Below are 72,089 nucleotides of genomic sequence, written 5' to 3' on the forward strand. Positions count from 1 at the left end.
CCCAGCTCTGAAGGTGGTGCAGAAGTAAAGGTGGCAATACTGCAATCCCCCTAAAATAACCTTGCAGCCCCCCTGCAACTCCCTTTTGGGTAAGGATCCCCAATTTGAGAAATGCTGGTCTCCCCCTTAAAATCTGTATATTATAGGATAAAAGCACACAAAAGATAAGATTTCATGAGGGGAGACCAGATTTCATGGTCCATGACACGTTTTTCATGGCCGTGAATTTGGTGGGCCCTAACCATGTTGTTAAGTACCTTGCTGATATGGAGCCAAACTCAGAAGTTGGCTCGAACCAGAACATGGTGTTCAAGTCCCTCCTCTAAATTTAGGGATGTTCAGATCTAGCTCTGAACCCATCTTTCTGAAGGGTCAGATTGCAAAACAAAATCCAAACAATCCCAGAGTTTATGGAAGTTCAAATTTGGACCTAAGTTTAGATTTCAATTTCATGACTGGGCCATAGGTCTCTAACAGATCCCAGCATCCCTGAACTTTGGGAAAGTCCAGAAACAAACTCCGTGAGCCAGGATCGTCTGTAGATAGAATCAATATTTCCAAACCCAAACATTTAAGTCACCCTCTCACCTCCCACCAAAAAGCCCTCCAAAACAAAACACGAGATTGGTTTCAAAATCACAAGATTTTTTTTAACAATAATTTATGGGGGTTCTCTTTATTTGACTTCTGGCTTTTCAGCACTCAAGTTGCATTTTCAGGCTTTACTCCACAGTCATGAAGGCTAGAAACATACTTTCTTTAGAGAAGAAGAGCAGCTGAGATTCTCACCTTATCACAGGCTTCCGGGAGCTGGGTCTTTAAGTAAAATGCCAAATATCCTGAGACTTGTGATGAAATAGTGAGAGTCAGCAACTCTGTAAGAGAGAACTCCAGTGTTTTGCATTCCATCAAAGACAAGTGTAAGATGTCTTGCTTTTGTGTTCATTACAGGAATGAAATAAAGAAAGTCACTTATGTTCTTAGAGCTGCCACCTCCAGCAGATAGCCCAGTGAAAGGAGACCTGCACCACAACTATGGAACTGTAGCTATTGGCATTTGACGTTTGAAAGGAGGCTGGTGTAAGCAAACAAAGAGCCTTGTGTTTGCCCCCTCTGTGCCTCCTCATCCCCTTCAGGCAGAAATTGTGTGATACACAGGGAATATTTTAGCCCAGGAAGGCAGCTGAAAAAACAGAAAGCTCACAACCACAGCATGGGCAATGTTTAAAAACACATTTTTCCAGTTACAGGGGTAGAGCAGAATGCATGTATTGATCAAGATTAACATAGAAAGCACTGGTTTATACCCAGTGGTAATGCACCAGGTTTATTTCCCAGCTGCTCACTTGTGCAGATCGCTCACTCCAAAAATGCCAGCAAAGGGGACAGTGTTGTGGTGAAGGTGCAGGACTTGGAGTCCAGAGTCCTGAGTTTTATGCCTGGTTGTGATGCTGACTTACTGTGACCTTGATTGAGCCATTGAACTTCTCTGTGCCTCAGGTTCTTCATCTGTAAATTGGGGTGATACCCTCCTTCAAGGGGATGGACCAGGCTTGGCTCTGTTCTCGCCTTTCCTACCTAGAACCGAGGGGCCATTGAAAACTATGGATTAGATTACCATTTATTGTTTATTGTTTCGAAGGAGTGAAACCAAACTCCCAATGTATTTCAGGGGGAACTGGGCAGTTAATGCCCTTAGGACCCTTTGCAAGTTCCAACTTTAATCATTTTCCAAAAGCCAATATGGTGTGTGCTGGGGATGGGCTTGAGACCACCAAATTCACTCCATTGTGGCCTGAGCCAGCTTGGAAGACTGAGTCCAAGTTTGCAAGGCTCAGGGGTGAGCACTCTGCACCATCTAGGTCACTACTTAACTTCCACTTTTGTCTAGTTTTATTTATGCCATTCATTTCCCCCATCCTCACCTCACTCTATATAAAACCAGCGTTGGCCCGTCTGATGTCTTCTTAGAGACTCTAACCCCCATTTAGTGAATCATGGAATAGCCATCTGCTGGGGCATCTAGTCCATCCCCTGCCCCAAAGCAGGATGAGTTTCATTATGCCCAAGTATCCCCAGTTGCAGAATATCTAATCTAGCCTTAAAAAGAACAGGAGTACTTGTGGCATCTTAGAGACTAACAAATTTATTAGCGCATAAGCTTTCGTGGGCTACAGCCCACTTCATCGGATGTATAGAATGGAACGTATAGTAAGAAGATATACATATACTGTGACAAAATTCCTCCTCTACCATAGGACCTTCCTCCTGGTGTCTAATAATGCTTGTACTCCTCAGTCCTCCAACAGTCCACATTCTCACTCTCAGCTCCTAGCACCTCTTGCTCCCAGCTCCTTACATGCGCACCACAAACTGAAGTGAGCTCCTTTTTAAACCCAGGTGCCCTGATTAGCCTGCCTTAATTGATTCTAACAGCTTCTTGATTGGCTGCAGGTATTCTAATCAGCCTGTCTGTCTTAATTGTCTCCAGAAGGTTCCTGATTGTTCTGGAACCTTCCCTGTTATCTTACCCAGGGGAAAGGGACCTACTTAACCTGGGGCTAATATATCTGCCTTCTATTACTCTCCTGTAGCCATCTGGCCCGACACTGTCACAATACATACAGAGAAGGTGGAAGTTGCCATACAAACTGTAAGAGGCTAATTAATTAAGATGAGCTATTATCAGCAGGAGAAAAAAACTTTTGTAGTGATAATCAAGATGGCCCATTTAGACAGTTGACAAGAAGGTGTGAGGATACTTAACTTTAGGGAAATAGATTCAATATGTGTAATGACCCAGCCACTCCCAGTCTCTATTCAAACCCAAGTTAATGGTATCTAGTTTGCATATTAATTCAAGCTCAGCAGTTTCTCATTGGAGTCTGTTTTTGAAGCTTTTCTGTTGCAACATTGCCACCGTTAAGTCTTTTACTGAGTGGCCAGAGATGTTGAAGTGTTCTCCTACAAGTTTTTGAATGTTATGATTCCTGATGTCAGATTTGTGACCATTTATTCTGTTGCGTAGAGACTGTTTGGTTTGGCCAATGTACGTGGCAAAGGGGCATTGCTGGCACAGGATGGCATATATCACATTGGTAGATGTGCAGGTGGACAAGCCCCTGATGGCGTGGCTAATGTGATTAGGTCCTATGATGGTGTCACTTGAATAAATATGTGGACAGAGCTGACATCGGGCTTTGTTGCAAGCATAGGTTCCTGGGTTAGTGTTTTTGTTGTGTGGTGTGTGATTGCTGGAGAGTTTTTGCTTCAGGTTGGGGGCTGTCTGTAAGCGAGGACTGGTCTCTGAGAGTGAGGGATCATTTTTCAGGATAGGTTGTAGATCTGATTGATTGATTGATGATGCGCTGGAGAGGTTTTAGTTGGGGGCTGAAGGTTACAGCTAGTGGCGTTCTGTTATTTTCTATGTTGGGCCTGTCCTGTAGTAGGTGACTTCTGGGTACTCTTCTGGCTCTGTCAATCTGTTTCTTCACTTCAGCAGGTGAGTATTGTAGTTTTAAGAATGCTTGATAGAGATCTTGTAGGTGTTTGTCTCTGTCAGAGGGATTGGAGCAAATGTGGTTGTATCTTAGAGCTTGGCTGTACACCATGGATCGTGTGGTGTGTCCTGGATGGAAGCTGGAGGCATGTAGGTAAGTATAGCAGTCAGTAGATTTCCGGTATAGGGTGGTGTTTTTGTGACCATCGCTTATTAGCACCTTAGTGTCCAGGAAATAGACTGCTTGAGTGGATTGGTCTAGGCTGAGGTTGATGGTGGGATGGAAATTGTTGAAATCATGGTGGAATTCCTCAAGGGCTTCTTTTCCATTGGTCCAGATGATGAAGATGTCATCAATATAGCGCAAGTAGAGTAGGGGCGTTAGGGGATGAGAACTAAGGAAGTGTTGTTCTAAGTCAGCCATAAAAATATTGGCATACTGTGGGGCCATGCGGGTACCCATAGCAGTGCTGCTGACTTGAAGGTATATATTGTCCCCAAATGTGAAATAGTTGTGGGTGAGGACAAAGTCACAAAGGTCAGTCACCAGGTTTGCCGTGACGTTATCAGGGATACTGTTCCTGACGGCTTGTAGTCCATCTTTGTGTGGAATGTTGGTGTAGAGGGCTTCTACATCCATAGTGGCTAGGATGGTGTTTTCTGGAAGATCACCGATGGATTGTAGTTTCCTCAGGAAGTCAGTGGTGTCTCGAAGATAGCTGGGAGTGCTGGGAGTGTAGGGTCTGAGGAGAGAGTCCACATAGCCAGACAATCCTGCTGTTAGGGTGCCAATGCCTGAGATGAAGGGGCGTCCAGGATTTCCAGGTTTATGGATCTTGGGTAGCAGATAGAATACCCCTGGTCGGGGTTGTAGGCATGTGTCTGCACAGATCTGTTCCTGTGCTTTTTCAGGGAGTTTCTTGAGCAGATGGTGTAGTTTCTTTTGGTAAAGAGAAAATGGCCTGTAGAATGTGGAGTTAGAGAGCTGCCTAGCAGCCTCTTGTTCATATTCCAACTTATTCATGATGACGACAGCACCTCCTTTGTCAGCCTTTTTGATTATCATGTCAGAGTTGTTCCTGAGGCTGTTGATGGCATTGTGTTCAGCACGGCTGAGGTTATGGGGCAAGTGATTCTATGTCCCCATGTTAAGTATCCTCACACCTTCTTGTCAACTGTCTAAATGGGCCATCTTGATTATCGCTAAAAAAGTTTTTTCTCTTGCTGATAATAGCTCATCTTAATTAATTAGCCTCTTACAGTTTGCATAGCAACTTCCACCTTCTCTGTATGTGTATATATATCTTCTTACTATATGTTTCATTCTATGCATTCAATGAAGTGAGCTGTAGCCCATAAAAGCTTACGCTCTAATAAATTCGTTAGTCTCTAAGGTGCCACAAGTCCTCCTGTTCTTTTTGCGGATACAGATTTACAAGGCTGCTACTCTGTAATCTAGCCTTGGAGATGATGATTTCCACATCCTCCTTTGGCTGCCTTATTCAATGGCCTAAATTGTTCCTCTGCAGATTTTCCTAACATTTACTGTAAAATGTCCCTGTTGTAGTTTAAGTCCTTCAAGAATATAAATCAAGGGAGATTTAGGGGAATCAGTAACAAAATATGGCAACATAAGAGAAACTGTCCATATATTTAAAGATCCACGTATCAGTCTTAGGCCATGTCTACACTTACAGGCTAACAGTAGCACAGGTGAACTGGAAGAGCTGCACCGCTGTAAGAGCACTCGTGGATCCCATTATGCCGACGGGAGAGAGCACTCCCATCAGCATCATAAAGCCAGCTCAGCAAGCGTTGGTAGCTCTGTCGGCGGGCAGGCGTCTCGCACCGACATAGTGCTGTACACATGAGCGCTTATGCTGGCAAAATTTATGTCACTGCAGGACGTGGGTTTTTCACACCCCGGAGCGACAAAAGGTTTGCTGACATAAGTGCTAGTGTAGACATGGCCTCAGTCTCAGGCGGGAGGGCATTAAGTATGAAAACTATGGCCTGCGGCCAATTTGCAAAGGAACTTAGTCACTGAATTGCCTCTTTAGACATCTTAGTTCAGCATTTAGGTGCCACTGGCATTCACAAAACCACCATGCAGCTGCTGATGAACCCTGAAGGGGCCTAAATCCCCGTAGGTGCCTACATTTCTGCTGAGGGCCATGCACCAAGCTGCCTAAGTCCTGATCCATCCCACAGCCACCACACTGCTCGGCACCTGAGCTCATGCCTAAACCCTGAAGGGATTTTCAAGCGAGGCATTCCCTTGTCTATCTCACCTGCAAGGTGTGATCCCGGACATATTCCCAGAGCATACCCTCCCCACCCGTATGGCACCACCCTAAGCACCAGAGGCCACCTCACGTTCTCTGGCCTAATGAATATTTAACACACACACACACACACACACACACACGCAAAATAGCCAGTCTCCTGGAGGTTCGGGCACTTCCTTGCAGTGTGGGAGATGTGGGTTCAAACCCCTGCTCCAAATCAGGCAGAACAGGGATTTGCGAACAGATCTCCTGCCTCCCCAGGGGGTATTCTAACCACTGGGTTCATGTTTGTAATGAGGAGGGGGGGTCTCTCTGTGGAGTTTTTGCAAGAAAGGACTGAGCTGGCTTAGGAGCCTAACTCCAAGAAGAGGATTCTGGTGGAGGTGGGCACTTTCTTTGGCCTGTCAGTCAGGGACCTGAGGGCTAGATCAATGTGATTTGGGTGCTTATGTAGCTTTGAGGATCTGGGCACTTGCTCCTTTCCTCTGCATTTCGCTCCTGGCTAGCTTAGGTAACTTACTGCTCAGCTTCTGGGAATCCCTTTCTTAGGAAAAGTGCCCAGGCTCCTAACTCGGGGATCTGAATACCAAGGGGCAGTAGGGTGCCTAGGAGTTAGACGTTGAAATGCTCTGTCCCCTTTGGGAATCTAGCCACTTTTTCTTAAGGAAGGGCAGTGGGCCAAGAGCCAGCAGTAAGCTATACGCCCTTGAGCAAGTCAAGCCAGCTCTTCTTTCCTGTCCCACCGTTGGCTGTCTTGTCCATTTAGCCTGCAAGCTCCTTGGGGCAGAGGCCGTCTCTCTCTCTCCCTGTGTTTGTACAGTACCTCGCACAAGCAGGCCCTGATTTTGATTGTGGCCTCTGGGCGTTGCCATAATTCAAATAAATAATATATAAGACACTGTAATCAACTCTGTCTCAACTTCCCAGAATCCAGGAAGGGACTTCAGCTTTTTTTCCATTAAGGAAAACAAGGATAAACAAAACAAGGAAGGAAATTAGTCAAATCGAAAGCCTAAGACTTCTCTTCTGAAGCATGAGAAATAATCGACCAATGTGGGTTTATTTTCCCTAATGCTCTTTAAGATGCAATTTAATTAGTAATTTATCTTGGACTATCTAGGTGCTGAGTAGTCTGGAGGTCTAGCACAGGTTTTATGAAGTAGTATAAAAATTGAGTAATTCCCATGGGTGGATTCACTGCTATGAAGAAGACCAGCAAAGGCCTTTGCATATAACTTTAAATCTCACTCAAGCCCTCAGAAGACAGTTCAAGTGATCAGTAGGTCTTGTTTTGTCCCTCTGTGCATGGGTCAATTTTTTCCAAAGTGGGTAAAAAGGACTCAGAGAGGCACAACTACAGGACTGAGGCCTAGGAAGGAGCATTGCTGGGAGTCTGTTCTAGGTGAATACAGCAATCCAGTTCAGGCTCTTTTCCAGGGAGTCACAGGCTTCCATTGAAGTTAGAGGGAGCTTTTCCACTGCTGATAACAGGAGCAGAGTGAGGCCCATATAAATTAGAAATGGAGAAGAACTTTTAGGTCATCTCAGTCCATCTCCACTGGGGGAGGCGATTCCTGTTTGTTCCTTACAATATATTTTCTAGTGCTAGTTTACATCTCATTTAAGAGATGGTGCTTCTGCCGTTTCTTTAGTGAGCCATGCTGCAGCCTAATAAATCTCACTGGGCCAAATTCTGCCAACTTTACTCATGTTGAGCAGCACCTGATTCCAGGACTAGTCCCGCTGACTTCAGTAGACTATTTGCAGTTGTAAAGCTGGTGGAATCTAGCCTCTGGGCGGCTATCTGCCACTGGCCCTCCACCAGTGTGATGCTAAGGGTGGATTATAGGTTGGATATTGAATTGGAAGAGGGAAGAACATGAAGAAGGAGACGCAAAATAAAAGAATATTAAACCAAACATCACTTGTTATTAAAACTCCTTTTATATTTTGGAAGGAAGCATGGTTTTGTGCTTAAGACATAGAAATGGAGCTTGAAAGCTCTGGGCTGGCTAAACCTCAGACTCCTTCTGTGACCCAGTACAAGTTACTTAGCCTCTCTATGCCTCAGTTTCCCATCTGCAAAATGGGGATGGTAATATTTGCTTTGTCCCACCCTGTGCCTGTTTAGATTGTAGGCTCTTTGGGGCAGGAAGTGTCTTTTACTATATGTATGTGCAGCAAAATGGGGTCTCAATCTCTTCCAGAGCCTATCGATGATAGTGAAATACAAATAAATAATAATAATTTAGCTTGTGGTTGTTTGCTAGAAAGAACAGAAAATGGGTGTCTGGGTACCTTATATCCATAGCACCTTGTATTTATTAGACATAAATTGGCACACAAGAATATGGTACAATGAGTTAGGTAGGGATATTTTTTTCTTAGCAACATAGATGTGCTCACATTTCTATAGACACTCCCACATACACACCAACACTCACACACATTCACCCACATCCTCATTCCCCTTCACAATTACATATACCCTATTCTCTTAATTAGGGTCACTTTTAATTAATATATATAGAGAGAGAACAGTTTGGGGGAGAAAAAAGAAAAGAAACCATACTTGAATTAGAGTATCAATAAAATAAAAAACTCTCAACCAGCTGCTTTGCTGGTTTTATTACCTGTTATTACTTATTAGAACTCCTGTTTATAAATAAATAGTACCAGTAAAATATTACATCTGAAGAACCCTGCAATAGAAGTTTTATTTATACACATTTTCTGCTTCCCCGCCATCCCACTGTTTGCTGCACTTTTAAAACGTTTTGTTCAGTGTCTCATTTAACATATGTGAAAGTGTTCTTTTTTCTTTTTTCTTTTCTTCCTTTAATAGAGGAAGAAAAATAAAGACTGAAAAGAAAGAGATGATTTTACACATTTACATTTTCACCATTCTTTAAGAATGCAGGCTTTCTAAATTTCTTTTGCTGTCTGCGACTCCTTGCTTGGCTCAAGGCCTTGTTTTCTTGTTGCTGTTAAGAGTTCTCCTGAAGACCAACCTGGTTTTCAAATTTTAAGGTATCCCAGGACATAGGGATTAAATAAGAGACAGTCAGTTGAAGAGGAGGAAAGAGAGATGTGAAAGGAAGAAGAAGGAGAGAAATACAGAGCCCAGCTTGGCAAGGAAATTATTTTACTAGACTGCTTCTTTTGGAGACAAATTTCAGGCATGTCGCATTTATATTGGAACATAGCACAATGCAGTGAGTAATTGCAATCATGAAACAACACATGGCAGAGGTAGATACCTATTTTTTCTGATTTGTGGGGGTGTCATTTGTTTTTGTTTAAAAAAAATAACACACACTGAAATCCACCCTTTTTAGGCCTCTTTAAAAAGGGGCAGTGTCTTTTTGAGATAATTGCAAGAATATATATATATATATTATTATTATTTATTATATAACAATGTCAACATCAAAAAAAAAAGTAACATCCTAGTTGTTTTCGTCCAAGCACTCTGATTGTGGTAAAGGCAGCAGGAGTTGTGTGTTCACTTGAAAACCAGAAGAACGGAAGGAATGAGGGCACAAGTTTTGTGCAGAAATAACACAAAAGTTGTGCGAGTGTGTCTGGGGAAGGGAATGGCGGGGGGGGAGTGTGCTGTTTTGTCGATTTTCTTTTGGAACAAAATAATAGAAAAAAGTCACAATGAATTACTATTTAATCTGTGGTTTCAAACAGCTGATCGGATCAGTGTCCATCTCTTGAGTGCTAACTGTGAACATTCAGTTAAAGGAGTCTTGCAAAATATTCTTGTTTGCTTGTTTGTTTTCAATTTTTCATGGCTAGATTTCTTGCATTTCCCTTATTGCCTTGTTAGCTGTTCTCACTCCACTCTGGCACCATGCCCACCCCATGAACAGAGTGGTACTGGTGAGGTGAAAGGGTTCTGGGCACCCCATGGGAATAAAGGAATTCTGCTGGCTGTATGCTGGGAGGAGACTGGATGCCCGTTTGAGGTCCACACTGCCGGATGATGGGCTGGTGAGAGACAGATGTTTGGTGCTGGAACATGCTGTGTGTGTCCCCTATTTGTGGTGATGTGTGATTGGCCACACCAGTGAGACGGGGCATAAGAGGACCAGAGGTGAAATGGGCAGAGAAATGCTGGTAGGGTAATCTGTCCATAGGCTGCATTGCAGTCACTGTGCAACTGCTGTAAGACGGCACGGTAGGCCACGTATTACAGCTAATGTCTTCCAGGCTGGGCACGGGGTCCGTGGTGGGAGCAGAGCTGGCATACATACAAGCTTGGCGCTGGGCAGATTCAGTCCTGTATGAGGTATTCAGTCCTTGCTGCTGGGAGTAACTGGACCTGTAGAAGGGATCCTCATCTGCCGGTGAGGTTTCCATGTAGGGTTTCTTGTACGGATGCTCAGTGGTGGAACATTCCTCATCTGCTGAGAAATAAAATGCTTAGTTATAAATAAGAACACATTGCCCTGTGTTGAGCCTCCCATCCTAGGATCTTGAAGTGTTTTGCAAGGATGGGTCAGTATCATCATTATCCCCATTTTTTCAGAGGAGAAACTGAGGCACAGCAAGGTGACTTGCCCACGGTTACACACAGCTGGGTCAAATTCTGCTCTCAAGATGCACAGCTGTAAAGCTGGAGCTATTCCATGGAGATGATCCAGATTTACATTGGTAAAACCAGGAATAGCATTTGGCCCCAGATCTCCAGACCTCCCAGATCCCTACTTTGTATTCTAGAAAGGAAAACAGACTACAAGATAACCAGAGAACAGCCAGGACAGAATTTAGCAACATGTAACAAAATTCTTTGCTATGTTAGGTTTTCCACATGAAGTGCTTACAGTTCACCTTAACCTTAGTCTCAGCGAAATCCTTTAGAAATGAGCATGGGAAATGGACAGTAGCAATTTAAAATTTTCATTGTTAGAGTTCGAGTTTATGTGTAGGTATGCGATGAGAGACAGTATGGTCCAGTGGATAATTTATTAGCCTAGGACTGGGAGACCTGGCTTGTATCACTTGGCTCTGCCCCTGATCCCTTGTGTGACCCTTGGTAAGTCATGAGACATCTGTGCCTCTGTTTCCCTTCCCACCTTTTCTCTGCCTTCTCTGTTTAGACTGCAAGCCCTTTGATCCAGAGACCTGCTCTTTTGCTATGTGTATATACAGTGCCTAGCACAATGGACTTCTGATCATAGCTGGAGCCTCTGGGTGCTATTGTAATCCAAATAATACATAATGATATACTTCAGCTATAAATATGGAGCTTACCATAAACCCACTCTGGATTATATTACTGTTGCCTGATCGGAAACATCCAATTTCAGGGCTTACACCCCTAAATCAAGTGTGACAAAAGCAAAAGCTGTCTTTGGTTTCTGCAGCATCAGTGGTTGAATTAATTGCAGCAAGAGGAATAAGAGAAACAGCTGAGATGCAAATCTCAGGAGGAATACTAAAGAAATAAATATGTATTAAGTCATAGATTGAAATCCTAGCTCCACTGAAACCAGTGGCAAAATTCCCATTGCTTTCTATCAGAGAGGATTTCACCCGTATTTTTAATACCAGATGGGACCACTGTGATGATGTAGACTGTGTTCTAGCATGACTACCTGCGTAATGCAGGTTATAGAACATCACTTAGTAATTGTTGCATCAAGCCCATAATGTCTGTGTGAGCTATAGTTGAGCTATAGCATCTCTTTGGGAAAGACATCCATTCTTGAATTCATAGAATCATAGAATATCAGGGTTGGAAGGGACCTCAGGAGGTCATCTAGTCCAACCCCCTGCTGAAAGCAGGACCAATCCCCGACTAAATCATCCCAGCCAGGGCTTTGTCACGCCTGACCTTAAAAACTTCTAAGGAAGAAGATTCCACCACCTCCCTAGGTAACGCATTCCAGTGTTTCGCCACCCTCCTAGTGAAAAAGTTTTTCCTCATATCCAACCTAACCCTCCCCCACTGCAACTGAGACCATTACTCCTTGTTCTGTCATCAGCTACCACTGAGAACAGTCTAGATCCATCCTCTTTGGAACCCCCTTTCAGGTAGTTGAAAGCAGCTATCAAATCCCCCCTCATTCTTCTCTTCTGCAGACTAAACAATCCAAGTTCCCTCAGCCTCTCCTCATAAATCAAATGTTCCAGTCCCCTAATCATTTTGTTTGAATTAAAGACTTCAAGTGATGGAGAACCCACCATGCTTTAAATAAAGTCTAGAAAATATCTAGAAAAGTGGACTTCTGAAGCTGAGTTTTCAGAGAAGGATGCAAACATGAGGGCTGGTCAAAAACTTTCCATCTAAATAGTTTATTAAAAACCCAGTTTTCTGTCAAAGGTTTGTTTGTGAAAAGTTTCTGGTTTTCACACACAAAAATTGAATTCTCATTGAAAAATGAAACACCTCAGAGTAGAAAAGTTTGCAGTTTTGGGCTCAAAATTGAAAAGATTCTACTTGGAATTGTCCCCACAGTGCCTCACAGGAGTTGTATTTTGTGTTCCTCAGGATCCTATTTTCTTCTATGGCCTGGGTTACACAGCAAGACTACGTTTCCCATGATATAGGGTGGCCAGAGACTCCCTTGATCCACTGCAGTGGCCCAGCAGGAAGGGGAGACCGTGGTGCATCATGGGAGTTGTAAGCTGGCCTGATATCCAATTCCATAAAGGAGAAATCAGGGCATGAGGCCTTCAAACTGCAACTCCCAGGAGGAACCACAGCAGCATTTTTTCAAATAAAAATGTTCAGTTTTTGGCCTAAATATTTGGGGGTTGGATTTTTTTTTTGCCAAAAAGTCAAAATTTTCATGGGGATGGGGGGAAGGGAAAGGGCAGAAATGGACATTATCAGACCAGTTGTAGTGAAGAGTGAACATTCAAAGATGCAAGTACCAACCAAAATATGTGTGCACACATATTACCTTCAAAATGTATGTGCAACTATCCTCTCTACAAGCGTGCGCGCTACTGCAAATACAAGTCTACACATAATGGGCCTGCAAAAATCCCTGTGCATCCTGGGTGCCTGCAAATCCTATCATTTTCATGTGCTGTCAGACTACATCTCCCATGATGCACCTTGGGGTCCCCTCTTGCTGGGCCACCGCAGTGCATCATGGGAGTCCCTGGCCATGCTGCATTGTGGCAGATGTTCTTTTGCTGCAGTTCCCAGCCCACAGAGAAAAATGGGGACATGTGGAAAACATGCAAATGTAGGATCTCATTGGTGCAACCACTGAAACACAGTTTTACAGGCCTGCCCATAGCTTACTGCTTTGAAAATTGGGGTGCTTAACTTTGCATACAATTGCCTGTATATCCAAATTCATATACTTGGGGCCAAATTCATTTCTGGAGGATTGCGATCCCATCTTACAACACTGAAATCCACATTTTAAGCAAACATCAGAAATCTGAATCTCTAGTTATAGATACATATCTAGATAGCTTACACTGACAATCAGTGGATAGTGTCAGGGAATCATGGACATGATAGCCCTAATTCAGCAAAGCAGATAAATTTAAGTCATTTTGAAGTCAATGAGATTTACGCACAAGCTTAAAACTAAGCACATGCTTTTGTGCTTTGCTGAATCTGGGCCTTTATCAGGAGGTGGCTTTAGAGTAACATCCTGTCTAACCCTCCTGAATATTTCAGAATTCCGGTCCCAAGAGCCGCTACTGAATAATAAGAACACTAGGGCTGAAAAATGTCTTGTAAAATGAAGCATTGTTCTGCTAACAAATTTTTCAGCATTAAACTGTAACACAGCCCCAGCCATGCTGTGCTGGCACTGGGAAACACCAGCCCTGGGTTTTACTGTTTATTTTCCTTTTAAAAAATAGTTGAACTTTGCGTTTTTTCATTGTACTAAGTATTTGCTTGAGTTACAACCCTAGGTTGTTGATTTTTCCATTTAGTCAGGACATTCTTCTCCCTGCCACAGCATAACCAGGCAAACCTCTCCAAGTTATAGACCTTTTCCAGATTTACTGTCAGGTGCAGAGAAAAAATAAACCTGACTTTCATTTTGTAAAAGCAGGACGGTATAGGTCAGATCCTCAGCTGATGTAAGCTGGCATAGTGCCTATGAATCCTCTGGAGCTACACTGCTTGACATCAGTTGAGGAACAGGCTCTCTACTTCCACACTTCAATTTCCCCCAAAGTATGATACCAGCCCCCCAAAAAGAATTCTATAGTTTATCGCAACTGCTCTCAGTCTGCCCTTTGGTCCATCTTCCCAACCCCTCCCATGCTCATCCTCTGAACAAGTTCTTCAGTAAGGAATAAAATGCCAGGTTCGTCTTGAAAATAGATGCCGTTGTGCAGTGCGGAAGCCAGTTCCTCAGCTGGTGTAAACTGGCAAAATTCCATGGGGCCAGATTCTCTGGTCTGCTCTGCTCCCTTTCCAGTCTTCCCAGAGCTCTCCAGCTGGGAGTATACCTGGCATGGAGTCCTGAGCAGGCACAGAGCTGACAGATCAGATTCCTGTGCCTCCCTCCCTACAGCTGGCAAATGGATCCTACGAAGCCATTGCTATCTAACGCAGTTTAGAGCAACCCCAAGACAGCTCTAAACTGTTTGGGGGCCAGGACACAGAATCCAAAGGCCATAATCCTTATCCAGACAGCTCCCCCACTCCCCAGCCTAAAGTGAACATAGCAGATAATCTTGACCATATCTTCAGTGGAAGTGGGCCGAAATACAGCAACTGAGGAACTGGTCTTGTGTGATTTTTCCTTGATGTTAATAACCTGATAGCTTTCTAATGTATTCATTCTTGCAGGGCCCAGTCCTGCAAGGTGACAAGCACCCTGACCTCTGGCTACCATCAATGGGAACTGAGGGTGCTAATCATCTCACAAGATCAGTCTATTACGATAGGCAAACCTCAAAGGACTAAAGGTTCTGCTGAGTGTGGAGAAGCAGCCAAAGTTTGGGCAAAGCTTCTCCAAAGTATATCCAAGCAAAACGGAGACTGCTAAATTAGCTGGAAACTTCGTGAGAACTGGCTTCCTCGCAAGGAATTTGGTGCTCTTTTTATTGAAAGGACTTGAGCATAATTGGACCCAAGATTTTCATATTTACGACTTCCAGCTGGGTCGTAAATACCACAAGAAGAGTTTTTTAAATGGAATTTGCACATTTCTACCACTGGTCCCATCCAGAATCAGGTACAAAAATGTAAACTATATGAGTGGTTTTGTATCTTGTGGGTCAAATCCTCAGGGTTCCTACTTTCAAGTCATTGAGGATCCGGTCCACTAAACTCAAGGCAACAAAGAATTGGGCCCTGTTTTTGTTTTTAGAAAAAGTTTGTCCACATTCATCAGGCTCAAAAAAAAAAATGCAGGTAGGCTCAATTTGAGTTTATGCTGAAGGCTTGAATGCTTTTTGTTATTCTACCCAATCTAGTTTACGCTCCCTGGATTTAAATAACAAGCCAAAATTCTAAGGCCGACGAGAAGTAGCAAAGAAAAAAATTCCTGTGAGGAAAAGGGAAGGACCATTTTAAAAATGGCCTAAGCAAGGGTGAGTGATGCCTGTATCCTGGGGAATGGGTCCAAAGAAAGGACTCACAAATGGACTTAGAGCCAATTTCTCCGCTCCTGTAAATCCGCGTCGCTCCACTGGTCCAACAATTTCAAGATCTCCAATGCTTCTGTTAAACTTAAAATAGATTCCGAGGAGAGATGGCTGCAGTTTGTATGGAGACTTTGAAGGAGAGAGCCCAAAGCTGGAGCATCCCAGGGTTGTAAAAGATTGTAAACTATGAAACACAAGGGTGACTCTGGCCTTGCAACTTTACTGCCAGGTGGGTTTTGGGTGAACAACCTCTTTTTTTAACTTAACTAGCTTTGGACCATAGGGTTCAATATCCTATGGAGACAGACAAATTCGCAGGGTCAGTTCGAAGCCCCTATTTGCTACAAGGGCAGGGAGTATGCATTTGGTGCCTTTGGTGTTAATAGGATAACCTTAAGTAACCCCTTAAACTGAAAAAACAGCCACTGAATTGGGCCTCCTAAAACTCACAGAAGCTGGCATGGGGTATGGCAAAAAAAAAATAAAATAAGGCCTTAAAGGATTTAAGGATTTAAACTTGTGCGGATTCTATTGAAAAACAGGACTGTAGCTAATTTGTCCAGCATGCAGAGAGGACAACAATCCTGCTGCTTCCCAGAGTGAAGGAAGAAAGAGGTAGGATGAATAAGAACGGTGTGACAGTGCAATTCTGAATCGACAGAGGCATGTGCCCTAATGGTGCCTTTTACGAGAAAAAATGGGGATTTCCATATCTGTGAAGACCTCATGAGGCTTGGTGAAGCAGTAAGGAGAGAAAGTCATATTCTTTCCACCATGGATGGCATCATCTCCAACTTCGTGGGTGCAACAATTTGGAGCTAAAAGTAGCGAACCTGTCATCTAAAAACCATTCTCTTTCTGAACTACTTTAAACAGACTCTGTGTGGATAAAGCACAGGAATGCGCTGATGTAACTAAACTCTGTTGATCTCATCTCTAGTGCTGCCATTTTATGAGCATTTCAAGTCTACGGCAGTTTCAGAAGACACAAACAACAAAGGTCTCAGTTACACCAAGATGACTGGAAGCCTGTAGCATATTATTCCAGATGACTTTCAGATGCTGAGATCAAGTATGCCCAACTAGAGAGATTGTTTGTTGAGTGTATGTACACGCAAAGAGGGCCACAAGATATTTGCAGGGTCTTATCTATATGAAACTTATAACAGGCTGCAAGCCACTCATGCTATTAAAAACAGTAAAAACTTAGTCATACCTCCTAAGATGGTACCTACATTTTTTAAGATTTAGGTTTATTCGGAATACTGCCCCAACAAAGCCCCTTGTTGTGGCTGGCACCATATTTAAGAGTGCCATGGATCACTCAGGTTTTCCAGAGGTTTGGTATGATATAGAAGCTCATGTAGGTGCCCTTTTGAACGGTCTGTCAGGCTCACCACTGAAATTTAGAACTACTAGCACTGATAAACAACTATAAAATGTATCCAATTTTATATGGATGACCAGTCAGACCAGTTACTTGGCAGGGCATCCTCACCCAGCATGTGACTCCTATGGAATAAGATGAGAACTCGTCAAAGCTGATGGTCTGATTATCTATGGCACATGTACTCTAGTCCTTCAGTCTTTGCAGGATGTTGTATTAGAAAGGGTACCTAAGGGACTTCACAAAATGCTAGGAGATGGTCCAAATGCTGGTGTAGAGGCCCTGAGTAGGGCAGGTGCTTAACAACAAGGTAGAATCCTGGGGTAACCAGAAAAACACAAGTGAAAGAACCCCTTGTACCTACACCATTATCCAGAAGGGCTTGGAAAAAAATAGCACCTGACCTATGTGACAAAAAGGCACCTACATGCCTGGGAACCACTGGTTATTTTTCTACGTTTGTAGAAATTCTATTTCTGAATAGACGCACAAGTTAATGGGCCATAGAAATATTAAAAGGCATTTTTTTCTCATTTTGGCATTCTGAAAGAATTTGTCTCAATGGGACCCAGCTCTGAAGTCTAAGCTTTTGGGATAAAATATGTCTTCCTAGTACTTCCAGCGCTCATCACCCACGAGAGGAAGGACTCTGAGGTCTCTGAGGAGCATAGATTGTTAAGAGAATTCTGCAGCAATAGGATCCCACATTAGCCCAGCTGTTCATCTACAGGGGAACCCTCATATCAGTCACCAGGGTAAGTCCATCTTTGCTCAACAGATAAGAACAATGCTATTAACCACAGAGGCAAATCTTTGTCCTAGCAAGTGGTTGAGAGGCCAGGAGGTGTCAGATGCCTCAGGATTTCTTCTTTAGCCGTTGGCATACAGACCAAAACTTACTCAAGCGTAAATCAAGAAACCCAGTCCTGATATAAATGGATAAGGAAAAAAACTGGACATGACTAGCTGTTGCAGTTACACCCTGACAGTCTTCATGGTAGAGGCTGATCAAAGTGTTTAGCACAGAAACATACAGGCAGCAGCTTAAGAACAGAAGAATGTCCCTACTGGGTCAGACCAAGGGTCCATCTAGCCAGTATCCTGTCTTCTGACAGTGGCCAGTCAACTAGTTCTGAACCCAGCTGGATTGCCCTGTGATCCCAGTAACCTTAGTACCCACTGCACAGCCTTGCTGAAAGGTGATATTTCTATTGAGACTAGCTAGCGTACAGGAGTTAACGCCTCTGCACATTTGATGATCCAGGTAAATCAGTTGAAGAAAACCCTCCTCAAGACCAGAAGCTGAGCAGAGCTGGGTTAATAATGAATCTGCGGAGTTTATATTTTTGTAAAGTATTAAAGCTCATTAAAAGTTATTTATAAAGAAGATTAAGTGAGTGGGGAGGGGAAGATGTGAAGTGATGTGCACTGTATTCTTAAAACTGTAGCAGGAAGCCAGGTAGGAGTTGGATCCAGGAAAGTACAGTGAAGTGAAGAGAGAGAACATGTTAGGGGGATACTGTTTTCCTTATTCTAATAAAGTGCCTTGTTTCAGTGTTAGAAGAAAGTGGCCCGTGACAAATGCAGCCTGAGATTCAGGTGAAAGCTTGGGTCAGGTTCTGATTTATCCCAACTGGCTTGCTCATCCTTCGTTACTTTTCTTTTTAATTAATCTCACTTTGCAAAGAGCCACTTGGCAGCTATGTTCGCTCTCTCTGTTTCCCATTAACTTCTTGTTTCTTTTCTTTAAGCCCTGGTGGCTGTTTTCGATTTATTAGATGCATGGGGTGGGGGGGAGCACAGAAAGGAAGGCAGAGATTCAGGCTCCTGAGAGGTACAGTTCTGGGCTTACGGAAGAAGCCGGTGGTATCTGACAGGACACTGCCACTCTTTGATTAAAGCATTTGGCGGCTTTCATAAAAGGCCCTTAACTGCTTGTGCCACTCAAGCCATTGGAGAGATAGCGAGGAGACAGCAGCGGCCCAGACAAGGGCTCCCTTTGCCAGTCCCCTGCACTTTCACAGGGCCATGCCTGCCGAAAGGGGTTGGTGAACTTATTCCTGAGGAGATATCTTCTCTTCTGTGACAATAAGAGGAAGTGAGATAATTGGGGGATTGAGGGAAACCACCCATGGAGCCACCACTTAGCGGGAATCCCAAACCTGGAAGGAAACCTCTGTTGATTCCTTATCACTTTACAATGTGGAGGCTGATGATGAATTGCTTTGTGTGGCCGGGACACACAGCAGTCAAAGCTCGCCATGAGTGTTTGTTGTTGTTCAGGCTTTCTTGTTTTAAAAACAGAGCGCGGGGGAAGAGGGTCTGGCAAAGGTTAAGCTAGTTGTGCAATGGAGCGGAGCTCAGATGCGCCGGAGGCAGGGCTCGAACTCCGGGCGGGAAAGGGTGGCAGCTTTCTCACCACTAAGTGAGCTGAAGGGGCAACGTCTGGCTATGAAGGGAGATGGTCTCCCGGACAGGGTGCTGACTCATGATCTAGGAGTCTTGGCTTCTGTTCCTGACTCTTCCATTGACTTGCTGCATGTGACGTTGGCTCTGCTTAGATTATAGGATCCTCCAGGCATTCACCACGTCTTACTGCATGTATGTGCAGCAGCTAAAAGGATGCATGATCTCAGCTGGACCTGCTAGGTGTTACCATAATGCTACTAAAAATGACCGATAGCAGCCTTATGCCTGAGGAATCAGTGCTAGGGGGGTCACTAATTTTTCCCCTCTGGCATGGCTCAGTCTTGCAAGTTTTTCCCCACTGACTACATATGCCTTACTCCTGCTGGTGCACAGCTATTCACAGAAGCAGTCCCATTGATGTCAGCGGGATTACTCATTTCTGTAATTGCTCCTCAGTCTGAATATGGGGTTCCCAGTAAAGCTTTGGCAGGACTGGGCTTAGGTCGCACAGCAGTCAGTGGCAAAGAACTCAGGTCTCCTGATTCCCAGTCCAGTTCCCTATTCACTGGACCAAAGACATAAAAGGAGCATAGGCCCCATGCAGCTGCACCCAAATATAAGACTGTATTCAGCAAACACCACCTGAAACCCAGAATATCTAGGTGTGTGCATGTTTAGATTAACCCGTAGACCTTCTCAGAGACTATAGAGACGGATAAGTTCTCTTTATCTCAGTCACTGGCTATCTTTCTGGATGTGGATTCGACTTGTAGCTGTGTTTCATCTGAGCGCTCTTTCCTAACCGAGTTGAATCGAGCGGCAAGGCAGCTCGTCAGCCAGTGCAATTCAGCATCGCTCCTGAAGTCAGCGGCACTGCAATGATTTACAACATTGGGGGATCTGGCCCAATGCATGTAACGCAGGCGACGCTGACAATAGCAAGCCTTTGCCCATCCAAAGGACTTAACTTTAAACCATGGCTGGGGAAATCAGGTATTGGTGAGGAATGCCAAATGGGTTTGACATCCATTTTTGCACGGGGAACCAATGAGCGAGATAAGGGGAAGTTGCCAGGGCCTGACCTTTTCTCTTGGTGCAGTGGTAGATCTGGCTGTGCTCCTGGGAGATCGGGTACGGGTTGGCAGGCGGTAGCAGGTCCTGGGAGGTGCTAGACACCCCGTTCTCGCACTGATACTGGGATGCTAGGTTGGAGGAGGCCGAGAGAACCCTGGTCTCACCACTGAAAGGGCTGTGATTAGAGGCCACTTTTTGTCTCACCGTACTCCTAGGAACCACTGGGTACTCTTTACTGAAAAACACAGGTGAAAAAATGCAGCACATTAGTATTGTCCATTTGCTCCAACTTCCAATAGAACCACCTCCCCAAGAATCAACGCCTTATGCGCACTTTATCGATACAACAAGCTACAGGGGGCCAGAGCAACGCTTATTTTTCTTCCCTCTAGGTCTCTTTAAACATGTACCTCTCCCACTGTGACTGCTATTATATATGTATAATAATCACCAGACCTACTTCTGCCATGCTGTTTATGGGGAATCAAGCTGACTTGGATGTAAATTATATATTGTGTGCCTATTGCTGTTTCTATTCCTTTCCACCAACCTTCGCAGGTTTGTCTGTCCTCAGATTGTGATCTCAGAGCAGAGTGTGTCTAGAAAGCACGCAGCATACAGTGATGCTACCATAAATAAATAATCAATTATAAATAATCTATCTGAGCACGGAGACCTGCCTCAGACTGGGGGCAAAACAGTGTAGCTGAACCAACACAAACCCCCAGTGCAAACAAGCTGCACCAGTGTAAACTGGGACTTGCTCCCTTGCAGCTAACCTGGTTTGAAGCATCATTGTAGCTACACTGCTAGCTAAAAACCTCACGGTGGACAAGGCCATATAGTCATTTTCATCCATGGTTCGCAAAGCACTTTAGAAATGTGAGTTGGCATGATTATTACCCTCTGGGAAACTGAGCAGCTCCACTGAGTTCAACTACACCCACTGCGTTACTGGTATAACATCCACATCCAGAGACCTCAGCCAAGTTCAGGGCCACATTGTCTGTCTGTGAGGGCACAGGAGGCTTTAATTGCCACATCATGAGAGGCAGTCCCTTACTCAAAGAATTTACAATCAAAATAGATAGGGCAGACACAGAGTGGAAGGGGAAACTGAGGCTCAGAGTGGTGAAGTGAATTACTTAAGTTCACCCTGCAGGTAAGTAGCAGAGCCCAGAATAGAACACAGGTCTTCAGTCTCCCAGTCCTTTCCTGTATCCACCTCTGATGTGTACATGGAGATTACTCGTGTGACTAAGGTCTGCGAGCTGGAGTCTGGGCCTGATCCTGCAAACACATCCGTGGGACTTGGGGCATCAGTGGGACATCTTGTGTGAGGAAAGGGACTTCTGGTTGCAGGATGGAGCCCTATGCAGGATCAGGCCCCTTAGAGAGAACCCATTGCTGTGGCAACTAGAAGCTTATTTACAAAACTTTACAAAGCCAATTATAGAAAACTCCCTGCAGCAGCCAGCGTTCCTCCAAACCGCTGCGTCTGCTGCTGCCAGAAACATTAGCAGCCACGCTGTCATGGGGAGGAAAAAGTCAATCGAGAGCTCAACACCAAACAAACGTGTCTCACGTTGTGCCCTGGAGCCGGCCAAATGTTGGGCTCTGGTCGTCTGCCAAGCAGAGAGTATTGCAAAGGTGGGGTCCCTTCCCCTGAGTAAGCCCATGGGAAGGGATAGTAGGAGCCCAGCTTTGCTGCTGGGAAGGGCTTGAAGGCCAGAGGCCCCTCTCACATGCCTGGGACCCAGGCTGTACAGGATAAGAAAGCGGGAAAGGGCGTGGTATGAATGCACTGGCCCGATGTTGCAGCACCTTTCCCTCCCAGGGAAGCCAATGGCCATTGAGTATTGCTAGGGGCTCAGAGATGCATCTTCCACTCCCGTGGGCATTAACTTGTGCAGGTTCTGCCCTATGGTCTTGTCAGGGGAAGGGTTTTGCCTTCTGGAGAGGGAAGGTCCAGAGGCCATGGCCCTCAAACATCATGGAGCTGAGGGATCCCCAACTCCAGGTTATATCGTCCTCTCGAGCACAGTCAGCAGCCAAGAGTGTTTTCCTCCTGTGTATGCTGCAGCCTCCAGGAATCAGAGTGAGACCAGGGATATAAAGTGTAGTTCAGAACTCTATTTATTAGTTACATGACAAGATGGATCCTCCAGAGTCTAAGCAGCCAGCAGCTGAGTGTGCCTGCATCGTGCGAGAGACCCCTCACAGCGGGACGCCATCTGGTGATTACACAGATTGCCAGTGTGGAGTGGGCTCGACCCACTGGCAGTGTGGCTCCCAAAGCTACATCAGTGTCCTATCCCCTCTCGGCAGGCCGAAGAGGAGTTTACACTTTAACTCTCCCTTGCCTTTCTCCTTGAATCCAGAGGAAAGTATGGTGCATATAGTGCCTGATCCCCAGTCCCTTTTCCCCGTGCCCCAACATACCCTGAGAGCCTCCATTGTGCATGGTCATATGGAGGGAGGGGCTCCCCTAGGCTTGGAGCGGGGGGGACAACGCAACATTGCTTCATTTCCCTCTCTCTGGCTGCTTTAGGGAACACAGGGGTGACTTTCCATTGTGTTTGTCCCCAGCACATTATGAGAGAGTAGGTAAGTCTGTGTAGGAATGGATCATCCCTCTCTATTCACAGGCACAACTCACACTCACACAGAAGTTACATATACACACACACACAATACAGACCACTACCTTCGAGAGGAAGTGATGGAAAATTAGGGCCGGTCAAAAATTTTGTGTCACATCTGTTTTTTGATGGAAAACTGGGGGTTTGACTAAATGAATTTTGTTGCCAAAGTGTCTGCTTTCAGCAGAAAGTGTTGATTTTTGTCTTGTTTTGTTAAGAAAAACCAAATGTCTGAAAATCAGGATGTTGTTATTCAGACTTTCCACCACGGTGCCTGATGGGAGTTGTAATTTGGGTATCTCATGCTCCTATTCTCCTCTATGGGTTGGGCTCCCCACTCAGACTTTATTTCCTGAAGATGCAGAATGGCCATGCCATTTCCATGAGGCACCAGCTCCCTTTACAGAGAGAGGAGACCCAGAGGAAATGTAGTCTGGCCAGGGAAGCTGGCCTGTCGAAAGAACTCAAAGTACAACTCCAATGCGACACCTCAGTGGCATTTGTCAGAACAGAAATGTTTCGGTTTTCAGCTCAAATATACATTATTTTGATTTTTTGCCAAAACCTCAAAATTTCCCATGGGGAAAAAACCCTGTTTTCTGACCAGCTCTATATAAAATGTCCTTCTTCCAACTTGCTCATCTATCTATCCATCTGTCCAGACAGACATCTACAAATTTATATCTTGGTCTTCCCTGCGGTGTCTAAGTTCTCACAAAGAGATTTCTCTGGCACCATCTAAAGCAGCAGTCGTCTTGAAACATTTATTAATGTTTGCAGAGCACACTTGATATGTACTGTGAACATTTATCATCTGAGATTGCCCCCTTGGTCTTTAAAAATGCATTAGACATTTTTCAGTGCCGAAAATAGCCAATTGTAATCATAGGCCAAAGGTTTAATGGAACAAAAGGTTTTACTTATTGCTGGCGCAGAAAGATTGCCAGGCATAGGACTTTTGCTTTTCAAAAATAACTGCATGAAGGGGGACAGGGGAACGTGAAAGGCTGCATGCTACTGGCGAGTGTATTCGGCCTTCTGAGCGGCAAGGGGATACTGTTGTCATACAGCCAGAAAGCCAGGGCTCTACTTTTATATTACAATGTTAATGTAGGACTTTTTTTCACATTAAACATTGTATATAAAAAGGCTGGTTTAGGAAAGAATTTACAAGGAGGGAAGCTATTTAGAGCATTCGAAAGGACGAAAGGTAAATGTTCAGTTACTGTATTTTATTACTGTTTTGCAGTAGAACCAAGGGGCCCCAACTGAGGTCAGGGCCCCATTTTCTAGGCATTGTACATACACATAGGGAGAGGCAGTCCCTGCCCCAAAGAGTTTACAGTCTGAACAAGCAAGAGGTAGCTAGAAGACAGTATTATTTTGTTTTATTACCATTTTACTGGGGGGGAACTGAGACCCAGAGAGGTTAAATGACTTGCTCGAGATCACACAGGAAGCTTCTGGCAGACGCAGGAACCTAGGCTGGTCCTGCTGGGTCTCAGGCTACGTCTCTACTTAAACTGCTACAGCGCACAGTTGTGCTGCAGAGCTTCAGGGTAGACACTGCCTGTGCTGATGGGAGGGGTTCTTCCCTTGGGATGGGGAATCCATCTCCCCGAGAAGAACTATTCCATCGACCTAGTGCTGTCTACACCAGGGGTTAGACCGGCTTAACTGTATCGCTTTTTCACACCCCGGAGAGACGTAGCTATGCTGTTTTAACTTTTCAGTGGAGATGAGCCCTGAGTCTACTGCCCTAACCACAACGCCTCCCTGTCTCTCCAGGGGGAGGGATAGCTCAGTGGTTTGAGCATTGGCCTGCTAAACCCAGGGTTGTGCGTTCAATCCTTAAGGGGGCCATTTAGGGATCTGGGGCAAAACTTGGGGGATTAGTCCTGCTTTGAGCAGGGGGTTGGACTAGATGACCTCCTCAGGTCTCTTCCAACCCCTGAGATTCTATGAAAGCCAATGGGAGATGCATGGCTAAAACCCTACACAGCTGTTTTAAAATCTGTCCTCTTGATGGGGGGGCGGGGGGAAGGAAAGAGAAAAGAGGGGAGGCAGGGGGAAGAGGTCCTTTTCCATGCACCTGATCAGCAGCAACAGGGAGGTCAAAGGATGGGGGATTCCTGGAGTGACTTCTGCCTGCCAGACAGCGGCACCAAAAGCAGCTGCTGAAGGTGGGGCTCTGGAATGTCTCTGTACAGCCTGGCTAGCGGTACTAGAAAGCAGCTCCACTATGTGGTGGCTAAGTGCAGAGGGTGCAGAGTGGGGAACTCACCACATGTCATATGTGCCCTGTCAAAGCAGCTCATAGATTCATAGATACTAAGGTCAGAAGGGACCATTATGATCATCTAGTCTGACCACCTGCACAACGCAGGCCACAGAATCTCACCCACCCACTCCTGCGAAAAACTTCTCACCTATGTCTGATCTATTGAAGTCCTCAAATCATGGTTTAAAGACTTCAAGGAGCAGAGAATCCTCCAGCAAGTGACCCGTGCCCCATGCTACAGAAGAAGGTGAAAAACCTCCAGGGCCTCTTCCAAACTGCCCTGGAGGAAAATTCCTTCCCGACCCCAAATATGGCGTTCAGATAAACCCCGAGCATATGGGCAAGATTCACCAGCCAGATACCCAGGAAAGCATTTTCTATAGTAACTCAGATCCCACCCCATCTAACATCCCATCACAAGCCATTGGGCCTATTTACCATGAATATTTAAAGATCAATTCATTACCAAAATCATGTTATCCCATCATACCATCTCCTCCATAAACTGATCGAGTTTAATCTTAAAGCCAGATAGGTCTTTTGCTCCCACTGCTTCATCTTTTAAATACCAAATCCTTACCGCAAACTGCTCAGCAACAACCCACAGGACTTACAGAGAGTCAGAGAAATCACCAGCTGTTCATCTCATGAAGAAGAGAAATTTGGGGGACATAGAGAGGGGGAAATAAATGATCTGGGATTAATCATTTGCCCATTTCTAGTAAAATCTGTTGCATGCTCAGAGGAACCAATCGACATCACTGTGCCCATCGACATCACTAGGAATTTTATCTGGCTAGCTTTAAGCAATATGTTTTGAGCAACAGACTCAACTCCAGCTTCATAGCCTGTTCAGCAAAGGCTGTATGGGCAATGAAAGGATTAATGTGGGCCTGAGGGGCCAATTATGCTACCTGGCTGCACCTGGAGGGAGGGCGCAGCTTAATTAAAGATGAAGTCCCGCTGGGGAAGAAGCTGGGTGGTGACTATAAAGAAGGGAAGTCTGGCTGAGAAGGGTGCTATAGGAAAGAATGTTTTAGTCATGCTTTAAGACTAGAAAGTGGGAAAATGAGGGGTTGGGAGTGTCAAGGAGGAAGCTCAGGGGGACAGTTAGCCCTGAGATCCTCTCCTAAGCAGATACATTGGACAGGAGAGACATGGAGCAGCCTCTGGCCTTGAGCAAGCTCTGGTGCTGAGGGTCCTAGATAAAAGGACTGGACTAGACTTCCTAGGAGGTGTTCAGCTGAGTAAGGGAAATGTGAGAAGTCAAACCTGAGGAGGGCAGAAGTTGGGTTAAATTTGCACTTTTGGTTTGGGATTTGGTTGGGGGAATCCAGCAGGGAGTCCTGACCCTGACCGAAGGACTAACTGAGAAAAGCTGTGGGAAAGGCCAGTTGCCAGGCTATGGTAGAAAGAAGGCCTGGAAAGCAGCAGCACAGAGTCTGACTGAGCAGATGTTGGTTGCTGGTAAGGTCCTGGACTGGAAACCAGTGTCATGAGAGGGCCTGGGCTCTCCTATTCACCTCTGGAGAAGGTGGTGTCAGGCCCAGAGCTGAAGACCTTTCCTAAGGACATTGGATTGTCTGTGGACATTGTTACCCCAGAAAGGGTGGAACTAAAATGTGACCAGGCTGGAGGGCTGAGCTGAGAGACGACCAGAGCAACCTATCAGCCGAGTGCTCTAGAGCGGAAAGGTTTCAGAGTAGCAGCCGTGTTAGTCTGTATTTGCAAAAAGAAAAGGAGTATTAGTGGCACCTTGGAGACTAACCAATTTATTTGAGCATCCGATGAAGTGAGCTGTAGCTCACGAAAACTTATGCTCAAATAAATTGGTTAGTCTCTAAGGTGCCACTAGTCCTCCTTTTCTTTTTTTCTAGAGCTGAAAGAGGCACTTCCCCAGCCGTAGCCACAAGCAGGTGCATCAGTGGTAAGTCCACTCTTCTCACCACGCTTTTTAAGTTCAAAGTGCTGGTGACGTTCACAAGCCCATATTGGTTTCATTGATTATCAATAAACTTGGCAGAATTTGACTTTTTATCAGTGAGAGATTATATTGATTGTTTTTAAGCATTCTTCTCTTTTTATCTATGAAAACTTTCATAGTTGCAGGAAATTATGGGGTGGGAAGCGGGTCTGATGACGATTATTTCATGACCGTAGACACAGATTCCAAAATGTCAAGCTTTATGAATGCTGCTGCCTAAGTATCGGCAGCTCTAGTTCTGTGAATGCTGGTGCTGGCTGTTTTAGCCGAGCTGTAAATACGTGCTTCGTGCAGCATTCACGACAATATGTTTTGTACGCATTCAGATGGGACTCTGAGTTCTCAGGCAACATGTTTCTTTCTTTGCCTATCTGTGAATTTCAGTTATCGGTGGAAATTTTGTCTGGAGGGTAAAATTATCAGCAAAGTAGATAATTGGCCTTGGAAGGATTTAGAATTTTAACAAGGAAGGCACTTAAAAGAAGGGGTAAATAGAGAACTGAGCAAACCAGGCAGGGAGGGCAAAAGGACTCAGTCAGAGACTATAATCGCCTTCTTTGAGAGTCAGAAAAATGGTTCTGTAAAAATCACATCTCTTTGCTCTACATCCCTGCTCTGAGTGTCTCTGAATTGTATCTGCTTATAGCAAATCACTTATGCCCTCAGTGCAAAGCCAATGCAGCTATAGGGGACTAGGCTGCATTCCAATGTGCCTGCTGCCTCATTGGAGAATTGTCAGCTAGGTTGTGTTTGCAAAGGGCCAGGTTTTCCTGCATGTGTGTGTGTTGCACACACCTGGCTAGCACTATGCATGACAGATCCAATGTGCACAGGCAAACTGATTTCAGGGTGTGCATGCACGTACAAATCAGTGGATGAAATTCATGGCTGTACAGAAGACCAGTCTAAAGTGTAGGCATCACCCAAACCTGCAAAATAGGGGTTAAGTGAGATTTAAATGGTGTGTATATACTCCTTCCACTGACTCTCTACCCAGCTTATGCACCTCCACTGAAGACGGCATGGATACACACACACACACACACACACAGTTGGACGCTGCCATATTTGAAAGTCTGGCTTAGAGGCCACAAACCTCTTCCATGCTCCAGTGGAGCAGGGAAGAGGCAAAGACTGTGTTTATGCTTCCATTTATCCTAAGCCATCTGGAGGGCCAAACTAGCCTCTGGTGCAAGTTAGAGCAGCCATAGGACTGCTCTAGCTTACTCCAGCTGGAATGGTCCCTAAAGAATGTTCCACTCACTGGAAATTAACAGAGCGCATCAAGCTCTTGTTCCCGCTCCAGCTCCCTTTCCCCAGCCAAACCAGATACAGCCACTATGCTAAGTCCAAGATTCCCCAATGCTGGAAGAATCCTGTTACAGCTTTACAGTAGCTTTAAGGTCATTTTGCATTGCGGGGAGGAAGCCCAGAAGTTTTGCTGTTGAAAGTTCAGATGGCACAAGGAGCACAACTTGATTTTCAGCTCTCTGGCAGACTTTGCAGCACTGAAAGTCAAACAGCTTCACTTGATTTTTGCAAATGGAAATTGAATTCTCATGAAACCTCACCATGTGAGTGTCATGCCACTTTGCTGACTGCAGTGAGGTTCATGCCACACTCATATGAAGGAAAGCAACTGGCATGTCATTAAGTAAAACTTAGTTTTACAAGGTGCCCCAAGGCAGGCAACAAATATCAAGACTATCCAGAGTTATCCTAATTTGTTAAACAAAACTTTGGAAGGGAGATTAAAACCTCATGCTTCAGGGCTTAAACCAATCTCTAATAGAGTTCCGGACAAGACCTATGTGGGGGCAGATTATTCCAGATCTACTGTGAGATTTACACTTTCCTCCAAAACATCTGGTACTGGCCAACATCAGAGACAGAATACTGGGCTAGATGGACCTTGGGTCTGATCCAGTCTGACAAGTCATGTTACTAAGGTAAATAAGATGAGTGCAATAGCTAACTGTAAACCCAACAGTTAATATCCACTGACTTATCACTCACATGCAGCCTTGGACAATCGGGAATGGTTTTATTGAAAGGGAAGGTTGGCCAGGACACTGAGGTTATCCTTTATCTTTTTGATGAATCATGGGATCTTTAACTCTTACCTGGTCATCTAACTTAAGCCGAGAGGGCTTATGTTTACCCGCTCCTCAGTATGATGCCCCCTCTACGGCTGCAGAATCAAAACTGGGGATGGATCTAAGTGCAGATGTGCATATTTGGCACAAAAGTGTTTGATTTTAGGCCAATTTTTTGTTTATTGCTCAGAACAGGGGTCAGGAGAGGAATGGATGTTAGATACAACTGATGCAGAAAGGAAGAGGAAATTCATTGACCTACCAGCCCCCAACAAGAAAGCCTGGAGTGTAAATTTGCATCATTTTAATATTTGCATTGTGTGTGTGTAGTTATCTGTGTAACTAAAAACAGGTGTCTTAGAAGCATTCTTGGGAGAATCTCCTGGGATCCTGAATTTAATTAATCTACATTCTGAGAGAAGTCCGAGGAAAAACTGACACATTGCCTTCCCTCGCCAAATGACTCCCTGATCTCTTAGAAAATCCCCCCTCCCTGAGCCAGCAGGCCAGCGCCATGGAAAGCAGCAGAGTGGGTGGGTTACGTAATGGAATGAGCCAAAAGTCAGACTTGGTAGGGCTGCACTATTCCATCCCCACAGCTGCCCTCTCCACATTGCTATCCAATATCCCATCTCCACCCCACCCCCAGCTTGAGAGGTGATTTAACAAGACCAGTTTGGACTGGTGCAGGTAGTAGTTTAGCACCTAACACTTCCACACACAACACCTGATACCAGAAGTGAAGCCTGATGGAGGAGGGTTCTGGGGGGGGAGCCTAGCCACTCTTTACCAGAATCTTGGAGTGGGTGACTGAGGATAGATCACTTGATTGCCTGTTCTGTTCATTCCCTCTGAAGCAACTGGCATTGGCCAGAGTCAGAAGACTGGACTCTGGGCTAGATGAACCATTGCTCTGGTTCATAAGAGCAGCCATACTGCATCAGAATTGAGACTACAGGAGACCTAGAGCTATAGTAAGGTGAGGGATCAATAGAATAGCAAAAAGCTGGGATGTAGGGGGCATGCCCCCTACTCAAATGGTTACACTTATGCCTGATGCAAACTCTTTAGAGCTAATGTTCTCAGGTTAAATATCTAGTCTTAACTGTTGCTGAATGTGAGTATGGGGAGGGGCAGGGGAATAGGAAGGTACCCTGGAATTTTGATGTCCGTATTTATTAGTGTTTAATTGTGAGGATCTTCTAGAGATATTGTCTTGTTGGATGGCTGCCCTGTAACTGAGCACCAGAGCAATGAAGGAAGCAGAAGCAATATTATGCCTCCCTAATAGAGATTTGACTGACACTTAGTCCGGTATCTGCAGAGCCTGTTGGAGTAGTACTCATGGGCCAATTCCTTAGTCTTAATCTGGACCTGATCCAAATCCCATTGATTTCAATGAACTATATGCATCAGGCCCTGGGTTTGCACTCGGTCCTTCTGCAGGCAACCTTCTATTGGAGTCTATTGTCAGAATAGGGACTGAGCAACATCTCCCCACCAGGGGTGATAGCCCCCACACTAGGGGTTAGCATTTTCTCTTAGGAAGTGTCTAAGGTGACACATGGAGCTGCTGAGATTTCATTGAGCCAGAGCATGGGGAAATGAAAATGCATATAGAGTTGCAATGGTAAAATGATAGCAGTAACTTGCAATGGAACAAACCCCAGTTGCATCCGGTATTATGGATCTAGCAAACAGATTTGGTGTTAGCATGTCCTCCTGCGTGGACACACCTTGGTGAGTCCTCAGATTCACCCAAAAATTCCACCAGCACCAACACAAACACACACTGACATGCATGTCTCAGCTGTGGAATCCTGGCACTAACTCTTGATCCATGTTGATCATCCTACTGCACAAACCAAGGGGCATCTCCTCATTTAGTTCTGTAAACTGTTCTTAAAAGGTAAAATCTAGACACTGCCATGATAGCAGATGTTGGACCAGATTCTGCTTTTGGTAACACCAACATATATCAGAACAATGCCTTTGAAGCCAATGCAGTTACTCTGGATTTATGCTACTGAAAGCAAAAAATGACCCTTTATCTCCATTAGAGAGAGACCCCTATATAACACCAAGCCTCTTCTGTTGTTGTATACCCCATTCTAGAACTTTGTCACACATTATAAAAGCCAGTGATAGCCATTTAAGTCATTCAGAGCATTGCTTTCATATAATTTTTCATAAACAAGAGCTTCCCAAATGTGAAACTCAAAACTACTGAATTAGTTTGAATGGTAATTAGGACTTTGATTTTTCAGAAGTGCTGAACACCTGTGACATCAGTTGAAGTTAACAGGAGCTGCAGGTGCTCAGCAAGAGATTCAGTTTCTTTTAAGATGCCTCTCATTTTGAGTGTTCGGGGCTGAAGCACAGTAAAAGTCACCAACTCTTTTCCCACCCTCTATTCTATTAGCTGCAGGTACACAAGTCTGAACTCTCTAGGCAATGCCCCATCCCTCCAAAATCACTCCATAGATATGGTTTATTAATACATCTGCATTGGCTCCTGCGTGGAGAAGTTTAAGGGCAAAATTCTCCTCTGGAATACACAGTGCAGATCCCTGCTTTAATTTCATCCTCTGTGGATCAATGCAGAATATTCTGCATGTGATCTCCAGGCTTAATTCTCATGGGCACTATTAGAGAGTTGTAGACGAAAATCTAGGGTGAAATATGCCCCAACAATCCCCCACTGTCTGAGGTATGAATGTGAGAAATAATTTGCCTAAAATTTCCAAGCATTAAAATGACAAACTTTCATCTGAATTGGTTTTGAATTTCAACATGAACACAACAGGCAAACAAGGAGATGGATAGATATACACATTCTTTTTCTTTCTATGAAAGTAATAGATCTCAGTTTGTTTGATCTCACAAACTAAAGCTCACAAGGTATGTATTCCTAAAGTATATAGCAACTGACATGAGCATGAATAGTCCTGTTGCTAATGGAGGGGAAGATAAACCTCTATTGGAGGCCTGCATTAACTAGAATTTGGATCTCACTGCAGACCTAGTCTATTCTTTGCCTATGAATTACCTGATGTTGAAAGGTATTGCCTTGATCACCCAGTTGACTGAAGTCTTTTACTTGGACAGGCCTATATGCTCACTTCAGCTGTGTATGTGGAGGAGACCAAACCCATGGCGATGCCATGCAGAGAGGAAGGCAGCTAGGGGGATGTTCTCTCAAACTCATATATGTTCTACATAACTGACCGTTCCCCTCTCTGCTAAAACATCCATGTGGCTGAAAGGCTGGTTAGGAAAAGTGCATGCCCAGGCAATTAGGAGTGGAGTTGGGGGGACAAGTCCCATGGTATGGGCATATTCCTTTCCCCAAATGGTGAATTTGCACCAAAATAACCTTGGCTATTAATGCTGCTCAGAGGAGCATGATTCTGCTGTAGACTTTACAATCACCACTGTAGGTGGGGGCTCAGCAAAACACAGGCAGCTGTGGAGCAGGAAGTAGTGGTAAATGAAGCTAGGCTTAGCTTGTACCATGGTGTAGGTGGGGGAGCTGTTTGGGGAGTCTAGATTTGGTGGGAGGAGCTCTCTACAAAGAGCCTGAGATCTACAGAGGCCCTGCTCCATATTCCCATGGATCTTGGCCTATTATTCGCTTTGGAATGTAGTGCATGACCCCACTCCCGCCCAAGTGCGCACATTCTGCCACTGCATTTCCATCAGCCCCCATTCCTCTCCTGGTATCCTGGACTCCCTAAAGTCTCCAGGTCTCCAAGGACTGCAGTGGTTTTCAGATGCCTGTCCTGCATTTTTTACCAGGGAAAGGTTGATATTGGCAGCACAGAACACACTGTAATGGCACCACCAGCATAAGTCTCACCTGACCTGAAGAGGTCACCCTGCCAGAGACTGGGTAATTCAAGACACATGCCTGTTCTATACTTGCTCTTTTCTAAGGTTGCCCACAAGGAAGAGAGTGCCCATTCTGTTGTTTTTTTTTAGGTGGTAATGGGCCTGTTGAAATTAATGTCAAAACTCAGGCCAACTTCAGAAGTCAAACCCAATGGGTCAGATTTGCTCCTGCCTTTTGGTCCCCTTTCTGCCACTCTGGTAGTGCAACGATGCTGGGGAGAAGCCAGACCTGGGCAGCTGAGAAGACCCCTTGTTTAGTGTCCCTGCGCCCTCTCCCCTCCAACCTGGATATCAGGGGACATGTATAGGGCAGGAGGGCCTGTGCTGAGGTGGATCCTCAGTTGGGGTATGATCCCTTAAACCCCAGCCTGATCTGATGTGGGGACAAGTGCCTGAATCAGGAATCCATAACCAGCTAATGCTCCGCTCCTGTCTTGAGCCTCATCTTGGCTTTGCAAATTGTGTTTCTATCAGCTCTGCTGTCTTACATTAAATGTCCTTTTGTAATAACTACAGACCCATATTTAAAACTCAACAGAACTGAGCTCTAGCTAGAAGAAGATAGCATTGCCCTTCCTTCAGAATGAAACATTAATGATGTCCATGGCTACATTACCCAATGAGATGATTGCTAACCAAGGGGATCTTAGGTCACCAATTTCTAGTGGTCTATTTTTATTTTATCTCTTCATCTCCTTTTTATAATCAGTAGCCTGATATTTTTAGTCTGGCTGTGTTCTCAGCTGACCTAAATGGATGCAGCTCCATTGAAGTCGATGGAGCTACGCATCCGACCCATCATTTTAAAACCTGTTTTTCTCACACACGGTCAGGCCACTCTTCTGCCTTTTATTTTCCTCTACAAAGCCATCCTGAATGGTTCTTTATTTCAAAATAACAATCTTACTCCACCCTTCTCCAAAATAACTTCTTTGTGAAAATGGCAAGGTGTGTGGTTTTTTTCCCCTCCCTTCTGTCTAGGAAGCAAACTAAGCATCAGAAAATGCACAGTGCCAACTCTGCAGAATACCTTAACCCTTTCAACTACTCCAGTTCCCACTGTGTATATTTCCAAGAGTTTCTGTTCACTAGATCCACAACCACAGGATTGCACAAAACTATTGACTTTAGCACCAGCTCAGCATGGCCATGTGCCATGATTTCCATACGGCATGAAGTTTTTCTAATAGTCTTTAGCATTTCACCCCAAGGAAAAATAGTAATTTATGTAAAGGTTCAAGATTTTCCATTCATCAAAGCTATAGGGTAACTGAACAGCAAAAACTTGTCAGGACATGATTGTCCAAGTTTAAAAGGAGGTGTGAGTAGGGAAGGAAAAACTATTTCACTTTTCAGTGTATGAAAAATATATTTACATCAGCTGCCAGGATCAGTGTAGCTGTTAGAAAGGTTATATGATAAGGGATCACAGGACAGTCTGATTTATCACAAAGGTGGATTCAGAGGAGAATAAGGTGGCTTTTTTATTTTTGGCTCTTGGACGTGAGCCTACAAACACTTGAACATGTGAGTTTAATCTTATTCAACTGGACAGTCACATGCATAAGTGTTTGCAGCATAAGAGACATTGTTGTCTAGCAGTATGATTTACATAGCCATTAAGGCTCGATCCTGCCAATGCTTGTACACGTGAGTAACTTTACACATGGGAGTTCTGAGTGCATGGAATGAATCAAGTTAATAGATTCTTAGATCTTAAGGTCTAAAAGGGACCATTCTGACAATCTAGTCTGACCTCCTGCATAACACAGGTCAGAAAGCCTCATCCAGTGATTCCTGCATCAAGTCCAACTGCTTGTGGTTGAGCTAAAGCAGCTCTTTTAGACAGACCTCCAATTGCCATCAGATTCTATCATGTCCCTTTTTAAGTTGTTGCAGTTGTTAACTATCTGTAAATTTTACCCATGAACCTTCTTTCTAATCTGAATTTGTCAGGCTTCAGCTTCTGGCCATTGCATCTTGTTTTGCTTTCTCTTAGATTAAAGAACCCAGATATTAGAAATCGTCTCCCCATGTAGGTACTTAAAACCATGATCAAGTCACCTCTTAGCCTTTTCTATTTTCAATCTTAATGTTTTTTGTTTTTAATCAAGTTCAACATATACATAAATGTTTGTAGGATTGAGGACTAAATTTGACAAACTAAAGTAATGCATATGAGGCCAATTGCTGCAATGGCAAACTTTTTCATACCGTATGTATAAATATTTTACCTTTGCATTCTTGACATTCTGTGTAGCTCCATATCGTCACTACCTCGAAACCCTTTAGCAAAGGGATTATTTTCAATCTTTAACTGGGTGATCTGAAGGAAGGAACAAGAAGTGATTTATCGTGAGCATTTCATTCCCACTCCAAAGAATTAGGCATTACAAATCAAGCTTCCTAGAATTAGAAATCTCTGAGCTGACAAGAAGTCCTCAGTCAACAACCCCTCTTTCTTAAGCTTTATTATGATAAAGTAAAGACACTTACAGGAGTAAGGGTTTACCAGAATTAGTCCTTTTTCATATGACAATTGCTTTGTATTTGGGTTTAAGGTAATAATTTATATTGTGGTAGCACCTAGAGGACTCAAAATTATGGACCCATTTTTCTAAACATCTATTCTATTTATTAGTATGTCTGCTCAGACATAACTGAAGTGAACAGAAATTTTCCCCCTCTTATATCAATCAACCGATACCCACAATGCCTGTCATCTCAGGGCTTGTCTACATGGTGTGGGGTGTAAATTCTAAAACACACCCGCATGTTGTGCACTAACTGGCCCATGTAGACCTTGCTGGAGCACATGAAGAGTTCCCCACTGCATGTAAATGTAGCACTTTATAAAGATGGATAATATCCCCATTTTATAACTGAGGAAACTGGCACTTTTTGCTCAAGGCAGCACAACCTGATGGCAGATATGAAAACAGTCTAGGTCCCCTAGTTCTGAGCATTCTGCTCTTACCACTAGACAATGCTGCCTCCAATATAGATGCTCCTGCTGAAGCTGGATAACTGCATAGGTCCTTAGTCTGTACTTGTTTAACATTACACATATGAACAGTCATTGTACTTGAGTTCCATGGAACCTCTCATGTGTACGAAGTTAAGCACGTGTGTATGTCTTTGAAGCTCACAACCTTTGCAAGAATCCATGGATGAAATCTAGGCTCTATTGAAGTCAGTGGCTAAACTCTCTCATTGTTTACTTGTATTCTGCAACATCATGCCCATGTGAATAGTTCTTACTTGCTAAACACAATGGGAATAGCTGCTTGAGTGAGTGAAGTCCTCTAGTAAGTTGGGGTTTATGATACTGGTACTAAAACACACTAATTCTCTTTCAAAATTTCCATGAAATGATAAGAGCCCTGCAGTGCAAAAGCTTAGGTAAGTGAGTCAGTTGTCCCACAGCCTTCGGTGGAACTGTTCACATGAGCAGTGATTTAATATGTGTTCATAGATTTGGGCTCCAAGAGCAGTTTAGGTCACTTAGTCTATTCTTGTTTAAAACCCTGATTAGGGGCATGATCTAATGCCCACTGGGGTCAAAAGGACCCTTTCCATTGACCAGTGGGCTTTGAATCAGGTCCTAGCTCTTTAATTCATTACAAGCATACTATTGCCATTGACTTTGATAGATTTTTTTTTTTACTTTCTAAGTGAGTTAGTCAATTACATCCTTTACTTTTTCAAAAAAAGAGAAAAAAAGGCAACTCCCACAAAGTCAGAATGCCCAGGAAAGCATTATCCGATATGGATGCAATAAAAATATAGGGCTCTAAATACTGTACTATTTTGGAGAGGGTTAACTGAAGGAAACTGCTGTCAAAGTTCTCACCTGACCTATAGATTACTCTTTGCTTTCCCACTTCTCTATTATGATAAACTGGGCACAAGTACTTCTGAACAGAGTTTATGGAAGGAGCTTGCATATAAAGGGTCACCTTTAAAACTGTCCATAATTCTAACATTTAATTTATAGAACATTTGAGAGAATGGAAGTATATGTAAACATTTATATATTGTACAGTTTTAGATACATTATGTGCTGGTTTTGCCACCTACTAAGGTTGCCCAACACTTCTCATTATAAAACCCTATTTTCAGTTGCTTTTAACTTTACCAAACTTTAACCATTAGAACTGACGTTTTCCATGCCGCTGTCTTCCTCAGACTGATTTTTTTTAAAATCGTTTCAGCCAACAGAATGCAGCCATTTTTTGAAAACAAAGCTAGGGGGTAACATGTTTTGCACATCTTTTTTTATTAAAAAAAAAAATCTGGAGATCTTTTCTCTGAAATACTAGACTCCCTACATTTTGGAGCAGGGTTTCAAAATTCTGCAGGAGGGCATCCTTTGACAGGGAGATGCCCCTTTTCTGTCCCTCTGAAATCTCCCCAAATTTGGTCCAATTATAATCCTTTGGAAAAAATGCAGCTTGCATATGTTAATTAGACCTTTTTTCAATTTAGCAGCTCAAATATGAAGTCGCCATCTTCATTGACAATACTTCATCTAACCTAACTCTGTAAGTATCTACACTACAACGTAGCTCCCACCAATGTAACTTGCCCACTCCCCTGACTTAACTCCACTTCCATGAGAGGAGTAGTGTTTAAGTCGATGTAGTTAGGTCAATTATGTCAGTGCAGACACTGCATTGCTTACATCGACTGTTGCTGGCTTTCAGAAACTGTCCCCCAATGCTCCACAATGGTGCAAGTGCTCCTGGGGAGGCCATGCACCTCAAACACAAGAAGTCTACTGTGGACATGCAAGAGAAATGGAATTATTGTGGTGGCTGTATATTGGAGTATCTTAAGTCAACTTAATTTTGTAGTGTACACTTGACCTGAGTATTTTCTAGTCCAGAATTACAGGGGCTGAGCTGGACTCTCCCTGTAATGGCTGTTCACAACTGCTCCCGGTCAGGGTGGGGCTGGGCACTGGAACTGTGGACAAGGAGCCTGTCTTTCCTCTAGTCTCAATGACACCCCTGCTGGTACCCAGGCAGTGTGGTGAGGAAGCTGTCTGATTTGAATGCAGAGAGAACAAATCCTAGACCTGGGGGAGGGAAAGAAGTATATTCAGATAAGGAATCTGGTGACCCTACAATGGGAGGGAGTGGGAGACAGAGTGAGACTGGGGCTGGGAGCTGGTGAGAGAAATGAGATGGGGACTGGGATTGGCTGGACAAAGACTGCGACTAGGAACTAGGTGGGGGTTGCAGAAGGAGGGGAGACAGATCTAACAAGAAATTGGGGTGTGGGAATGCAACTGATACTGGCTGGGCAAGGAGACTGGGACAGACAGCCAGGAATGGGGGTGACTAGACAAGGATCTAGGGAGGGACTGGGAGGAACACTGAGATTGGATGAAGAACCCAGATGGCGGAGAGACACATAGGATGAGGAGCCAGGACAGAACTGGAATAGACTGGGCAAGGAATCTGGGGACAAGTTGTTGGAGTGGGAACTGGGACTGGCTGGGCAAGGAGACTGGGACTGGGTGTGGGAAGGGGGAGAGATGAAATATCTAGTGGGGCGGGGGGAGGGAGAGAGAATTGGGAGTCTTATAGTGAACCTGGAGTGAGACTAGGACTGGCTGGACATGGAGACTGGGTCTGGGATGAGTAATCTGAGGAAAGAAGACTGGGATAAGGAACCAGAAGTGGTGAAGAGACGACTGGGACAGGTTGGCGGGGATGTGGCAGATGGGCTCAAGCTTGGAATGGCTAGAGTTTGTGCTCGGTAGCTCTCACTCCCCTCCTGCGCCCAAAATGGAACCCAAGGTTTGAGTCCCACCATTCCTCTGCTATTGGCAAATATCTGTGAAACCTGCTGGTAAAATGTGTCCTCCCCTTCTAGTGCTGGTCCCCATAGAGCATGATAACCTACTACTGCTATCTGTTACTCCATTATTTCAAGTTGCAAAGGTCTGGGAGGTGGACCTCAAGGTTTCAAGCTTGCTGATGAACTAGATGGTCCCTTTTCATGACCTTGTTCAGAGTGTACAGGATGTATGGTGCTCTGGGGATAAATCAGGGTTGTGAAAGAAAGGAGGCTGTCTGTAGGACCCCAGCCTCATTTGTAGCAGAAGTTGAAAGCTAAGTAGTAAAGGAGGCAAAAGATTGTGAGAAGCATAGGCTGGCCTCCTGGTTAAGGTGGTTGAATGCTGCCCTGGAGAGCTGGATTCTATCCCTGCCTCTGCCAAGTTCCTATGTGATGCTGGGCAAGTCATTTAAACAAGTGATCACTAATTGTGTGTTCCTCACTTTCTGGGTGCCTGACTTGACTCTCTGGGTTTGGAGTGCAGAATTGCTGAGCTTTGAACATATAAAATGCTCTATAATGCTAAGCACTCTGAAAAACCAGGTCCCAGGCATCTCATATCAGGTATCCAAAATCAGTGAGCATCTCTCTGCCTCCACTCCTGATCTGAAAAATGGGGATAATACAAACCCTTCACTACACTCCTGTGAGGTGAAGATATTGTAGTGATGAGTGCCATAGACTCCCTGAGAATTACTAATCCTGTCTTCAGAGCTGATGTGAACAGTGCACAGTAAATAAGGCCTAGGGCCATATAATAAACAATAGTATGAAACAAAATATTGAATAGCTGCTCATAATTGAGCACGGTCTGTCATGTGCACTGAAAGAGGCAGGGGCCTGGTGAAAAAATAGTGTGTGATCATGCAATTGTAGAAAGTACAATAATGGATATACATGGAGGCCAAATTAATATTGCCCAGGCAACCTTCATACTGGCATTTCCTAACCTCTGAGTGCTTGACTTCATTAAGATTGCAGTGCTATTTTAATAGAGGGTTTTGAGTATAATGTGTGTACATATAAGTTAAAGTATATATAAACCCTTATGACACACCTTTGGTACATATTGGCAATGAGTTACAATGTACCCTTGTGCATTGTCCTTTGCACATCTCTGTGCACTGTAGCACAGCTGTGTATGTGTTGCCTTTTTAGCTAGGGCTGTTCTTTCCTAGTGCTGTACTTTACAGGATCTGGGCTATAAAGCATGTTAAATCACATCCAAAAAATAAGCATAAAACCGGATATCCTGACAGGGGGAAAGCCAATATAAAGCCCAGGTCCAGCTAGGGGGGCAGTAGGTTGTAAAAATTAATGAGAATAATTGTTGTGAATTCTTGCTTTGGAAAGAAACCTCACGAGGGCAGAACTTTAATTATTTCTGTCTATTAGGGTTCATTTCCTGGTCCTAACCAGAAAGCTAGTACCTAATAAATATGAGCGAGTAACACAATGATTTAAGCTGCAGCAAAATAGTCCTTAACTGCAGGGGAAGTTTAATATTTGGGAATCAACCTGATTGCATGCAACCATTGTGCAAACGGCAAGGAAATGAAATGTGCATGTGACCTAGTTTAACGGTAAATATTTCTGGGGTGAGAGTAGGAGTTGTGGGGAGCGGGAAAGGTCTCTGAGCTGCTGACAACTGCACTGAAAACCTGACAAACTTTCTTCATGGCTTCACCCTCCCTTAATGTGGCTGGGGAGGTGGGGGGCAGGGGGAGAGCCAGTTTGTTTAAATATCTTTTTCTGGCTGCCTAAAATATCAGGGGAAATAAACACCAAATCCAACGGGGAATGCAGCGGTGCAAGGGAAATAAATCCACGGATCTGAAATCAGTTGAGTCTTTCCATAGCATGTGTAAGCACACTGACTCTCTCCGATATGCCCTATAGATGCACAGCTAAAAGAAGGCAGCTCACCAAAAGCCCTTGACGACTAATGCTGGCGTTCATTTGCAGCATACTTCTGGCAATGTGTGTACCTGGGAGTGGGTGTGATATGGACACGTATACAGGGGTGACTTGGATGTATCTGTAAACTAGACAGACGGGTGAGACTGTGAACGAATACCTAGGTTGAGAATAAATATATTCACTATTGTGCCATGAAAATATCTCTTGCACAATCCGCGTCTCATCCGCAAGGGAAATCGGTCCCCACTGTGAACGAAATGTCCCGACGTTTTCACAGCGCTTTTCTTTGCCTTACTACAGTACTAGGAATATAAACTGTTCCACTCAAATATCCGCTAGTACAGGGTCCCGGAAAACTGGCTCTTACTCCTATTGGGCAGTCGGCAAACTTTATTCCCTTCCCTGGAGGGAGATGCCATTTAGGGTAGATCATTACATAGTTATATAATTTCTCAATTGCGCCTTTATTCTATTTAGTTGTTCCTGAACGGTTCCATGAATTTGTGGGTCTGCAGAAAGGGGATACACACAAAGGGGTGGGGTGTGTTTCCAGACTGCCAAAGACACAGGTGTCATGTCTTATCAACTAAATGCAGCTGACTTGCAATCAAATAGCCCTCTTTCCCTATGGCAGTTACCTACCCAAACCTTTGGATTGTGTTATTTGCTCACAAGATGCTCCTTGCGTCTACAAACAGCAGGTAAATTCAAGATCTCAAATGCGGAGTTTGATTTCCTCTAGGAAATCAATTTTAAAGTGGTTATTCTGTCCTCTTATTGCCGTCAATTCTGTTATTATTTTTTTAATATAGGTGAACCTATCAACCAGATTTTATAGTCTCCACAGCGGGGTTATAATTTAAGCCATAAATTGGCCAAGACTCCATTTGGCTTCAGTTTGCGAGCACTGATTGTTCTGCCCGTGCCAACATCTCCCGGTCGTAATGGCTTGGACCTATTTCCTTTCACTCCCTAGTGACAGTGAGATGTTGTTTCTTCACAAACCTATCTCTGTTTTTGTATCTAATGGGTTGGTTGGTGGAGATACCAACGGGATTGAGAAAGCGAAACCTGTTTAAAGTGGTTCAGGCGTTTCATGGCCACATCTCCAGGAAACCATGCATAATTTATCCGGAGTATTAAAGTGACACGTTCTTGGTTTGAAATTAACCACACGATTGAACTTTTTAAACACAATGAAACCATTCTACACGTCCAGCAGTGTAATTAAAAGCCCTCGCCCTGACTTATAAACAGTTTATGGAGGATTTTTTTAAAGGATTTAAAATTCAATTTTACCTTAACATGACCTCTACTTTGAAAGTAATCTGTTTGCCTTGAGTCTAATACTGTTCTCTTGCCACGAGTTTATATTTGTATTAATTAAGGATTATCTGGCTGTAGTTAAAGGATCCACACACTAGCCCTTCTATAAGTGGTCTAACCTGATTGCTATTTAGTAAATTCAGCGCCCCCCCCAAAAAAAAAATAATTTTTGATTTTTCAACTTCTATCACCCCCCTTTTAATATCTTCAATTCTTTTTTTTTCCCTGCTATCATACTGCTAGGACCACTTCACCCCCAAAAAACTTGCAATTGGCCACCGCTGGAAAACGTTTTTTGGTCAGGAATAGACTCTCCAAAAGAGTTTAAAGGCAAAAACCAGGACTGGGTCGCTTTCACTATAAAACGTTAGGTGGGCGAAACTTAGTCAAAATAATACCACGCCCCAACGCTCAGATCCTGTGGCCTACCGGCGAGCCAATGGGAGACACACAAAGCATGGACCGCTCATAAAAGCTCTATGGGGGCTTCACAAGCCTAAATCCGTACATCAGTGTGACTGAAAGGGTGTGCCCATGGACTCGTGTATAGACCTACACGAACACCCATCCCGCTCACCGATTTCTTGCGCAGAAAAACAAGACAAGGCGTTATTTTATCCACGCCTTTTATATTGCTTCTCTGGGACTTTTTGTTTCCCTCCCAGCCCTCCTCCCTTGACTTCCTGACGGAACCGAGAGGCGCCCCGAAAGCCCTGAGGTGAGGTACAAGCCACGCAACTACCTAGCCTGCTTTTGAAGAGTTCGCCAGCAAGGAACCATCCTCAAAGCAAAAGGAGCAAACGCGCCAGGCTGGGTTATAGAGACAACTGCGAAAGATACCGCTCGGGCGCCCCCCTCCAACGCCAGATTACAAGCCTTTGACCGATGGCGGGGGCGGGGGGGGGGGTCGTCTCACCTCTGAGCAAGCCATCCTGTTCAACTAACTTTTCTCTTCTCCCCCCCCCCCCGTGCTAAATCCCATCATTACACCGTATGGCTGACACGCCAGGAATAACCCCCCAATGAAGAGTGCAAACCCTCTGAGCGCTTGGCGTGGCAAGGCAGAAGGGGTCTGTATGTGATGGGGGGGGAGAAGGGATCTATGTGTGATTGGGGTGGGGGAAATGCTGCGTGCGTTCGTGGCGAAGCCTCTGCCCCGGCACTCAGACTCTTCCACGTTGCGTGGCTCTCCCCCATCCTCTTTACCTTGTGGTTTTGGTAGGAAGTCACGGCGATGAAGGCCGTCTCCGGAAAGACATGGGTGCAGAAGGCGGTGTTTTTGGAGCCGAATCCGTTGTTCTCATCCGCTTTCACGATATGGAGCCTGGGCTGGTATTTGTGCATGGAGTTCAGTATGATCTTGAAAAGAAAGAGACACACATGGGGGGGAGGGGTGTCAAGCATCGAGGCCTAGATCCGTCACTCTCCCCTCAGGCCAAGATCCCCACGACAGGGCTTTGGGGGGCAGGGAGGGGAGGCTTCGCTTGGGAAAGGGGCGTCTGAGGAGACCAAGTGAGCTGGTTTTATCATTCATAGACTTCACATCCCTCTAAAAATGTGTTGGGGGGGGGTGTTTCATCTTTATGGGTCTCCAGGAGTAAAAATAGCTGAACTTATTTTTTTTAGGAACAAGGCGGACTTTCTCCTCTGCTGAAAGCCAGCCCCTTGACACGGGAAGCAGACATGAGCAGTGGGAATATTTTCCACCAGGGATATAAAATTGATCTCCACAAGGAATCTACAACCAGCCTGGCCATAAATCAGGTTCCTCGCTAAACATCATCTTGCAATAACATAACTTTAAAGAGCTTACGGGAGGCGTGTGTGCCTGGGTCTAACATAGATATTTACATTTAATAAAAGCCACTGGGCCCACAGTTCTCCCGCCTGCAATGTAATGACCCTAACTGAAGCATTTGGCTCACTGGTTCTATAGCGCAGTGGAATCTCCTGCTTTAGTTTGACTGCCTGAGCATTACAATTATTGCTCTGCTAGTCACATTTATTGTGGGTGGGGTTGAGTACGAAAGGAAATCCGACCCATCAGAAATTACATGATAGAATTCCTGGGGCTCGTAAGTTATTCATTGCTCAGATTGTGGGAAAGGCCTGAAATGAAGACCCAGGTGGCGTAATAACTAAACTGGATTTCCCTTAAGTGCCTTCTTCAAGGATGAAGCTGTCTCAGTGATGACCCTGGAGGGGACTATTTAGCACTGTTGGAAATGACTGTGAAGGCGAGCAGCTGCCCTCACAACTGGGAGGGAGGGAGGGGTGTGTGAGAGAAATTATTTTTAAACCAACAGCCTGAAGGTAGCGCTTGCCTCTCCCCTGAAATATCTGTTTCTTTGACTCGCCTGTTGCCCCCTTTTTAATCTTGTCCACACTTTCTAAGCCAAAAGTGAGAGCTGGCCGAAATGTTTTGAATTGTCAACCTGTCCACAGCTCTTTATTAAAAGAGCCTTTTTCAAAAATTCTGGTAGGAAATTTTTTTTCGGAAGATCCACGAACTTTTTTCAAGAACAATCTCGGGGGGGGGGGGGATCGCCATTTTTCCCAATTGTTTCTCGATATAAAATCAATAGTTGGCCCAGATGTTAACAAATCTCAAAATAAGAGAGCCTGGATACACAGCGGTGCTGATCTGGGCTGGCCACCACTACGGGTTCAGCCTTCGCCCTGATTGCTTTCTCCTAGGAGCTAAACAGGCTCTTTAATTGATCACCCCAGCTAAAGAGACCTCAGTGATTTTCCTAACCCAGCCAACCATCTTTGCATAGACTTCCCTGGATGCCAGGGTTGGTGCCCACCATAAAACCAGAGACTGTCTCTTTCGAAAGCTTGGCATTCAACTGGGATTAATCCTGGAAGAAAAGACTGTCTTCCTTTCCTCCCCCCTTCCTTGGTTGCAGTCTGTAATGATAATGACTGCTGCAAAACTCGGCGACAGACAGACGCAGTCTGTCCCGCCAACCCCGGCCCCTGCAAGTCCTCTGTGCCTTCCAGACCTTCTCATCCTGGGGCTTTAGCCAAATTGCTTTGACATCCCGGTAAATCGTGGACATCAACGGTGAACGATCTAATGATTTTTAATTTCATTACAGCGACTCTAATTGAGGGCCCACTGGTGCCGCTTCCCCTCTGAAGTCCCTATTGTTTAGCGTGGCCTTAGGTTTGTTTAAAGAGACTTTTTCCTATCGCCGCCTGCTCGCAGCAGGGAGTAAAATGGCTGCTGGCCTCTTCCTTCCAAGGGCATCTCATATCAGCCCCCGCCGCCCCCTTCCTTCCCTAGAACTTTCTTTGAAGCCTAGGTCCTTGAGGTGGGGGAGTTTAGAAAGGGGAGTTGCTGGTGGAGTCTAAACCTCCAAACACAGGACAAGATGTGATGGGCACGAATTGTTCCCCCTCTCCTGGGGTTTGGGCAGGAATCTCAATTCCTGGAAGGGACGTTTCTCCACCCAGGCTGAGTGAAGAACCATAAGGAGATCGTATGTCCTCTTTTGGGGAGCTGGGGGAGGGACAGATAAACCAGAGGACGATTAAGAGGAGGAAAGGGGGGTTAGATTAGGCTGTGATCTCACATCCACCCCACACTTCCTTAGTAATTATGTCCCGTCCCCCCTTCACTGCGCTAGCTAGTTGCATTACAGTCCACATGGAGGATTCATTCCATCAGTGGAGGCCACTTGTCTATGGATTTCATGGCACAAGATTTGTCGTTTTTAAGAAAATCAAAGTGTTGAAAGCAGACTGGAAAATTCACTCTTGGAAACGAGACACTGGGGATCTTGATTCATACCCTCTTGTCTAATTATAAATGTATTTGTTCAAAGGAAGACCTTTGAAAAATGACTCTTCCTGGCTGGGCAATTCACACAGCCTTTCCGTGCCTGACCCTACGCACAGAAATCGTTTGTATATGAAGTGCTAGCGGGGTTTCTTTTCTCTTTCTTTCTTTTTGAGCCTCGTTCCATTTTGAATCGGAGACCCCGAACCACATTCGGTCCCATTTCCTTGAATAATTATGCCTGCTTTTTACCTTTAACCCACTTCACGGAGGCAGCAAGCCGCTTTTAAGCCACATGAGGTTAAAACGAGGTAGCTAAAAAGTTACCCACTGAAGCCTGGCCTGGCCAGCCTGTTTTTAAGAATACTGTTAAAGGGCAAGACCTGACAAGGACTTGCATAAGCAACTCCCAGTCAATACAGCTAAATACCCAATTTTCAAGAACGTTGAGAATGAACATGAATTCAGATGTATCCACTCTCTCACTGCCCCAAAAAATGAGACAATCCCAACCTTCTAACACTGGGAATGAGCTCGACTTCCCTGGGCCGTCACTCCTTGCAACTGTCCAGCACCGCCCAGTACAGAATAGGAGGTACAGTGCAGCATGCATACAGAGCCTAACATGCTTGCAAATGAAAGCAGGGAGACAGAGCGGTTCTTGTGTTCTATTTCTGGTGAGAGAGAATCATAAACATGGGACCCCTACAGGTTATCGACTCCAGTCACCTGCTCTGATGCAGGATATGTGGGGGGGGGGGGAGAAAGGGGTGTGAATGTGAACACGAATTTTTTGCTTCATACATGGATACAAAAACTAACATGCTGTTTATGTTAAAGGCTAATTAATTCCATTGTCTTCCCCCATTGCGTTATTCCCTTACATTACAGCCTCATAAGTTTTGCATCTGGCCCATGTAGTATTTCATAAGGTTTTCCTTTTCCCACGGAGTACACTCTACTGTTTCTCTAAACAGGCCTGAAGTCTGCGCTTTGTAGTGTCCTACGACAGCTGCCAAGTTACTGGGACAAGATCAGATCAGATCCAGCAATTTACCACGTTGCACAGAGAGACATGCAGTCACGATTTATATTTCACCAAGCATCACCCCCCCCAACACACCCACACCCACCACCATGTATCTTATAAGAATGTCTGAAAATGCAACCGACTGAGTAACAGCTCAATTCTAGCCAACTGTTGATAACAGTCCTAGGACTTTGCCAACCACCAGCGTGCATCAAAAGCCATTTCGTGAAATTAATACCAACGTTATGCCTATTAAACCTCTATCCCGCTCCAGGTTCTCCCCCTCCCCCCTTGCTCTGACTTTTCATTTCATCTGACAAGCAGAGATGCCACAGAAATAGGAAATGAGTGCAAAAAAAAATCACCCTGAATATTCGCTCCCGGACTCTATGCTAGACACTAAGCCAGCCCCCCCACCTCCACCCCCCGCGCTGGCAGACTTTTGTTGCAACCTTTTTGCCCCAGGCTTTGCCGAGCCTCAGGCACATGAAACCAGCGGAGTTCAGAGCCCGAAGCAGGTGTAGGCTTACTGCCCCCCGAGGCTTTGGGCTCCCTTCTGCCCTCCGGAGCGCTGACTCCGTAACAGCGAGAGGAGGCCGCCTCCTCGCGAAGGTACTTACATGTCCGAACGGGTCAAGGTGGTTGTTGGTGAGCTTGAGTTTTTGAAAAGAAACTAACTGCCTCATCCAGTGCGCCCCAGTAGCGGGTGAGTCTGGGTGGACGTACAGCCGGCCCGGCATGGCCGGTTCTGCCTTCCCTGTCACTGACCTAAACCAAAGGGACACAAAGCCGGCTTAGCCCTCGGGACCCGCGTCAGGCCTACGCCCAGCGAAGCAAGTTCACCACCGCAGGACGGGCAGGAAAGATCGGGCTTAGAAGGAATGGAAACGTATCTGTCTGTCTGTCTAGCTAGCTCCTTTGGTCTGTTTCAAAGGAAGAGGCTGTTGGACGGTCGCATCATATATTTCGGGGAAGGAGACACCAACACACACTACTCTGGAAATTAATGGAGATTTTTGACACATTTTCCGTTTGGTTCTCCCTCCCCCCCCCCCATTTAACCCCTTCCTCCCCTCTTCCTAAATATCAAAGAAAAGACCATGTGGCAATTCTTAACATTTACCTTCATGGTGATTTTCTTTCTTAAATGCAATTAAGTTGTTGGCCCCGCGATAACCAATAGGATCCAACAGGATTCAAGTCATTGGCTAATTTAAAATGTTGTGCCCCCCGCCCCAAAGTTTGGCTGGCAAACTGGAGTTATCTCGGGATACTTCGCAACCTCCCCCGCCCCAACATTTCTTCCTTTGTTAGCTTATTAATAGCACCAACTGACAGCTAAAAGGTATTTTTCAACCCATTTGAACTTAGGTTTTGCTAACTGCAATCCAGACACAAAGATTTCCTCCTATCTCTGCACCTTTCCCGTCCCCCCATGCATGCATACCATTTATTGTCTGCAAATTTGTATCTGTGATCATCAGCTGGTACGATATCCATGAGCAGTATGTACTTAGTTTTTGGATTGAGTCCAGTGACCTTCACTTTGTAACTGGGGAACATACGCCTAAAAAAAATAAACAAATAAACATAAATCTAGAGAAGAAAACATGACAAGAGGAGCGCAAACTCAGGCAATTGTGAGGGAAGTATAGGCTACGGTAATCAGCAATATTAAACGAGAAACTATTCCGCACCCTTCAAACACAGACACACGAAACATAACTTTTCCTTTATGGTCCAACCGGGACTTTTTTCTTTCTGCTGAGTATTGCTCCGCTGTTATAGTTCCTATCTCAGGCAAAATAGTTAATTAATTAATTAAAGTTAAGAGGCTTTTTTTTTTTAATTCTTCCTTTTGTCTGTGATCAGTCCAGTAGTTAAATTCTTCATTCTTTTACAATACAAGAGCATATAATCTCTTTCAGGGATAGTTATATTTATAGCCCTACAAAGAATAAATTACACTTATGTAAGTATGAGCCATTATATAGTGGATGGTTTTTTGCTAAACTATTGGCCTTTGAATCAAACACATGCTCGTACATATATCGTATTTGCGCACATGTATGAAATGTTAGATACACGCTTACATAGGCTATGTTTATCTACATCAACACACTTGACAAATCTTTCGAAACATGCAAACACTCTTGAAAATATGACTTTTAGAAATATTTTCCTTCACTACAAGCAGTATTATTTTGGTTTGAGCTTTCCCAGTGTTTAGAAATAAGCATATGAAACTGTATCCTTTAATTTAAAGAAAAAACCTTAAACTTACTTATTTCTGAAATTATATTTACTTTCAGATCTTTGAAATATGAAATCAGACCCATTTGTCAGTTCAGACTGAGTGATTTGAAAAACAGGAAAAAGAAAGCTATACAGACCAAAGTTACTCATCAAAAATAGCAAAACCTGATATTTAATATTTTGCAGGAAAAGAAAAAAGACCCGAACAATGAAATATAGCTATATCCCTAAATATATAACTAACAAAATATTGTATAAATTATATGTTTATGTCATAATAAAAATAAAGTGTTACATAAATAGCTAAAACTATTTGGTTTATTCTGGGAGTGATGTCTGCAATTACTTCTTTAGAAGCTCTATGTTGTAAATGTTTTTCATTGCTACTCATACGAGACTTTTATCCACGCCTGCACTGGAATTTTATGCAAGGTGTTTTATATTTCTCTTCTCTGCTTTGTACACTCTGATCATTTGCAAGGCAACTTATTCCTGGCATTTTGAAACAAGTCAATGTGCTGGTTCATTTCACAGCATTGGAGTCTACAGTCTATTTGCTCCTTTCCCTTTTCTCAGTAGGACAATTAATTTAGTCAACTCTGTTCTGTGCAAACCGTACTCCCTAATGGTTCTAGAGAGCTCCGGCCCTTTGTTTATTTCCTGTCTCTTTATTTGTGGAATATTCTCCTTTTAAAACGATACCATCTTTTCAACAATAGATATGTTCAAAGGGAAGCCGAGCCGTTAGACAGACCTATTTGTTATCCACTGCAAAACTTTGCATGGCTAGAACTTTGTTTCTCTAAAGCACAGTTTGGGAGACCACACCGAGAACTATATAACAGAACAGAAAGCAGGTTTGATTTCTAGACGGTTTGCCGTGCAAATATAATTTTGAACTATTATTATTTTTCTGTCTGGTGACTTTTTTCCTGTATCGAACGAACCCCTACCTATGATGATGGCATGCACATTGTTCAATGTAGTATACAAAGGGAAATACATTTCGATTCCCGGAGATAACTGATGGGAGTCTGCATGGTGCTAGCCAATACTGCGTCTCAATCGATCACCAATTCCTCTTCTCCTTAACTTTTATTTCAGTGCTTCTTCAGCAAAAGGGACTCTGCAGGGCCCCAAAGCATTAATATCAAGGGAAATGGTAAATTGCACCAAATGCACTTAAAAGAGGTTGGGTTTTATTAAGTGATTAGATTTACCAGGCCAACCATGGAAGTGATCTCTCTCTCTCTCTCTGTCTCTCTCTGTCTCTCTCTCTCGCTGTACACTTAGATTTGCAAACCTTATGTTGGTCTAGATAGAGACACAAACAGTAGCTCAGGATCATGTATACTTTTTTTACAGAATGACTGGGAGATGTCTCTGCATGTGTGTATTTGCCTACAGCTGAACACAAAATAAATGTCTAGAAGCACAGAAATATGCTTTTCCAAATATTTAACTACTCCTTGTATTTAAAAAAAAAAACCCACAAAATCGTCCACCGACTTGTATTACATGAAACAATGTAAGATTTTGGCCAATTGATTGCAACCAGCATGAGTTTGGAAATACTCCAATGAACTGGATTAGGGAGAACCCCGTCCTGGTTAAATAAGAAGCCAGAAGAAACAAATCTTTTTGGTATACACTGTATTGGAGGCCTCCCTCCTGAAAATATCCCAACCAGCCTTTCTCGCTGATCTACTCCGAAACCTTCAAATCGAAAAATGTCTTCAACATTTCTGTAGCTTCAATTAGGCAATCATCTTATTTTATTTCTTCCTGCTTATTTTCATTCAATTTTGCGAAACGGCCTGTCTGTAACTCATAATTATTGAGATTTTACATTAATTTTAAAATGAACTTTTGACTCTTACATGACACGTGTGTCATACATAAGGCCCACACACAAATAGACAAATATATATGTGTGTGTGCTGTGTGTCATAGGAAAGATGTTCATAAAAAGTTTCTTTTCAATCTCTGTATACACACACGAATGTGTGTATTTGTACATAAACATCTGTGTGTACAGAATATACATCTGTGTATACTATATATATATATTCATTTTCAAAACAGAAGCGCTCTTTTATTAACCTTACCTTCCAGCCTTTGTTATAATCATTTCTGTCCCCACTTCGTGAAATTTTAGCCACAATTCTCGTTCGTGTAAAAACACTTTGATCCCCTCCATGCCCTGCAAATAAATAAGTTAATGAGTGAACCCAGGAGAGGACGAGCTCCGAGCTTTCCAAGAGCTGGGGGAAAACAGGAGACCCAGAAGAGAGATTGAACTTTGGCATGTCAGCACCGAGCGCTTCTGCTTTCTATACAATCCTAACTGACGTGACATTAAAAGACTGTAACTCCCAGACCAGCGCAAAGGAATGATTCATTGAAGGGAAATCTCCAGGAAAAAAAAAATTCAAAGAAGCTCTTGCAAAGCATTGCAGCAAGGAGACGGATTTCTGCACGGCACCCCCTTTCGTAGGAGAAGTTTGTAGCCTTTTGATATAGGGCTAGAGATAGGCACGGGGCCAAATGCATCAAAATAGACAATGCGTGAGGGCAAGACAATGCGTGAGTTTACTAGAAGGAAAACGATCCTGGGCAGAGGCGATTCACAGAAAGAAAGAGAATAAAACACCGTCTGCAAAGCCAGGGAGGTGCCCCGCACCCTTCAATTCCTCTAGTGGTGTAAATGAGCCCTCGCTCCACCACAAACGATGCGTAGGACCAGCCGAGCGTGCAGCCCCTTACATTTACACAGATTGCAATGGAAGTCCTATAACAATACACTATTGACAATAGAGCACCCGATCTTGCTTTTCTTGACCCCCCCACCCCAAAAAAAAGCTGCACCAGGAAAGAAGGCTCGGGCCTCAAAACCGGTTTCCCCCCGTCACAGAATTAACATGTGTGTGTATATATATTACGTGTGTGCCTGTATTAATGTTAATTCTGTGACGGGGGGAAACCGGTTTTGAGGCCCGAGCCTTCTTTCCTGATGCAGTTTTTTCTGGGGGGGAGTGAAGAAAAGCAAGATCGGGGTGCTCTATTGTCAATAGTGTATTGCTATGTACACACATGTCCCGAAAGAAATAATAATCGTATGGTATTTCATGAATTGTTTCTTTTTAAATCCACTTCTTCCTACATGATTTTTGCGCCTCCCCCCCCCCAACACAATTAAGATCTGAATAAGGATAGATTTATGCTAGAATCTCTCTCCCCTCTATTGTTCATCACACTAATAATTTTCCTTTTCTAGATGTACCTGAGATGTAAACACAGAGCTGCATTAAACATGTATTCAAGACTGTCTTTGCCCCGTCAGCCGTGTTGTGCTCTGTTCTCATTTAAAGAAAGGGGAATATTCGCTTAATCCCCAGCCTTAACAAAAACTGCCCTGCATCTCATGGGGTGGTTTTAGACAAACAATGGTTTGTTCTAGTCCACACGAGCCGAGTCCCTGTGGTAGGCTGTAGTTTAAAAAACCAAAACAATCCGTTAACTGGGCCGCCGGCGTCCTGGCCTACTTTCCTCTTAAATGGTTCGGTTCAAAGGCAGAGCGACACAGTAATATCAGTCCACCGGCGGGTGCATGCTGGAGAGTCTCAAAAGAAAGGATCAGCACCCCTTCCCAGCAACACGGGGAGGGACAGGACTTCTCCAACACCCCCCAAACCCTTCAGATTAAGAAAGAGAGGTGGAAAGTCAAGGAAGGAAGAGGGAGACACTGAAATATGCATGTCCGTGTATATGTGGATGATGTGTGGGCCTCGTGTAGGTGTTCGTGTGTGTATGGATGTGTGCGTCGTGGATATGTGAGTGTGTTTCAGTATATGTGTGTGTCGCTGTGTTTGTGTACGTGAATGGTTCTATATTTGTGTGTGTGTGTCTGTTTGTATATAGGTGGGTGTTTGCTTGTAATTACCATAGCTGATTGGGATTACAGCAGTTACAGCTAGTATAGTCTGACACTAGTGTCCAGTCTCATCACTTGACCCTGTGTGCCTAGAATTAGCCATCTCCACAGCACAGAAACCCGGACAAATCTCGGCAACAATTCAACAAAAACCCAAACCGGGGAAAGACCATACGAGCAGCGACTGTTTCTCGTCAGGTCTCTCCGCCTCCGCTTACCTGCTGGGTGAAAGCTGCCTGGGGAGAGGAAGGCGACTTGCTGCTGGCCCCGAGCTGACTCTCTTGTTTGGTTTCAGATTGAAGCTCTTTAGACTCTGAATCAGCCGGCGTGTTGGGAAGCCCAAAGCCTTCTTCAGCATCCGCCATGTTACAAGCTTCCCCCGCTGAGTCTCCCGCTGCAGGCGCGCACAGCAGAGAGGGAAGATAAGAGAGACATAAGTCAAAGCTGGCATTTAAGAAAATGTATAGAGAGAGCTATAGATATAGACCACCTTCCCCCCCCCCCCCAACACGCCCTCTGGCAGCAACTCCTCTTCAGCTGCTTGGAGAGAAAATATCGGTGGGGGCACAGAGAAGACTCGACTTATTATTCCAGTCCGCAGGGGAGATTAAATTTTTATCAAACATCACCGAGAGAGAGATTTTTTATTAATCAACACACACGAAAAAGATTAACAATATAGTTTAGCTGCCCTCCTAGTAAGCTGTTGGCTAAATATATCTGGAAAGGCCAATAAAGCTAAGAAACCGGGTATTTTGGTTTTTTGGGGAAGCTCATTACAAATTTCACCCTTTTAAAGAAAATGCACAAGCCTGACTGGTGAACTACTGACCACTCTTGACTTTTAGTTTTATACTAGCTCCCCATTTATAGAGCCATCTACAGCTGATATTGCTTAAAATGTTTCCTTGAGAGAACTGAATTCATTCCAAGGGTGCTTTACCCTCATGGAGACGTGAAGCAAACGATATAACCTCGCGTGCAAAGAAAAATAAAGTCCCCTTGCAAAAGCAAACCGCGAAGCAATCAACATTCTCACATGAAAGTGACTGCTCCATTCAGATGCAAACAACGTGGGAAGTTGCCTTTAATAGATCATATGGCACAGTAGAAGTAGACTAAATACATAGTCACGAATTAATACATAAAATCAAGCCATTGTATAATTTCATGTATTAAATGTATCTGTCAGTTACACTTGCAGCTACATTGATCTAACCTACAATATTACAGCAGAAATGCAAAACCAGAGAACCTAAACTGAGAGAAAAACTTCAGTCAGATACTAACAGTAAAAAGCGAATTTCAAAGATTTTTTAAATTGTCCTTTAGGTTGCAATGAGGGATATAAGCGATTAAATTGCCTGGTTTCTTTCTCTTTTTAATTTTTTTTTTTTTTTAGGATTCAGAACTTTGGTGTCGTTTATTTTAAATATGTAAAAATATTTAAAATAAAGTACCAGGTCCGTTTTTAACAGCCATGTCAGGGGGAGAAAGTGACATGTTTTAAGCATAATAAAATAATTGCTTCTCCATGAGCTCTTTCTTCTCGAACCGTATTTAAAGCACTCTCTTTAAATATTAATTCCTAGTTATAGTCTCCTTTAAATATTGAGACACGACGTGGTGTGTTTGCACTGGTGCTTGGGGGCGAAACAGATGAATTAAAACAAAAAGTGAAGGGGGACACATGCCACTTCTCTCTCCAAACATCATTTTATAAAACTATCTGGCTTTCTCCCCCCCCCCCCCCCAGTTCAAATGCTCCTTTGGTTTTCTTCCCCCCCCATCCCCCAGTTCAAATGCTCCTTTCCCATAACACACACAAGGCAGATGGTTTGTAATAAGTGGCTGAAGGGCGAAGGGGGAGGGGGGAAGGTCCCAGTGCAGCGAAGGTGTGCGCCGGGCAGAAGGGATGAGACACGGCTGCTGGATTCGGGGTCTCACCGGTCCCCTCAAAGCCCAGGCACGCTAATGGCAATGATGTTGTGCTAGGCACGCCAGAGGCAGGGACCATTTAAGGTTCCCTTCGCTGGGCTGTTGTTTTCATTCCGCTTCTCGGCGAGCTCTGGCCACCCTCCCTGACCCATTTTGAATCGGCTTCAGGCGCGCTTGTATGCGCCGGTCCCCCGCAGTCGGCGAGCTTAGAAACAAGGCACGTTCGTTGAAACAACCAGCCCGGAGCCCCGGCGGCAGCCGCGGCCGCGGAGAAGAATTTCTCGGGCAGGCTAGCGCCACACGTCGCCAGTTTTAAACATAGTTAAGCAGAAGTGGGGTGCGGGGGGGGTGGGGTGGAAAAATAACCACAGCGACTCAGCCCACTTTGAGATCAACCCCCCTGCCAAGAGCGCCAGAGAGGAAATGGGGCTTGACAGAACCAGGCCTCGATCGCTGTATGACAAATGCCTCTTGCGCCGCTAGCTAGCACCAAAGTGGGTTAGCAAATAAATAAATAAATAAATAAAAATAAAAAAACAACCCCAACCCTTTCCTTTTGTTCCATCATTTATTTGTGTTTCTCTTCCCTCCCGCCCCCCCGCCCCCCAGCGGAGGTTACCTGGGAGGAAACCCCTTTGCTGATTTCCTCCCACAGGCCTTGGCATTCCTTGGGAAAGACACTGTCTGTGTAACAATGACCCCCTGCCAGCGCTTTCCTCTCGCTGTCTCTCCCCACTCCCCCCCTCCCCCCCCCCCGACAGACAGGGACAGACAGACAGGGCAATGGAAGAACCGTTACCTTGCTTGTTGAACTCCATGCAATCAACGCATCTCCTTAATGTTTCCCCCCCTTGCAATGGAAATGAGTGGCATCAGGCTTCTGGTTTGCATGTCCTTGCATTTATTTATGTTCAGACCCGCATTATTATTATTTTAAAACACAGCCTGGAGGGGAAAAAAGCTCTCCAATGCACAGTGCCTCTGGCCCTCTTTCTCGCCAAACACTTCCAGGTTGTCAGACGCACCAGAGAAAGGATCCTGAGGCCGAGATAAAGCCTTCCTTCTCGGCCTGATCGGGTGGATCCGGATTCTCCCCCAGCCAGCCCCCGCACCCAGCCCCCTCCTAAGGACCGGGGTGGGGGTGGGGGGAGAGGGGCGGGGGAAGACGACAACAGAAAGTTTAGAGAAGGCTGTCGCTGAGTAGCAGGAGCAGCCTCCCCCGGCAGGTTTGTGATCTTGGCTCGAGTCCCCTCTCTCTGGAGGGCAGAGCGAGTTGCACATAGGAAATAGAAGCCGAGCGGAGCGCGGAGTGCGGTGACGTGGGGTCGGGCTCAGCTTTGCTCGCAAAGTGCTGAGATCTTCTGTCCAACCAGCTCTGATCCTGCTCCGAGTCTCTCTCTCTCTCTCCAGCCCCCCCCACCCCACCCCCCCCGGTTATTTTTCTGGCAGGCAAACAAGAACAAGGCACAAAGACAACCATCAAACTCACCAGTAACCCCCCCCCCCGCCTCCTTCCCCACTCCCTCCCTCTTCCATCCATCTTCCCCAACCGGAGAGAAAATTCAAAGCTTGTGAATCCCCCAAAGAAGCAGTTGGCTTCCCTAACACAAACCATACATCGGCCTCCCTCCCATCCCCCCAACACGCACTCCCCCAAACACCCCTGAATATATAGGTTAATATTTTAAACCAACTCACGAAAAATATTTCTTAGTTCTCTTGGGGGCCTTTGACATATGAAAAAGGGACTCGTTGACCCAAGCTAGACTGGATAAAAGGGATACCCAGGGCAAAGAAGGAACCAAGGCACCTCGTTATTCAACCTCCTTAAATTCAAATGGGTTTAACACAACATGAAGGGGGTGCCTAGCATTTTGTATTGTATCTGCAGAAAGATCAAAGCTCTTTTTACAAAATAGATCCCCCCCTCCCTCCTCTCTTGACCCCCACCCTACCCCACCTTTGCAAAACGAGCAGGAATTCTTCAGCCTTTCCACGGCGAGATGCAAATATATACAAAAGCTCAGAGGCTCTGCTGTATTAAAATAATCAAGCCGTCAGTTGAGAAGCGGGGATGTGTTTTTATCTGCATCTTCCTTCTCTCTCGCTCTCTCTTTTTAATGTATTATTTTGAGGGTAAAGTTGAATAGGTCAACGCAGGGTAAACAGCCGTCCTGTCGCATTCTACAGCCTGAAGAGAACCAGATTGGTGGGTTGTATTTTTGATAAGAGTTGGAATAAATGGCATGGGTTAGATCTCTGCCCACCTTTTCTTTTCTTTTCTTTTCTTTTCTTTTCTTTTCTTTTCTTTTCTTTTCTTTTCTTTTCTTTTCTTTTCTTTTCTTTTCTTTTCTTTTCTTTCAATTAGGGTTTCACGGAAGCTGAAAAATCGACCCAGACTTCCACCAACAAGCCCCTGGACTGCTAATTCTGGATTCCTATGAAAGTTTGAGGTGAAATGGGGATAAGACAACGTTGTGCAAAATGTTTGTGTTTGTGTGTGTGTGTGTGTGCAGTTTGGCATCTGCTTAAACCTCTTCACGTGTCCTCCAGTTTAATTGCAACTTGCAGAGAATCAGCAAAGTAGTAGTCACTTCTTTTAAAATTGTGCATAGCTGAACCTACCGTTACAACCAACAAATTAGAGACTGGTATTATAACATATTATTTTCTTATTATTTTTAAAGGGGAAATTATACGCAGAGCGATGCAAAAAAAAAGTATTATTCTATAAATATTGTAAATGTCAGAATAAATCAAGCTACTTCTTTGGCCTTAGCATGAACATGCCTGCTGTTTATCTTGTAAAATTCATTAGCTCAAATCTATGTTGCTGTTAAGTAAAGAGAATGACATTTCTGCCTTTCTGCAGCCCCCAAGTGCTTTCTGAATGAAAGTTTCCAGGTAAGCAACTTGGAAGCACTATGTCAGGTCTCTTGTATATTTTGTAACCATTCGCTTGTTTATAAAATCCCAGAATTGCACATGATCTCAAAATAGTGAGGATCAGAAATGGAATTCTGCTAGTGAAATTTGAGATTTAAAAAAATAAAGTTAGAAAGTTGCATCCATAGAATGGTTGTTTTTCAGTGGACAGCAAAGTAGCATGAATGGAAAGAAATGCAAAGTGAGATGATCTAATCTAAGGTGCAATCCACAACCTGGGACATAACGATCAAACACCAGGCAATGCTGCTGCGTTTAGGCTCTAATATTGCAATGTAAACACTCACCTCTCCAAATCCAAACTAGCTTTTTCAAGGACCTTGAAGAAAAGTTGAAAACGACGCAAATAAATCGCGTTTATTTCCTTCTGCAGGTTGGAAAAAACAATGATCTAGGAAAAGGACCTCAAGTCCAGGCGCTATAGTACTGTATATAGAAGGAGCCTTCCAGCTAAAGCCGATTTGTGGTCTCAGACAAATTAAATATTACTGTTTATTACCAGCCATACTCCAATAAAATAAAGAGAGTTCAAGGCGATAGCTGCTATCTCACCAGCCCTTGCACCTATAGGACTCAGAGACGTCATCATACACGCAACTGGCCCATTCTATCATGGTTGACTGCCGCAGTAATGGAAGGTTAATTTGTATTCTTCTTTTCCTTTAAAGCCCTATCAGCTAGGTTTCCCCCTTTGCAAAGAAACCACTCAGTGCAATGCAAAATACAGCCAGCCTGGGGGGGGGGGGGGGGGAAATATAACCAAACAAACGTGCTTAATACATTTAAAGGGGAAGGACTGGAAAACCAGAGTCCAGTTCTGTCTTGGAATGGAAGCAGAAAATGACTATCAAACCAAGATCAACTCCTTTAATCCAATGGTACTGGCACGGTGCAGCTTACTTTTAAAAAATATACAATTAATATTAATAGGAAAACTTGTGAAATGAATGTTGAGGCGTCTCTGAAAGCCAGGGCACTGGGCTGTGTATAGTAAAGGATAGCCGGGTTATTGGCACAGATTCGAGTGTGCTTCGGAGAACTATTATCTTCCAGGATTCATGATAATAAAAATGGTAAATGGAGGCTGTTTCTTGACAAAAGAAACTGACCCGAAAAACTACTTCTCCTCTCAAACTCTAATCAGTCGCTGCAAATTAATAGCCAGAGCATGTAAACCAGATCTGTTAAGCTGGTACAATTTTGTGTTGCATTTCACCTCACCCTCTCTGGGGCACAAAGATTTTCCAAAAGATGCTAAAACATTGTGTCCCCCAACAGAGAGAGAGAGAGAGAGAGAGAGAGAGAGAGAGAGAGATCGGAAGAGAAATCAGGAGGAGAGAAAATAAATTGGACACCCTGCGGCCCTCAGGAAAACCCTAGATGCAAAGCAAGAAGTTGTTGCAGGATCTGTGGACTTCAAGGTAAGTGAATACAGCAGAGACCCAGTGAGCTTCCCAGCTATTGTTTCACTGATTCTCTGCCCTACAGTTTCCCCTATTTCATGCAAGTGACCTGGCTTTTTCTGGTGGTTGAGTTTGTTCCCCGCCTCCCCATCTCCCCCCCCCCCTAGATTTTCACCCAGAGAACCATATTGGGGCTAGTGCGTCCCGGTACGCTCTGAGCTAAGGAAGCAGCGGGTGCGAACTGCAGCATTCCAAGCCCATCTTCAGCATTCCACACCAACACAAGCAGAACAGAGTGGGGGCCGGTTAAAAAGTAATGCAACCCCAACTCTTGGGGGGACACCCCCACAGATCTGCACGGCAGGGCGATCGCCGCTTTTAATCACCAGCAAAACCGGCGCAGTGCTCCCCGATCGAGTTCATAATACACAAACACGCTCGTTTGCCCAGAGTGGATTTAGTCCCTTTTTATGGAGAGCCAATATCGGACAATTTAGCAACAATCTCACCAGAAACGTTTTGCTTTACACTGAGTCCTACTTTGCCCTAGGCTGCATCAGGCTGAGGCTGGCATTTACTTGTCTATATATGCAATTTCAGTTTTAACCTTAAGAGTGGTCTTCATCTCGAAGGGTCTTGACGCTGTTTTATTTAGAATGAAAACAATGTCCCTTCACACACTGCACTGGTTCTGATATTCCCCCCGCACTCCCGGCCCAGATATTGAAATTTATAAATTCCTATTAGCTAGAGGAGAAGCGGATACAGAGTAGCTGCAATTACTTTTTAAGCCTTCTTCCCAACACTAAAACAATCAGACCAACTCCTAGAGTCGACAATGCATCTGATGAAGTGGGTTTTAGTCCGCGAAAGCTTATGCCTAATAAATGTGTTAGTCTCTAAGGTGCCACAAGTCCTCCTGTTCTTTTGACAATGAACAAGTTTACTTTCTGCCTTTTCATTCCAGCAAGGAACCTTTCTACTGAAGCAGGTTGGAGATTTCTGATCATTTTCCTTTAGGGTTCGCAGACAATGTCAAATATGCTTAAAAACTGCGCAACAGGGGATACATATATGTGTGCCTGTGGGTTCGCACCCCCGCGCGCACCTCAGCACATACATCTGTATCTACACACACACACACACACATTGTGTGTGTTCTGTTGCTCATTTGTTTACTCATACTCGGCGTGTGTGCGCGCATATATTTAGATACAGAGGTCGTCACATTTTGGGTATGTATATATGTAGGGGGGGGTGTGTGTGCATATACATCTGTATATACTGTGACATTCTCTCACTTTATTCACAGGGCTGGATCCTTGTCTTCTCTATTCCAGCAATAACACCCATTGACTTCAATGGGCATGCTGCCTGAGTAAAGATTACAGGGTCAGGCCTACAAACATAACCTTTGAACGGGGGAGCCTTTGGGGACCCTGTAGTGCCCACTATGCCCCGCGTACATTGCAATGGTATTCCGTGTAGCTGGAAACAGCGGCAGCACCCATGCAGCTCATCCGACAGCTCGATATTGTGTCAGCCGCATCAGTTACTCGTTTATCTAAATATTTAGTCAGGGAAGGAAAGAGAGAGATGGCAAAGCTGATGCCTTGCAGTGGGTCGAGATACCAAGAAAAAGAACTAATGCCTACCTGGGATCCCCTGTTTGGTAAGGGATTTCACATTTTAGGGTGATATTTGAACATTTTAGGAATAGCATGATATTCAAGAAATAAGGGAGTGTACCACAATGCACTGGGAGTGTATCAAGGAATAACTACTGCTCTTTTCAGTTTTCCATTTTCTCTTTCGACTTCTCTGAAACAATCACTCTCTCCGAAACATGAGAGCAATCTTTCTTTCTTTCTTTCTTTCTTTCTTTCTTTCTTTCTTTCTTTCTTTCTTTCTTTCTTTCTTTCTTTCTTTCTTTCTTTCTCGGAAGTGGGCTACAACACCTGTCTGTTTATGCATCGGTGGAAATATGTCTTTTTAAAGTTCCTTAAGTATTTAAAGAACTTCACTCTTGCCTAAATTGTTGGGGCTTTGACTTGATGCGTTAATTTGAGCATAGTCACAGTTATGCCTGTGTCGAAATAACGCCCACACTGGTTCAATCCGTGTCAGTCTTTCCCTTACAAAATCACGTTTTTCGGTGGTATACAACTCGGCTGCTCCAAAGTGAAACTTCTGGGGCTAGGGCACTCTGCGTTGATCATTTTTAAATTACAGGTGGACAACATGTTGTTTGTTTGTGGTTCCAAGTGACCTTTTTTTCCTCCTCCCTCCCCCCCGCCCTTGTTACTTAAATATATATACATATATTTAGAAACACATTTCCCTGCGGTCCATTAATACCCCGTGCGAACGGAAGCCGTAGCATAGCTGGGAAGATGAAAAACAAGCACACTGCAAATACACTGAGGGCTAGAAAGAGTAGATTGTGCAGATTCAGTGGCTACTTTATCTGAGCGCTCATAGCTGCGCCTACGCGCCGGGGGTTCTGCGGGACACATTGCTGATGGCCCGCGGGTACACAGTGTGGGGGCTACTGTGTCACTATCTGCAACATTGGGGCCCTAATAATATACACTGGTTTGACAGGCCGGCCAAGAGACCAGAATAATCTGGTCTCAACAATCCACGGCTAAACTGCCCCTAACGGTCGGTTTTGAGGGTATAGTTATGTAAAAACCTTTGTCATCTGTCCTGACCATATTAGAAGACTCCCTACAATAAATGGATACCACAGGTTATTGGAACCCACAAGGAGACACTAGGCTTTCTCAGATCCACAGTCTGTTCATTACGGGCCACTAAAATACCTGTTGATAGGACAGAGCGCACCAATGTTAAGGTCTTTTGTCAATAACTCTCAGATGAAGGGTCAGAGACACAGATTGGAATAAATATAAAGGATTTGTTGATTCAGAGCTCATCTGGCTCAGTGCACAGTATGAGACACATCTCAGTGATAGATTTTTCCCTCCCTTGATCTTAAGGAAACCATCCCCCCGGAAATTAAATACACGCGCGAGCATAAACCAGAGTTCAAATGGTATTAAAGGTCTGGTTTAAAGCCAGGAAAAACCAGGGTTAATTTTGCCCTCCTGTACATAACTCAAGGAGTTTTGCCTGTGGAGAGTATTTCTATGGGTACATAGCCTATGGGGCTTCAGTGGTAGGCACAAGGTATAGGGTATGTCTCTAACTTCTATGCATTTAAACCAGACCCTTAATAATTTGAGTCATTTAAGGTAATGCTTTGTTGGGTTTATCTGCATAGAATTCATCTCTCCCCATTACAACCTCTCTTCCCCGCCCCCCCCCCCCAACTCCTGAATCAATTACTAACGCTACAGCTGGATAAAAGCATGTTAATGATGCCAGAATAGCAACGCTAATCTTCTATTGCCAAACACAGTGTCAATCAGTACTTTATCTTGGTCTGAAGAAGAAAATAAAATAAGATAAGGCCATCACTCCAGCCCCAGAAAGAACGTTAAAGGGGCAATGAGGGCTAAAGTCTTCAGTGTCCTGTGCCTTTTCCTGAGAGAGATCTCTTCTGTAATGATCTTGGAGGGGGGAGGGAACCAAGGTAAAGTGGTCAGAATCATTCACTGAAAAACGCTGCACCAGTGACACCTGCAATTTTTCTTTCTCCCTTTTCCATAACACGAGTCAGGAACGGCTCTTAATACCATTTGCGGTACAGCTATTTCTGAAAGACAAGCACTTGGGGGGTGGGGGGGGAAGAGAACACGTGAAGGTCATTCAGACAACTTTGTCATCTGGGGAAACCAGCTCTTTCTTTCTTTCTTTCTTTCTTTCTTTCTTTCTTTCTTTCTTTCTTTCTTTCTTTCTTTCTTTCTTTCCCAAATAGCATAAACAACTCAATAATATACATATACACATAACATCTTAAACTGGGTGTGGAATTCTTCTGTTACATTACATGTGATTCGTGTGTCCAAAGGATGAAGTTTTAATCGTATTTAGGCAAAATATTTTTCTACAGTTAATGTTTGAGCGAATATATGTATTCAGACATATAACTGATCTCTCTCTCTCTCTCTCTCTCAATTATAAATACCTTTGGAAAATCTCTTTCCTTTTGCTAAAAGCGTGCACCAAATTTTCAGCTGGCCTCAGGACCTCAGCACATAGGTGTTTCCTTTTGCCTCTTATTTCCCTGTGGAAGGCCCGATTTCCCCTCCAAATTTTAATAGATTATTTTACAAAAAAAACAGACCCTAATTATAAAGCAAACCAACAGGAATCTCATTTGGGAAAAAAATAAACACCCTTTCCTCACCCAAAGCGTGTTGCGTTTCCCTGGCCAGGAGAGATGTTTGAGACTAGAATTCCTTTAAAAATATGCTTACTGAGGAGCAAAACCATTTTAAGAGGCCACATCTCCCCTATCTCCCGGGGGTTTTCCTGCGTATATGGGCATCCGTGGGTATAGGCACTCGTTCCACATACACACTCAAGTTTGGGCAAATGTCCCTGTAGGAAAAAAGTAATTTAAAACTCCTTAAGACAGTTTGATCACGAGGTAGCTATAGTGTTTTGTTTTGTTTTTTTTAGTAAGGACCTCATCCTCACTTTCATCTTATTTGTGTGTGTGTTGGGGGGGGGTTGGTTTTGTGTGTGTGTGTATATGTGTGAGTGTATTTTTGCGTATGTGTGTGTGTCTATATATAGGCGTTTGTGTCTGTTTTGCTATGCATTTGTGGGTGGGTGGGTGATAAACAATTCCTAATTAATAATGATCACATTGAAAGCCTAACCCATCCCAAACTTTTACACATAAGCCTCTGGTAGGTACAATCTCCTTACCTTGAAACACTCAAAACGCTTCTGACTGCGTGTAGAACCCACACTTCCATACTGCCAGGGGCCTAGATAACTCGTTTTCAAGACAATGCTTATTTTCTGTCATTAATAACACATTAAAAAAAGATTCTTGTTTGGATCCAAGATTGTTTTTTATGGTTCAGTTGGACAAGACGGAACACATGTTAGTTTAAGCAGGTTCATGAAATAGCTGTAAATCAAATAAAGTTTACGAGTTTAGCAGGAAATACTGGATAGATGAAGGGGAAAAAAAATCCGGAGAGCAGCAGGCTGATATAGGTTGCTTTGGTTTTGTCCTGCTCTGTTTCTCTCTGTTCTCTTGAGCATCTTGCGGATTAAAGGCCTCGGACCTCATTGGAGCCTCTGTGTTGGCGCCAAGTGGCATGTTATTAATCAATTGTCCATAGGTCCAGTACACATAAGAGAGAAATTTAATCACCAGAAACCAGACCCAACATAAAAGAGAAATCTAGAATCAATTCCCACCCCCATTCCCCTCAACTAGTGGAGGCAATCAACTATTTCTTTATTTTAAAAAAATGCACCAAACAAATTGCGAACTTTTCAGAGGTTTAACCTGAAAAGCTCCTTAAAAAAAAAAAAAAAAAAATCCCTGCCTTGATCTTGCTCTAAAAGCGGACCGGGAAATAATACAGTTTAAGAATTTTATAATGAAAAATAAATTTTAAAAAGTGACCTAGCTGCACGAGAGCCTATCGCAGCGCGAGGCTTCGCTCCGGTCCGCTCCCCTGCTCGGCGGTGAAAAGGCTGCGGTGGGTTGCCGCTTGAAAAGCCCAAGGCAGAGCCTGCCGCAATTTTAACTGTCACTGTGGAGCGCTGCGCCTGCTTAATTGCACTTCAAGTGTAAACCCGGCTCCTCGAGTTTTGCTGGTTGCCTGTTTGCAGATTAAGGAAGGTCAATACAATGAAAGGAAAGGGATGTGTAGGAGACCATAGCGATCTTTTTCTGTGTAGACAACAGATATTTTCTGCGGCCCGAAGGTTCTTTCTCCGTTCACATAACTTGAAAAAGTTCGTGGTTCTGATTTTATTCAAAGGCATATTTTCCCTTGAAATGCGACAAATCAGATCTATTTTTTAAAAGAGCCACCAGTGTGCTTGTGGATATAATTGTGGATGTAATTAAAATAAACTAGTTTATTTATACAGCTGATTGTAGCTAATTCCACATTCCTAACTAATATTGATTATGGAAATATTTGTAGTTAGAGATAACACGGGTGTTTCTTTCGTTATCTATCTATCTATCTATCTATCTATCTATCTATCTATCTATCTATCTATCTATCTATCTATCTATCTATCTATCTATCTATCTATCCCCATACACCCTATCATCTATCTATCTATCTATCTATCTATCTATCTATCTATCTATCTATCTACATTTATTCAGACTACAAAATATCCAGCAATTTGTTTGCTTTGCTTTACTTTTCCGTAGAACTTTTTCTGTCTTTATTTTAAGTTCGGTGGTCAGAATAAGAAATTATTTAAACGCAATCAGCCGATTTACTGAAATAAATTAAGTACCCTTCCCCCTATATGGTATACGTGGGATCTAAAATATAAAGAAAATCTCACCGAAGTTTAAAGAATACTAATAAAGAAAACCACAAATAAAGAAATAATATAATTTAATAAAAATGCCCTTCCCTTTATTTCTGGTTCATAGTTTGATCCCGATTTATACATCAAAAAGCTACAAACCAATTCTTTGCATTTTTAAAACCTTCAAAGCTGGATTTTCCCCTGTCACTGCACATTATTTCTTGCCTTCGGAAAGTTGCGTTAGCCTGTTTCGCAGCTGTGGAAGCTGCCCGTGGAAACCACCTGAGCGGAGTTTATTTCGCCAAAAGAAAAGCGTATTATAGTGAGATTGAGAATGTGGGTAAATTTTTAATCTGAGATTTAATCTTAAATGTAATCTTTGCCTGCCTAATTACACATGCATTTGCCTTCCGCGGACTGGAATGGCTTTTCTTGTTGGTTGCCGCCAGAACATTGGGTAAAACTCTTTTTTTCTTCTTACATTTGAATCATATTTCACAGAATATGAGTCTACTGTATTCTACCTACCTACTCACAGTCTAGGGATGTCTTGGCCGGATTGCAGTGCAAGGAATAAAGTAAGTGTGGGTTGGGGATAGGGTATGGGAGGAAACAATCAGAGGTCATAAAATTTGACAGACATGCAGCAATATTTAGCTCTTTATTTTTTCCCCGGGGTTGCATGGTGTTTGTTTTTATTGTTGTTATTACTAGTTTTCTGCCTACTCTTTGCCTTGCCTGACTCAGGAGTTGGCGGTTTATATTTGGGAAGGGCAGGCGCAGGGAGGGGCGGAAGGGAAGAGGGTCGCTCCTGGGCTATATTTGGAAAAGAATTTAGAAGCCCTTCCAGCAAAGCTGTGCAAAAAGTACCAGGCAAATCCGACAGGCAGGCAAGGCGGCGGGTGGGCTGCGTTATAACACTCCTGGGCTGACAGGCAGCCCCCACTGTTCTACTCAGACCCACCGAGGTGCTACATCTTCCCCCCGTGATTAGAAAATGCCCGTTTCCTGTCTCCCGGGGTATTTTTTAAGCAAAAGACACGTTGCATCATGAGACATCCTCAGTAAGGACACGCAGATTTCGCGGTACACATTTGTCACTTGAATTCTTTTTGCCCGGAGAGAGTTCTCACCCAATGTTACATTCTTCCCACCTCTCTCCGAATACAGGGAACCTGATTCCCAAGAACTAAATCCTGAAATAAGTGGAGCTTTCATTTAGTAAGAGAGAGCTAGAGACCCACAACCAATCTTGCCAGCATAAGCCAAGAGTGCGCTGCGACGCTTTACCACCACTCGAGCTGCTATTTGAGTTGTTTGGTTCATTTTTAATCGCTGGATACAGATTCTTCGTGATATAAAGAGAGATTGCGAGTAATTCCTTCCGTAAATGCTGGATATGAGTGTGCTAAACGGGAATTAAGGAGCTCCCAGTTAACAACCCGTCTCCCTGCAGGTTTCAAAAGCCTGCTTTATTCAGAAGAGGAAAGAAAGCAGCATTTGGGGAGCGTCACTTACCTTGATCTTAGTTTTCCATCCAGCTCTTATTTTTAAATGCTACGCCCTGCACCAGAGAGGCACGGCAGCCGCAAACTCTAGGCTCGGAAAAAGAAGTTCCAATCAGAGTGTGACAAGTTACCTTTAAAATGTCTCCCCTTTACTGCCTTTGCAAACCCTGCACTCTCCGGCTACTGTGCTGAAAACCTGTAAGGTGTCAGGGGTCCTTGTATAGTTATTCACATCCCAGGAGCCCCCAGTCAAGGGGCAGAACATTGCACTGACAGTTAAACGCACACACATGCAAGTATTAGTCACGTTTGCTTATAGCTCAGAGCCAGCACGTGGGCAAATTTGTTTTTTGAAAAATGAAAATGTGATATTTGCTGCAATTTCCATCAATCTTTCCCCTAGTTGCGGTGTTTTGTCGGGACTGGAGTGTTCTCTATTCTCTTTGCCTGGAGTTATCCTTGGTTAAATGGTCCACATAGAAAACCTCTGTGATCGCTTTCCTATAACTCACATACCAGACTGGAATCATTCAGAACAAGGAGCGTAAGTACATTTTTGTCTGAACAATCGTAGGGAACGTTTATATCGGCGAGAGACGTATGTTTGAGTGTATAGGTACCCACACATGTCTCTATATGCATAGATATGTACATGCCTATACCTGTATAAATATGTGCTTTTGTATAAACACACACATATATACAAATATATTTATTTATGCATCTGTCTATATTTATATATAGGTATATATGTAGGTACACATATACACGTGTGTATGTGAATGCAAATGTATGTTTGTAAGTATACACACATATATATGCATATAAACATCTATGGACCTATATGCAGACATATATGTGTGTATACTGACACACATATAGCTCCATATTTTGGCAGTGATATATATAAGCAGTGATTATGTATTTAATATTTTATCTATAATCACCTATATATATATATTTATCACTGCTAAAATATGGAGATGTGTGTATGTGGCGAGAGAGAGAGCGCAGGTATATGTGTACATAGATGTTTATATATGTGTGTGTGTACATACAGACATACGTACGCATTCACCTATACACGCATACATATGTGTGCGCATATATACACAGAGAGATACGTTACAGACACGTATGTGTGTCTATACCAAAGTACATATTTATACATGTATATGTGTGCATAGAAATGTGTCAGAGTAGCAGCCGTGTTAGTCTCTTGCATCCGATGAAGTGGGCTGTAGCTCACGAAAGCTTAGGCTCAAATAAATTGGTTAGTCTCTAAGGTGCCACAAGTCCTCCTTTTTCTTTTTATAGAAATGTGTGTTTGTATGTATATACCATACATATATACACACATATGTATGTGTGTGTGCCTATATACACAGATACACACGCGTGTGTGTGTACACACGTGCATGGGTGTATATAAATCTGTCAGACACACCAAGTGTATGTGTCTACATACCATGCATAGAAGATGTGTATCCGTGTTTACACACATATACATCTCATACATTTACATTGCCTGAAGAATTCACCCCCTTCTGCTTCGTGTGATTGAGTCCCAGTCTGGTTTGTGGACCTGAAACAGAGCATCAAGCGTTCTCCTACACTGACAAGTCCCCCAGAGAGAGCAGGGCACACCTCCATAGTGACAGAACTGCACTTTTGGGGGAGACCTCCTAAAACACAGGTCACCAACGGTGGGAGCTTTAGGTGGCTAAAATCCTGAAATGTTGATCTCGGGGAAACGATCTCCCTGCAAAGAGAACATTTATTTCCAAACCCTCGGGCGTCAGTTACACTCCATAACTCCTCCTCTATGCAAGTACAGGGTTGCCCCCACCTCCTTCTTATATTTTGCAGCTGTGTGGCGAAGGTAGCTCCAGATAAGTGAAAGTGGTATTTTTATAGGCTGATAAAACATACTTATCTGGGCTTTTCTGAATCTCACAAAGATTCCCTAATTGGTCATTTGCCCAGTACTGGCTCCGAAGTGCTGATTCTTCTTATACACTATTTTCAGCTGCAAAAGGGACGTCTTCCGCCCCCCTCCCCCCACCCTTGTGTCTAGGGACTGCTGTTTCTCCCAGCCTGGGAGCATGACATGTTCCAGTCTTTCCCCCTTTGCTCTGGAGTGTCTTGTACCGACACTTTTGCCCTCCCATACTATTTAATGGTGCCAACCACATTAAATTATATACACTCACAGTCTTTTAAATTCGTTTATGGCCTTTCGGGGCACTAAAATAATCATAACAAGAAGAAATAATAATAGTGGTAGTAAAAAGCAATACATGGTTTAGCTTCTAGGCCGAGTGGGGGTGGGGTGGGGTCCAAACCGATTTCCTTGTGTTCTTTCTGGTCACCCACCCCCGCTCCATTTTTTTTTTCGGAAAAGAGACCGGATTGCTTTCTTTATAGTTTCTATTCCCACCCTTTTTACTGACGCCTGACCCTGTAACCTCTCATTAGTGATACCCCATATGCAGCATGGCCATGGGGGAAATAGTTTTGCTGTTAGAAACGGAGAGATTATTGAAGCTAGGGGTACCCAAGGGGGCTTGAAGGAGGGGGAACTGAAAGCCAAAAAGGGGGACACGCTCCAGGCTCTTAATCTGAAAATAGCGAGTCTTTTCCAAAGGGTGTATACCTGTACGAACTCTACAGATGGGTGGGTAGGTATGGATCTGATTGATTCATCAGTCAACCGAAGTGTTGTCATTGACATCAATGGCACAATAATGAAAACTTTGACGTTGTTTCCATTTCCCGCTAGAGTTTGGTCGTGCTGGGGAAAGCTACCTTCCTTTTCCGACCTTTGCTCCCCAATCAAAGATTCCCCATTGTCACAGGAACCCAAACTTCTCGGTGGGGTCTGTCATTCTACACTAAACGGGCCAGATCTAGTCACGGTGTTTCGTATAGATATCGAGCCTGATCGACATGTTCTCTGTTATAACAGCCATAAATGAATTCAGCCCCCTCAACCGGCCAGATGCGCCCAACCTTTGTGAAACGCAGTGAAACCACCAATCACCTGAAACCATCGAATCCCGAATTAAAGCTGATCTACCATCCCTGCCTGGTAGACAGGACAGCGATGGAGGGTTTGTCCAAGATTAAAATGACGTCTTTCAGTTTAGTGATTTTATTTCGTCTAAAGATGCAGACAAAAAATAGCCCTGTGCCACAGGCAAGAAGCAGCCCCATCACTGAAGGAAGGTATCAAAAGATTACTTCCCAAAATAGCTCATCTTTCAGGCAGGGAGTGGTGGGAAGGTTATTTGCTTAACTCTGAGTTAGTTATTTTACCTTCATGGGACACTTTTCCTCCCTTGGACTCATTAGGGTTTCGCTGACGATTGTTTTATTTTTGAGTCTGTAATGCTGGCTTGTGTGAATGCATTGACTTTTCCCGGGTGTGCTGTCTCCGCAATGTTATGAAGCACACAGGAACACAAACAAACACGCCTCGACAGCCACATGTGCACGCAACACGCCCACCCTGGCAAACACAGACATCCACACTAATAAAGGCCCAGACACAAACACACGCCCACACAGACCAGCTCCACACGCCTCGCCAACGCACCCAGCAAGCCCCCGGGTCCTGCACGCTCTCCCCGTTTGTTAATTGCTCCTTCATTACTTCTTTCTGAGCGACTGTAGGGGAGACCACGGGTCTGAGACCTGCGCCCAGTCCCGGTTCTTTGCCTAGGACGGCTCCCCTTTCTTTTCCCCTACACAGAAGAGTAAACGGCCATTGGACTCATATATGTTTCCTTACACGCCCTGATCGGGTCCCACTCAGTGTGAAAACCCCAAAGGGATCTTGGTAAGTTCCCGCTAAACTAATTGCTGAGCCCCCTTTTCTTTTCCTGGGGGAAGGGGGGGATTGATGGACGATATGACCTATCGCTGCTGCAGGCCCATGAATCAAACCAATTCAAAGAGCCCGGTGTGAAGGTTACTCTGACCCCTACTACCGAGTCAATGCTTTGAGGCTCCCATGCAAGGCGGGGGCTGCTCAGGCCAAGCTGGACCCATTTCCCGCTGCCCTGTACACTTACCGGCTGGTAATAAGCTTATTAATGAATTTTGAATGAACTCAACGGTCGGTTTGGTTTAGTGTTACACTCAGAGATGGCGGGCTTGGAGGGCGGAGGGGGGTTGTTACTGCGGGTTGTGTATTTTAGGGCTGGTCCTGCGGAATCGAGCTTCTCTCTTTGTTTTGGTGTGTACTGAAAAGCTCCAGAATAGTGTGTGTGTAATAATTATAATTCATTTATTTCCCAATTCAAGCAATTTGCTGCAACGGTTTGAGGGATAGCTCAGTGGCTTGCGCATTGGCCTACTAAATCAAGGGTTGTGAGTTCAATCCTTGGGGGGGGGGCATTTAGGGATGGGGCAAAAAAAATTGGGGGTAGCTCGTACTTTGAGCAGGGGTTTGGACTAGATGACCTCCTGAGGTGTTTTCCAACCCTGATATTCTCTCTGGGCTTTTTTATTTCTGCAGAGAGAGGCCAGTTGTCCGTTAAGCGCCCCATCCGACTCCTACTAAAGTTAATAGCAAAGCTCCCTTTGGCATGAGTGGAATCCGGAGTGGGACCTGCTGAGAGG

At 44.2% G+C, this 72,089-nt stretch overlaps 1 protein-coding gene across 1 annotated transcript; it reads right to left on the minus strand.

Annotated features, from left to right (window-relative positions):
• Nucleotides 1-9,215: 9,215 nt before the first annotated feature.
• On the minus strand, nt 9,216-56,235 carry TBX5 (T-box transcription factor 5). The gene is made up of 9 exons (XM_084648721.1): nt 55,974-56,235; nt 53,455-53,630; nt 51,411-51,505; nt 48,494-48,613; nt 47,667-47,814; nt 43,436-43,588; nt 35,371-35,462; nt 20,251-20,477; nt 9,216-10,199 (listed from the first exon to the last, which is right to left on the minus strand). Exons 1-9 carry the CDS (start codon nt 55,990-55,992, stop codon nt 9,619-9,621), a joined length of 1,611 nt encoding a protein of 536 aa, XP_084504847.1. The 5' UTR covers nt 55,993-56,235; the 3' UTR covers nt 9,216-9,618.
• Between the last annotated feature and the right edge of the window lie 15,854 nt (nt 56,236-72,089).

Source organism: Lepidochelys olivacea, assembly GCF_965140295.1.
Source record: "Lepidochelys olivacea isolate rLepOli2 genome assembly, chromosome: 15".
NCBI classification, from domain to species: Eukaryota; Metazoa; Chordata; order Testudines; family Cheloniidae; genus Lepidochelys; species Lepidochelys olivacea.

Coding starts and splice junctions, on each gene's coding strand:
- TBX5 (XM_084648721.1), bottom strand. Junction 51,506..53,454: donor AGGCAGCTTTCACCCAGCAG/GTAAGCGGAGGC, acceptor ATTTATTTGCAG/GGCATGGAGGGGATCAAAGT. Junction 47,815..48,493: donor AAATTTGCAGACAATAAATG/GTATGCATGCAT, acceptor CCTTTGGTTTAG/GTCAGTGACAGGGAAGGCAG.